The sequence below is a fragment of the Scomber scombrus genome, chromosome 9 (genome assembly GCF_963691925.1).
Source record: "Scomber scombrus chromosome 9, fScoSco1.1, whole genome shotgun sequence".
Taxonomy (NCBI): domain Eukaryota; kingdom Metazoa; phylum Chordata; class Actinopteri; order Scombriformes; family Scombridae; genus Scomber; species Scomber scombrus.
Genome location: NC_084978.1, coordinates 7337173 through 7409261, shown reverse-complemented (window position 1 = coordinate 7409261; position 72089 = coordinate 7337173). Strand labels below are relative to the sequence as shown.

Here is a 72089-nt window from a genome sequence, read left to right as displayed (position 1 = left end):
TATGTGCAAATGCAGTTATTTGTGCTCTCATCATTACTTATTCATGTATGTATTTCTGTTTAGCCTTTTGTTTAGCCTAGTTTCTACTCGTATCAATTTCCCTTTTCTCTATTTACATTTCTAAACATCAAATTCTGCTCTGTGTGTATTATCATTTTGTTAAAAGTGTATGCCACTACACACTTTGTTCTTCTCATTTTGTTCTTTGCGCTCTTTATTTATTTTTTCCAACCTCATTTCATTTTCCTCAAATGTTTCAACAATGTAGGCTATTACTTATTCTAGTGATTTCATTTTTTTAATATTACATTTTGTAATGGTAGTCATGAGAGGTTGATTCACCTTAGTTTGTAAATTTAAAACTGAACTACTGTGACATACTTTGGCCTCCATTAAAACTTTAACACATTCAGTGAACTTACCTTTGGTACTTTTGGAGCAATTTAACTCTAAAGTGAAAGCTTTTACAGCAGTTTTCAGATCTTGTCAATGTGTGATGTCATCAGACACAGTGCCGAGCAGCCATGCTTTTTAGACCAGAAAAAAATATCGAAGCAAAATTTGAAGGTAAAGGCTAGTAGTCACTTCAGATGAGGCAACCAGTTACTGTTTTAGTAGCTTTGGAGGAATCCTTAAACACTCAAATATTAACACTACACAACACTTTCAACATACATCATACCAATATTTCTTTGAAGCTCAAGGAACTTCATCAGCTATGTTCCAGTTGAGCCTAAGAGGAAAGATAAATGACAACAGATATAAGTTGACTTAAAATATATGAAGGATTTACCATACAAACACACATTACATTCAATAATAACACAGTGCAGTATTTACTGGTTCAGTCAAGATATTTATTTATAAACAAAAAACTAAATATTTCGCTTCCAAAAGAAAGACTTTTGACTTTCAGTATCAAAGACAGAAAATCTTAAGTCCAGAGGAGGAAAGTACTAGTTCTAGGATTTCTTTATTTTAATATTTTTTCGAGGTTTACATCTGGTTCTTGCAATGACTGTATGAATAGTTTACCCGGTCATATGAAAACTTGTTAAAGTTCAGTAAATCTGAAACTTTTTTCTATTCAGCAGATAAATGTATAAACTGCACGATTCTGCACAGCAAAGTAACAATAAGGAAAACATACTTTTGAGTGAAGGTGGACTGTAAGGTGAGAGCGATATATTGAGAGATATTGTCACAGCTGAAGGAAATCAACACTGACTATCAGGAAACAGGATACAAACTGCAATCTCCAAGGTTAAAATCAGTCACTTTGTATGCCCATCTACATTCCTCCTGAGTTTTTTTTTGGTTTGTTTTTTGTATAGCTATCATAATGTCAAAGTCTTTCTGCTCCTGTTTGTGGATGAAGATAGTCACTATTTGCCACACGAGGTCACCTGTCAGGAAAATGCAAACACAGTTTCTCTTATGCATTTAAACAAGAATTTGATGCTGTTGTGTACTGATGAGGACAGTTTCCTTTTATAACACAACCAGAACCTGACCTGACCTGAGACAGATTCTCCTCACAATGTCTCCTTCTTCCAGGCTACCTGAACCTTGAACCTGGACAGCCTGATCCAATGACTTCCCCTTTCCATTCATACTTAACACCCATTACTACCCATCACTAAGCCCTTTCAACAACAAGTCCTCATAATTAAGTGACCAAATATGTTGTTTGACAAACTCCAAAAAGACACATGAGCATTTTATGATCTCTAACAGCAATAACCTACAGGACAACATCATTAGACTCTGCTTCCCAAATCACTGTTAAAAAATAATTATGTGTATATGATGACAATGCTATGCCTCAGGTTTAGGGACAGAAGCTTTCTTAAAGTTAAGTGACCTTCATCAACATTGCTACAATAATAACCACAACGTTAACATTATGGAATAATCACAGTTACAGTATTGTTTTTAAAAGCATGCTAACTCATGGTTGGAAATTTTACTTGCGATCAGTAACATGACATCAAATGACAGCGGTGTCTTGTGGCAAAGTCGACTGTTGGATTATACCATCTATCCACCCATTCAGTTCCAAATGGGGAAAGTGGTCAACATGTAGATATCGTTTAAATTCTTTTTTTCTTTTTTTTTGGGGGGGGGGGGGCTTTTCTGTTTGTTATTTAACAGTATTTGGCTTAGAGGCCAACAGGAAAGAGGGAGAGAGAGGGGAATGACCAGCAGCAAAGGTCCCTTGCCGGAACCACACAAGGGACGCTGCCTTTACAACATGTAGACATTGTTCCCACTGCATCACTGTTCCATGTCAAAATTACTACGACCGCAAGATAGTTTATGTCACTCAAACATAACTACAGGTCATTTTTGGGTGACTGAAATTAAGGGGTTACCTATTGTGTCATTTTTCTTGGGAGGACTGACTCCTTTCTAACTACTTTTGTTGTTATTCACCCTGTTTAGTTCATAGAAGAAAAAAAAGAAACCTCTGAGCTGTCCACATTGTTTCATCATAAACTAATTACTCACAAAAGATGTTGCCAAAATTAAATGAGAACAAGAACTTTGTTGATTACCTCATGAATACTTTTTTTCATGTACACCCTGAAAAATAGACACAGGAGTCATTCCAAATGAGCTCAAATATGCAGCATGCAGGCTCACATCACCATAATCAAACATGATGTACATGCTGACGCTCATTCAGCACATATGCCAAATGTGCTGTTGCTCCAGCAAAATGGAGTTATAGCATGATTCATTAAGGCAAATAAGAAGGAGCTCTCCCTTGACATTCTCCCTGTGAATCCGGAGATTATGTTACCACATCTGTGCTTATAAACAACCCGTGTGTATATGTCACATGGGTGCTGCTGAGATGGTTGTAATTCATCATGTGGACAATTAATGCCATGCATGTTAAATAAGGGAGAGGGGGAAGGAATTGTCTCCTTGGGTCTTTGGGTGAAATAGCATGTTGTAGTATTCAGACTAGTGTGTGTGTGTGTGTGTGTGTGTGTGTGTGTGTGTGTGTGTGTGTGTGTGTGTGTGTGTGTGTGTGTGTGTGTGTGTTTCTAAGTTGGTATGTGTGGTACTGTATGTGTGTGCCCAGGCTGTTATGGTGGAGAATACAGTAGTTTGTGGGTGTGTGGTGTGTAGACCCAGTAGAGTGGTAGAAAGTGCACTTCAGAGTGTGTGTTTTTTGTGTGTGTATGTGTGTGTGTCGGGCTTGCGTTTTTTTGTGAGTGCATTTACACAAAAGAATGGCACAGAGAGTAATTAGTGTATGTGCCTGCGTGTGTTTCTGTGTGGTGCAGACTGTAATAGATTGTGACATGTTCTATGGGGAGCGTCAGCAGGAGCGCGCTCACACAGACGTGATATGTGACCAGTTTCGCATTCCATTATCCATTAAACTGTGCGCTGCCGTGCACGGCTCCAGATTGCGATGTCAACTCTGTACATTCACTGCAACTGCTGCATTACGACTAAGCATATGGCTCCCACTCGCAACTCTCTGGGCCTCTGCTTGAACAGAGTGACATTAGTTTGGATCCACCCTCCCAAGCAGAGGCTTTTCATTTGACCTCGGTGAATTAATGCAGCAGTTGTGCTGAAACATCAACCCAGCATGTACTCTCAGAGAGCTAAAAAGAAAAAAAGCAGGTGTTAGGAAACAACAAACAGGGGTTAAACTATGACAGTAAAATGTGTGAAGATTTTGAAGGGAAATACTCACTGAATTGGTGCAGAAACAAAAAATGCTGTATAGTGTCTGGTTCTAAAATATGCGGGTTTGATTGAGCTTTGGATATGGTGCCATTTGTCATTCAAAAAAGAAAATGGAGGATGTCACCTTTTTGTGAAATGTATGCAGCATTATCATTCAATTCAAAGAGACTGATGCTTTGTCCCAGTCGGTGTCCTGTCTGTGTTGTTTTGATGCACACTACACTTGAAAAATAGATTTAACTTTTACCAAAATGCAATTGAAGTGCTCATTCCTGGTGGAATACTTTGTAAAAAGAACAATAAGAAATTCCAAAGTTCACCTTTTGCTGTTAGAAAAAACTGCTGTGCCATTTTTTTGGTATCTGATGAGCCTTCAATTTCATGGATTTATTTTCTCTAAAATGATTTCTAGACAATTACATTTCATCAACACACAATTGCAGCACTCTGTATTGTTGTTTCTGTTTGCTTTTTGGTTAGAATAGCCAGCAAACAATTAAGCAAAATAAATAAATAAATAAATAAAAATAGAGATAACTTATAATGAATGTTAGAAAGTTACAGCCTATGAAGGTTCTCACCAAAATGCATTTTGTGTATCCCAAGTCCAATCAAGTCCATTTTCCTTTATATTTGCCTAAATGGGCTTTATAATCTGTACAGTATGCAATATTCTCTGACCCACCAGATGGTTTGTCACACAGAATCATCTGAGAAGCTGTCCTGAAAACTGTTTAGAAAAGGGCAAGCACTTTCAAAAAATACTTGGCAGGTGATTGGATGAACCATCTGTTTATGACGGTCTATCACTGTCCTAGGCAGTTGGATTTGCAGTGCTGAATGCTCCAAATCGCTGATAGTTTGAACACAAGTGCATAACTTGAAGCCTGACAAGAAAGATTCTCACTTGATTTTGTGATGTTGTGATGTTATGTTCTGATCTTTTGAAATGCATGGTAAACATCCTCTATCCTAGACTCATTATTCAATTAAGGAAAACCTCCCCCCAAATCCCTTTTAACATGTAAAAATGTAAAACACCTCAGGAAGAGCAACAGAGGTGGGATCCCTCTTCCAGGTTGGACAGACATGCAGTAGATGTTGTGTATACAGAACAGATCAAGATAGCAAAATTGCAGGATGGAAAATCAGGATCACAGAATTAAAGACAAAATAATGGTATATATGATGGATATATCACATGAATACATTTCCTTCCCCATAAAAGATTTACAGAGCTAGTTTTAACAATAGTTTAAATCCTGCATTGTTTACATCCAAAAACAAATACAAAAAACACAGACATTAAATGTGATAAACATGGACACAGCATGCAGTATAAGAATAAGACAAACTCGTTCACTTTAACAATGAAAGCTGACATTCAAAAATAATGAAAATAACAACATCAACAATAATAATGCATTTTATTTATATAGCACTTTTCAAAAACAAGTTACAAAGTGCTTTAAAATCGTCTGTAGACTTTATTTTATGGAGTCCTCCAATGGTTCTCTAAAAATACATTCAGTTTTCTGTTTTGTATGGTAGCTGATGTGCTTCAGTCCTCCTGAATGCTTTCGGCAGACCCCACTCATGACTGTTTGGCTCTAGTCATTCATGCACAGAGTGATACTTTGAAAATAAGTGAAAGTCTTTGCAGAGCAACCCCTAATGGAACACCCCACCAGTATATTCATAGGGCATCATTCATGACAGTTTAAGTGGAAGCTTAAAGTCCCTAGTTGGAGGTCAGAGTCCAGACACTATCAGAACCCAAAAAAAACCCTCCACCATACCCTCCACCACTCAGGTTCAGGGCAACATCGACTTTTGTTCATGGCCAGTGTTTGTTACACTCAAATGATTTCATCCTGCCAAAGGCATCAGTCCAGACTTCATGCAAAAGTGTCTCTTTGTTCAACAGACTGAATACTAAATATCTATTCAACTTAAGACAAAAGTACTATAAAGGGAAATATGCAGACAGACACATGCTGCTTTGTAATTAAGATGATTATTGTTGCATATTTTATGACTTTGGACATCCTTATGAATTCAGAAACATTTGAAAATGATTCCTCAACATGTTTTAACACACAATGCATACGACATATAACTTAGGGGAGATTTATATAAGACTACACTTGTTTGACTTATATTATTTTCATGTCTGTTCTGGCCATTGTTATGAAATAATTATTCCTGATTGGTAATAATAGTTTTCATAATACATAAACATGAACTGCAAATATCAAATACCAAAATACTTATATCACCAATGAGTTAACAATAACTGCAGTCATAGCCAAACATACTATGTCTTATACCTGAGGGGGAAAAAACAAAAAAGCAAGTGGAATATGGATTAAAAATACAAATACAATGAAATCGTTTTGGCATCACCTGTGTTAATGGTGACCATCTGTCAGCAAAGCTAGCTGTTTTCAACTGTAATCTTGTTGCGAAAGATGGAGTGTTAAAATGCTGCAAATCAATCAAATTCCCCCATGTTTCTTTGATATCCATACTATTATCATGAGATTCATGTTGTATTCCCTATTTGTCTCTTCCTTTGTAAATTACATTAAGTATTTAATGTTAATTAAGTATTCTCCCATTCCCTATATTTCTGAATGTAATGTCTTATTTGTAAAAATGTATAAAAGTAGTTGGCTGGTAGATTACATTCCTGTGTAAATTGTTCAAATGATTTCATGGTTTGTCCATTGAACACTTGTGTGATATATATTATCCCTTTGTTTGTCCATTTGTTATATCCTGTGTCCATAATAGATGGTAAAAAATCTTGGTTTGTAATATTTTTCCATTTCTTTCATATGACTGAACTGGACTCCATCCAGTTGTTACTACTCCCAAATTCCCTCTGTGTTGTTTCACTCAAGGATTGAAGTGATTCAAATGTACCTTTTGACATGAATTTTGCTCCATTGCTGCCCACACCACATCTGTCTCTTTAGTTATTCACATAATTACAGCTCTAAGTTGTGCTGCCCAATAGTAGTTTTTTTTAAATTCAGTCAATTCAACCCTGCCTTCTCTTTCAGGCAACAAAGCGTTTTATATTTAATTTTAGCTTATTTTGCCAAAGGAATTTTGATATGATTGTGTCTAATATTTTAAAAGTATAATAAGAAAACACAATAGGCAATAGCTGGAACAAAAACAACAATCTTAGTGATGTACTCATTCTTACTGTTTCTATTTTTCCCATCAGAGTCAAAAGTAAAAATCTCCCATTTAGAAAAATCCTTCTTTATCTTCTTTATTTCAGTAATATATTTCCCATAGTTCGCTTCAAATAGCTGTGATGTGATAGGAGTAATAATAATACTGATGTATTTAAACCCTTTATTGGTCAATTTAAAATGAAACTTTCTCTGTAGTTCTCCTGGACATTTGCCTGGGAGCAGATTGTTCTCGGAGTGTTTAAAAGGGCTAGTATAGATGAAGATCATTCATTTAATCATTCACTTATGTATATTAATATATCATCCGCGAATAAATATATTTTATGTTCCTGTGCTCCAGCCCCCAGCCCCCAGCCTTTCCTTATTCCTGTTACATCTTTATTTTGCCTTATTGACTCAGCTAACAGTTCGATACTGTTAACAGACTCAGACAATATCCTTGTCTGACTTTTCTTTTGAGGTAAAAAAAAGTTGTGTATGTATTTTTTTTTGTTTAATACACCTTTTCCAACTAGTCTAGACCCCCAAAAGCACCAATGTATGGTATAAGAAGCTCAATTTCTTCCATTCAAATGCCGTTTGTACATCTAAACTGAGTGTCACGGTAGGCTGGGAATAATTTCAATCATGGGAATCATGATATAAGATTTAATGTTCTAATATTGTCATCACCTTGTTTACCAGAAATGAAACCTGTTTGATCTGGTTTGATTAATTTGATCATACAAACAGTATCTGCATTCCCTGTGCCAATTTGTTTTAAATATATATTTCAAAGGTATTACAGAACAAGCTTACATGTCTATATCCCTATTGAATCTTTGCCCTCTTTACCTAAGATCATGGCTTCTGACCAAGTTTTTGGTGGGTTATCTGATGATAGACTATAGTTGAAGACTCAAGATAATACTGGTATGATCTCTTTTGCAAAACATTTATAAAACTCTCCCAGGATCGCATCCATAACCAGAGTTTTTATAGTATCACATATTTCCTGTAATGATATTGGCTGTTTCATTTCAGATGCCTCCTCTGCCGATAATGATGGTTAATGCAATCTTCTAAGGAATGCCTGTGTTTTTCATTCTATGAAATTAGATTCTGAATCGTTATGTAGACTTTTATAATATTCCGTGAAAGCTTCCGATATCCCTGTTGGTTTTATGATAATTCATTTGGAATTAGGATGTCTTTTTTTTTTTTTTTTTTTTAAAGTATCCTATTTCTTTGAGCCTAAGTTGAGAGCCCAAGTTTGAATGCTAGTAAACGACTTACCCATCTCATAATATGTTAGACTTGTAGAATGTAGAGCTCCTCCTGCATTAAAAGTTCATCAAATCTCAAGTCTGATTTTTTTCTGTTCAATGAGTGTGGAGTTGCCTGATCTTCTTTTATGCTCTAACTCCAGTTCTTTATTTTTTCACTCTCTAACACTCTTTGCTGTTCTAGATGAGCTTTTCTCATCCTGGATGTTATTGCTATAATTTTCCCTCTTGTAACTGCTTCCCCCCCATCCCATAAAATTGATGGTGACACCTCGCCATTGTCATTTGTTTGAACGTATTAATTTCAATTTAGTTTTAGTTCCTTTACTACCCTCTCATCTGATAGGATTGATACATCAAGTCTCCAGTATTTAAAGAAAGATTATTTATCTATGGCTACAGTTACTGTAATAGGCACATGATCACTTATAATTATGTTCTCTCTACCACAGTTCAAGACATTGTGATATTAATGGACTTTGTTTCCATTAATATCATCTTCTTGCCATTACTGGTAATTACATTAGCTATGTTTTTAAAGAATGTCTCTTTCTCCTCATTTGGGGTGTAGATATTTATTACAGATGTAGTCATATTTCCTATGGAGCCAACAACCATTACATACATTCCCATATTATCTTTTATCGCTTTCTCTGCAGAGAATGGGAAAGATGTATTAATTAATATGGCTATACCCCCTTTCTTGCCATATGGGGCATGAAATGCTTGGTTTACCCAGCCCATAATCAGTTTTTTATATAAACGATCAACCAAATGTGTTTCTTGCATTAAAGCAATTGAACATTGCAGTTTCTTCTGTTGGTTCAGTATCTTACTTTTTCTTGATTTAAACCATGGATATATTAACCTATTCATATTCATTTAAGCTGTAACCCACCAGCTTTGCACCTCATATAACCAAACGACTGTGCAAAACAATAAACATCTCCTTCAGAACTAATATACAATAAAGAGGAGAATATGACTCCCAAAAGTCCCATGACCAGAGAGATGTGGCAAATTCATTCTGGGGATATAGCACTATATGCACCTGCTACTTTCCAGCTGTAAAGTTGTGACTTATTCCAACTGAGCAATGGTTTTGCTCTGTATAACCAACATTTCAGTTTACATATGTAGTATAGTACCATTAATCAGCTCTGTTTATACTCAGTATGCATATTTATGTTTAGTTGTCTTTTCTGTAGTCCTTACTTTAATGATCATGTTGATGAGTTCACTAAATGAGGGCCTGTGAGTCCACCTCTTTGATGCATGGCTGCCTCCTCTTCTCCCTCCGTCACTGTGGTCTAGCTGCCTTCAACATAGGTTGAGCCTCCATTAGTGTAGTAAACCTCTTTGTCCCTGATGCCAGAAACACTTTCAGCTGTGCAGGATATGGGGAATGTACCTTCAGGTTAATCTTCTTTAGTTTAATCTACTTCCTGCACTTTCCATTTCCATTTTCCTCTTTTTTTGTATCTCAGTCATGTATTCTTGATTGCAGTAGATGCACCATCCCTCATCTTTGTTTCTATGTTTACTATATTACAGGATCTATCACCTGATTGTCTAGATGGCAGACAATGTGTTCTCTTTCGGCTTGGTGATCAGGAAAGTGGAGTGCTCTTTTGATGTGGATATCCATGTCATCTGGAAATTGCATTGATAAATGAACAAAATCAGTCACAAATGCAATGGTGTCATTTATCTTAGAGCCCTCCGGGAAGCCGTATATCCGTATATTGTTATGTCTCAATCTTGATTCCAAGTCATCACACTTTGCAGATAATTTTGCCTCCTGGTGAAGTAGAAAGGCAACCAATCTTTCCAGTATGGCTGTCCTGTCTTGCGTATCTCTGAGCCTTTCTTCCATATTTTTTATATATTACTGAGTCCTTTCCCCACTGGCATCTTCCCCAGCATCATTCACTTTCCTGTTATCTGTACATCAATTATTTGCATTATCCTTCTTAGTTGGCCTCCCTTTTTTCTCCATCCTTTTGTGTTAACTTTCTTGGTGAGGTTTTTTGTGAGTTTGACTTGCTTTCTTCCGTTAATGTTGTTTTAAAGAGCCAGCTTTAATTGGTTTTTGTAAGAGCTAATTTTTCACCCTGTCTCCTACCACATGGTGCATCAGGATGTCCTTGATGTGCTTCTTAGCTGAGCATTGTTTCCCCAAGGATATTGAATAAAATCTGACTCAGCAGGATGAAAAACATGAAACACTTCTTTGACACAGAGAGACCTGGTCCAGATTTAACAAGTCTAGGAATGAGATCATGTACTGGAAGAAAACTCAAAACTTAGAAAAACACACATATTGGCTACTGTGCTGTTTTATATTCTGGAAACATTTTTTGATTTTGCAAGTGTAAAATAGCCAACACCAGCAAAGAAAGCCTCAGGTGTATGTGGAGTTTTGATTTGTTCTTTTCTTTTATAGGAGCAGCAGCAATTACATCTCAAAATGTAACCACTGAGCACATCACTATCTTTCTGCACACGAGTTTACTCCAACTGGATCTTTAAAACTGTTTATAGAACTGGTAAGACTAAGTAAGGACAAATCCTGTTGCCTTGACTCTGGTCTATGTGTAACAACTTCACTGTTGTAGTTAGGTGTTAGTTTTTGACTGCTGTGCAGCTAAACTTTGATGGTCATGCTGTAAATTGTGTGTTTTTTTGTCACTGAAAAATACTTGTTAACGCGCTCCACTCACCTTGATGCAATGTGAAAAAAAATAAACAGATACAGAACAAACAAAATACAGCCTTCAGATTCTGTCTTGAATGCAACACACAGCAAAAAGATAAGGTACTGTAGCAGTGAAGAAAACAAGCATGTCAACCGGGTCACTCCTGGGTTGGGTTTGGAATCTCAGTAGCTTAAAGTAATAGACTTAGCTACAGACATTTCACTGCATATGTGCTAAATCAACCTCAAAGATCCCTTTAACACTTGGCGTACCCATGTGTCCCTAGTGAATGGATTGTGTTTGGCTGGAGCGTACAGTAGGCTGTATATAAAGCATACACATGACTCATAAAATCCCCAAGTAAATGCACCCAAGACACCATACAAACAACGATAGAGAGAGGTCATAATATTTTATGGCATTAGTTAATAACAAAGTGTAAATGCAGTAAGTCTATAAAACCAACCTATAGAGCAAAAAGATAAAATTGAAAATAAATATGGATCCTTAAATAAGTCAAAAAAAGGTGGCAGGCTGTCTAGTTGTTGTTGCAAACTTGTCAAAAAATAGGATGATTGTCAGGATGATTGTGGATAGTGAAACGAAGCAAGTTGTTAAGAAAGGAAGATTTATTTCACACTGAAGGTAGTTTTTTAATGTTAGGGGTAAATGTCATCCAGACAACTCATACTGCAGCAAGATGCAATCTAGATACTGGATGCATAGTAATGTCATGCGTAAAGGGAGCCGGAGAAGACAGGGGAGGAGGTAAATGGAGGTTCGGGGAAGTGAAGAAGCAGATTTGGATCAGTACCAAGCTTTGACAGGAAGGGAGAGGGATAAAAGTCTTCTTTGAGATGGACTCCCAGCTACAAATTCGCAGCTACAATGTATGCCTTAGAAGCTCTGTACAAAGAAGAAACCAACAAGACAGAAGGAAATCCCATATACAGACCAACCCTGATAATATGGATTGAAAATATACTTCGATCAGAGGGCTTTTATAATTGTACCGATGTTAAATTGAAGCAGGATTTACACCCCCACAGCATAAGGCAACATGATCACCGTGTTAAGAGGGGAACTACGCATGTAACAACACAAACACATTCATGTAAACAGACACATATAAACAGAGTTATACAATTCCGTCTGATGCCAAAAATCTCCAACAGAGATAAGAAGGAGGCATGTTTGAAATTGATTCTGCTGTGTAGTACATTTGACATGCTTTAATTATACCCCTCACAGCAAGGGCAGAGACCAGATTATCTTCAGTTGTAACCAACTGTAGCGTTTTTGGGTCATACTGCATTTAAGGCCTTTGTGGATGTCCCTTTTAGACTCTTTTTAAAATGTGAGTTTTAATATCAATATATATTTGAGATTTGATTATCTCCATGACCCTATGACCTGATTTTCAGCACACAGTGGAATATATCTGGATGTGTTACGTGGCTAATGAACAATCCAATCACAGCCTCATCCTTACATCTATGATTTATATGCACGCCTGCATTCTGTCCATATTGTGATCAGATCTCATTATGCAAAGCAAGTGAACATGGCAGCTCTTGCTCCAAAGCCTGGACTTACTTTTGCTTTTGCTGCAGAGGGGAGTCATCTTTCATAGCAAATGACTCTGTGGTGAAAAGCAGCAGAAGTAATGATGAGGCCGGTCCAGTTTGGATTTGCTTACTGTTGGCCAGTGAGCGAGCGGAGGCCATGTTAATGTTGTTTCTAGATGCACTGATGACATTTAAACCTGTGATGAAGATGTTTATACGTCGGATGACATTTCCATCGGCTGTTATAGTCCTTCAAGCCATAGTGATGTTTCTATCATCAGTGATGATATTTCTTCATGCAGTGATGACTTTTAAACACAAATTTGACACTATGTCATTTGTAGTTACATCAGTACTGATTTATCATGAGGTAATGATGTTTCTCTCCAATGTTTCGGTCCTACTACGCTCTCAAAAATGCAGACTTGCTCTTTGAAATACAGCTTTTTGGCTGTTTCTAGTCATGGGCAGATTAATTTCATAGGGATCCCTGGGCAAAAATTAGCTGCTGGGCCCCTATTAATCACCCATTCCCCTTCCTCTATGTGCTGTGTGTTACAGATTTTCTGTTCCAGAATATCACCTGTCCCAGACTGGTGATTTCCTATACTTTTTTTACTGTCACCAAATCTCATGTGAAGAGCCAAACCGACAATAACACGATTCTACTTACGAGTGTATCCAAAGCCTGGTACATCTTATTCCGTGCCGTAGACTTCCTTTGTTGTCTAAAAACGCATCAATAAGACCCACCATCGCTCTGGGTAACATGTTCCTTCACCCCAAAGATTATAGTCACTTTAGTTGTTTGAGAAACAGCTCCAAAGACTAAATAACAGCAATCACATTTTTCAGTATCCTGGCAGTAGGTCTGTGTAGGGAAGATGCCACTGAGTCTGTTCTTGAGCATGGTTTCATTTACAGTACTTTGCTTTGTTTGTTGTGCTACATACCACAACTTGACTTTGTACTACATTGTACATTGTAAATAATGCCCAGTCAGCCCTCCAGCGAACATGAGAGGAGGAAAAAGTAATTCTGCCCTGAGCAACCGGCAGCAGTAGCAGAGATTTTGAGCAAAGCTGTTAAAGCTGTGGCTTAAAGCTGTTATACATTTTCATATTGGACTTTAATAATAATTTATCAGCTGAGAAGTATCTATTTAAATTCCCAATATGTGGACAGGAGCCACTGGCCAGGTGAGACCAGCTGGTCATCTTGGCCGCTAGCAACATTTTTCATCGGGGAGAACATAATCTCATTAACTCATCTGTGCAGCTTTTCTGTGATTTACTGGTGGCTGTAATGTCTGCATAGTATTTTGATATCTTGCTATAGCAGATTGACTGTAAACAGTAGACTTCTTCATCAACTCATGTTAGACTGAGGGCAGACTGGACACTATGGTGACTCACTACTGCCTCATGAATACAAAGTGGTATTACAAAAAAGCACGAGGAGGGTCAATTCTTATAGCACCTTTTAAATTTCTGCACAAATAACACTGTTTTCTCTCTTTCAAAATTCTCTGTTTTCCTTTTCTTGTCTATCAATTTCCTCCCTGCCTCCTTCATTCTTAATTTTCTTCTTCTGGGTTATTCTCACATATTAAAAATCTGATTTCAACAAATTAAAAAAATGATTAAATGGTTAAACAGTAAATCTATTTGGGGAAACTACAATTACTTTTACAAGCATGAAACATTAACTGATATGTTTGCTGAGTAGTGTGACACCAGAAGAAAAAGAATGATTTGAGTTAATTAACAGCAGGAGGCAATAATTAGTTTATAGATAGACAGTAGCTTCACACACTGTAATTAACAACCAGACGTGTTTTTTTATTTATTTTTGTTTTGTTTGTTTTTTTTAGTTGAGTGATGCAAATGAACATGTTCATGGACACTTTTGGGAGATTTGGCTGAATATTTACAGGAGTGATTAATAATGAAGCCATAACTTCTAAATTTGACACGTAAGGCTGTAACAAGTACTCTACTCTACTTAATTAATGGCTGTTGACAGTCATTGTCCTGATATTTTTTTCCCCGATTAAAATAACCAGCAGTACTTTGATTTTACTGATTTAACTGATTCAAAACAGATTAGCACATGCACAGTCTTTTTGTTTAGTTGACAGCTGAGAGCTAAGCTTAGTTATCAACATATAAAGTTGTTATGGTGAATGATTTAACCAAGTGGCACCACCATGGCTTAAGGCTGAAGTCAATGTGGAAGTACCTTAAAGTGTAATGCCACTGATGGCTGGTAGATGCTGGCTTGCTGGCTGTAAAAAAAAAAAAAAAAAGAAAACCTGGCTCCAATTGGCTTCCAAGAAGTGTCCCAATGGCCCCATTTAGTGACATACTCATCATATACATACATATGTTACATATTCATATGTACATATATATGTTATTGGAATACTAATACTGATTCAATGATGTATGCATGTAAGCTATATTTTATTGTTGCAATGGCGGACTTAATCATGAGTAAAAAAGTACAATATTTACCTCTGAAATGAAGTAGAATAGATGTAGAAAGTACCTCAGCACCTACCTTATTTTTTTATTTCTTTCTTCTGTGTTTATGTAGATGAAAGCCACCTTGTTTTTCATCTATCTTTCAGTATTGCCATCTTTAAAAGACATGAATGTGGCTTTTTTCAGTTTTTTTGGGCTTATAAGAAGTATGAAATTGCAGTATGCAACAAACCTGAATCCTCAAAGTTGATTTCTGGTGATATTTGGCTCTAAATGTCAAACCTCAGTCAGAATCTACAAAGTGTTATCTTTTCACCATTTCTGACTCCGAATTGAACGTCAAAAATAAATATAAAAACCTAACTGACCCTTTGCGAGATAAATACCTTGTTAAAAATCTTTTCCTTGCTAAAATGTTTTATAAAAGTTTGTGACATCTCCAGCATTGTCTGAAACAAACAAGGTCTTTATTTTTTTTTATCCCATAATAACTGTCCCTGAAGCAGCCTTTCTTTGAACATCTCACAAAATATCGACCTCGGCATGACTAACTTGTGCCTCAAAAAACTCCACTTTTATCATGAGTTAAAAAATTCGATCTCCTCTAAACACTTAGGAAAATAAGCATTTATCAGCTTTTTAGCTACTAATTCCTCCTTTACCACTGATGTGTAAAATCACCATCCACTAACACATTTTAGGCAAGTCTGCCTATAAACAAACTTTAATTAAAGTGATCATTTTTCATCACCTAATCATTACAAATTAGATGAGCCTAATCAGTCTTATAAATGAAAAAACAAATGAAGGCTGGTTTTCTCTTGTGAAATGAAAACTGTTTGTGTTTTACTTGGTAAAACAAGTCAATCAGATGATTCAGGTGAGCAGAATAATGATGTGTTTTGTTTTGTTTTTTCTGTTGTTTTTTTGGCTTAATTAATCATACAGTGTAGACAAGAGGGAACAGCTGCTGGCGCTTTTACAGTATGCTCTACTTCCACACCTTCTTCCATTTTAAGCACAAAGTCCCTGGCACAGATGTATCAATCCCATTCCTGATTCCCCCCAAACTCCATTTTGATTGTTTCCTCACACCCATGAAAGTAAGACTTCAATAAGCACCTGAACAGACGCTGGTGATTCCCTGGGATTTTACCTCCAATCTCTCTCTAATCACAGTTTCACCCTCCTGTGAAACCTCTCTGCCAGCCCTCCCTCCTACCAGCAACTACAGTATCACACTATCACTTTATAGCTTCTCCACACTGATCTTAAGTCTTACTCCAGGCAAGCTATACTTTTATCCTACATCAGCCACCGACGTCTCTTCCTCTGTCTACCAACAGATTACCCCGGCTCCTCTTTTCCTCCATCTCTCGCCCTCCAGTAAACTTGTGACACCAATATCAGTTTCATAATCCACTTTAGGGCGAGCTTCTGTGAGATCTGAGACATTACACCCCTCAAGCTTCACTATCTAATCCTCTCTGTTTAGATCAGCTGGCCCACAATACACAGGGTTTTGTTGTTGGAGCTCGTAGTTTGTCTGCAGGCCACTGAAATGTACGATCTCTTTGTAATGCTACGTGGTGCCCTGCTTTTAACCAGGGTGTTCAGTATTTTACCTCCCATTAGCCCTGTGTGCACACTTGCTTCTCTGCATAATCTCTGCCTAATCTTGTCATTTGCATCAACATTATACACTCCTGAAAGGAGGAGGAATAATAAAATGCATGTTTATGATGGTCTGAACAGTGCTTTTGCACAGGCTGAATGAAATGTCACAAGCTTAGGCTGCGTTTCACTTTTATCAAAGACTCATGGGGACATCTAGTGTTGACTTAGGAAAAGTAAGCATGTTATTTTATTATTCTCCCTAGTTACAGATTCGTCTTTTACAACATAATTATTCAACAGATGTTGAAATGTTAAATCCTCATCCAAAGGAATGAGTATGCACATAGACACATATTTTCCAGGGAAGCTGAAGAGGAAAGTTTCTGAAGAGCACAGAGACATTCACATAATTACCTCTCTCTGCTGGCTGTACTCAGTTGTATATCTCAGTAGCCGAATCATCCAGTTCCCCCTCTGTCATGCTCCTGTTATCTGTCTCTTTTCTCCCCTGCTGCTCCGTGCTTTCTCCTGCTTTGATTAGCTACCATTAAGAAGCCACTCCAAGCCTCTCTGCTACCCAACACATTTACAAGTCATAAAGCATTGCAATCAACAAACTCGCAACAGGCCTAAACTCTCCATGCAGGAGACTGGAGACTGCAAAAATGAAACAGAATTCAAATGGCAACAAAGTGGCATTTGACACAGCTTGGAGATGAATGAAAAAGCTGCCAAGGATTTTTGTCTCCAAAGCATCAAAGTCCATGAGAGAGAGAGAGAGACCCTGGGGAGGGGATAGAGCTATGTCCTCTGTCAAGATTGAAGGAATCAGCCCAAACAATTTGGCTGGATAGAACTGGTTGCCACAGCTGGAAACCAAAACAACCAACAACATTTGTCGGTGGTAAGGTGGGGGACCGCAGCTAACTGATGTTTGTCTCCTAATGTGTCTCATCTACAGCTACAGGAAATGATAGGAGGCAGGAAATGACAGGAAGCAAATACAATAAACTGGGTATCAAAAACATATTCACTTTGGACACGCTATTGTCTGATACAGGAAATAGTATTGTTATTTTGGAACATTATTACGTTTTCTCATTATAGACTAAGCAAGGACTTTGAGTAAAGGAGAAAAAACAATATCTCAATCTCAAGTATCTGACGATTATGTTTTAGATATAAAGAAAAAGAAGAATCAAGAATTGTGTGATTGGAAGGGATGTGATAGAGACAGGTGACAAATTAAAGGAAAAAACTGAATAAATTAGTGTGCTACAGCCTTCACTGCCACCTGATGTAAATCCCACTAAGGCAGATTCTGGTCGGCGTGTTAGACATCGTTCTCCATCACCACCAGCAGTATATTTTGTAAGAATGGTTTTCACTCCTCCAGTAGAGTTCAGAGATTTGCAGCATCTGTACTAAGGTGTTTTGACACTGCTCTGGAGGCTTGTGATGGAATATTAAAACACTTGTTTCTAACCTTGAATTTGGTACCTATCTGTGTTTTCATCTTTCTTTTGACTGTATATAGATTTATGTTACAGCCGTCAAATTGCTTTAAACTAAATGAACAGCGAGTGCACGTGTTCTATCTACCAGCAGCACGCACAAACCATTTATGCTTTCCTTATCTCCCTCTTTGCAATGCACTGTTTATTGGCTGTTGAATTAAATTTGCATATTACAATAAAACAGCTCTAAATCAAATGATCCTTGGAACTTGCATAACAGCTGCAAGGAGAATAATATGATGTTTAGAAACACTACACTACCTTTAGTGGATGGTGACAAAGGGTAACGGTAGTTCAGCCAGTAATGTATGCATTAAAATGTAAAATGAGTAATGGCTTTATGCACAGATACAGAATTTATAAACAGTATAAATCCCATCTGAGGGCAGTGTGCTCAAACATGCAGAGAACACCTTTATAAAAGGTAACAATGCTCAGCTACTTAAAAAAAGAACTGTGATCATTTCTTTTTATGGGTCATTTCTAAAGCACATTTTTACAAAGTGCTGCACAACAAAAATAAATTAACAAAATCAACATCATACAACAAAACAGGTGGAGAACACATCCAATACATAAAGTACTGTTGTAAAAAAAGAGCTCATTATGGTTAAGGTTGAGGGTGAGGAAGATTGCAACAAGTCCTCAGAGTAGAATAACACTTGAAAATGAAAAATTACTTTAGAAAAGTAAAGTAATATAAGTCTTTAGAAAGCTTTAACTTCTTTTACAATGCTTTCTGAAGGTTAAGCTGGAGAATTGGTCCCCTTCAGCTATAAGTGGTATATGTTTTTAATGGATTCATTTACCGGAAGATTCCTGTTGTGAAAGATCAGGTAGGCATGCTTATATAAATATAATAAGGGCAAAACCTGAGGTGGATACACACCGCTACCTGTGGATTTACTTATTTTATTTTTATAGCTTGGTTAGATGATCATAATATCATCTTTAAATCAGACAAAACAAAATCAAAACACAAAGATAATGGGAATATGATATGATAATTTACCCGTGATTAGAAAGCATATTCAGTAACACAAATCAAAGGCAAGTTTCAGTCTGCACTGATACCTTATATTGAACTATTTTAACTAGATGGACAACAAAAATCATGCTCCAAATTGATCATCATATTCCTTTTGCATCTCTCTGCCAAGATATTTATTTGGACATGATGACTTTCTCCAACAATCGAACTCCTGATGTGTCCAGTTGTTGAATTCAAAGTAGTTGTAATCAATATTTTTATATTAATAATGGATCCCATGATCGCTTGTTGCTTGAAGGGATGAACCCCCAAGAATTATCACCTGACTCTGTAGTTCCTCCATGCTCTACAGAGCTTTATCCGTGTCGTTTTTGATTGGAAAACCTCTGTTAAACCAACGTTAAAGTACAGCTCCAGCATCAAACAGCAGACAGACAAAGTTAACGACTAACTGGAGAACATGTTGCATAGTGTGTAGCATTAACCACTGAAAGAGCCAGATATTTTCCTCAAGAGTTAGTGGAGATGAAAACAAAGCAAAACAGATGTAAAATGCTATAAATCATAATAAATGAATGAATACATATATTCTAATGTTGCTTGAACATCTTATTTATGCTGCCACTAAAGGGACAAAAAAAGGCCCAAAACAATTATTGCAGGTATTATACTGTAAAGTGCCCATTTGTATATAGCATGTAAACTTAACAGACCAAACATTGTTATCCTTGTAAGTTTGATTATTTGCAGCTTTGGGTTATAATCATCATTTAAAAGATGAAAAATGTTTTTACGTAACCTTGACATCCAAAAAAACTTTTTGAAATCTATACTGCAAGTTGGTCCTTTCCACCATCCAAAGCCTGCAGGATATATATGTATGTATGGGAGGTATTGGAGTTTTTCAATTTGAGCAGTAATACAGACAGCTGTTGTATTCTAGACATCACACCCTACATCTAAAATACTCAAGTCGAGAAGATTGAGGATAAAGAAAGGTGGGAGAGGTACTTATTCGCTGTCACATTTTCAAACCGAGATAAAAATGCCCGAATTTCTCACAGCAGGCACAGTAGTTGGACTCTCATATCCTCTCCTCAATCACTGCAGCGTGCATATGATGTGGAATCTCACTGGACTCTCACTGGAGGAGAATAAGAAATTTAAGATATGGAAAAGATGAGGTGTATAAGAAGTGAGAAAATGGAAAAGATAACTAAAAAAAAGTTACATTTAAAAGAAATAAAACCCCACTTCTTATGGGATGAAGTACTTGTTATTGTGTGTATTATAGTAGTGTAGTCACTCGATTGGGTGGCAGGGATCAGCCAATCAGTGACCCTGTTATCACTTTCTGTGCAAACACTTGCTATGTTTCATTGTAGTTTGTGCTGAAAGTGGATGGGAGAGGGAATGTATTGGATGTAGTATATATTGTAAATAGTTTGCCATCCATAAACCATCCATGCATGTGTGCATTCAGAAACACATGAGTAGACTTGTATGATGTCATCTCTGTGCATTGATGTTATGTTAGTGTTAAAAGACATCATTGAAAATTACATCCCGACTTCCCTGCATTCTTTCCTATGCACCACAGTGGTCACATATTCATTACCAGCTACACTCTGAGATATCAATCTTTCATTACATCTTATTTGTTCTAATAGTTAGCTGTTGATGAAGTACCTTGCTCAAAAGCTCCTGGGCAGTATCAGCTGAAGGGGAGGCTGTTTGTAGGACACTCTGATTAAGAGTGATCCAAAGAGATTAGCAATCTAAAATGCCAGAATTGCACACAGAGATCTGCCAACTGGCCCTTAAAGCCATCATGTGTTGAAACTGTATGTGATCGTGAAGTCATTCAAATTATTGGTTGGTAGAAAAATTACCTTCAACGTAATCTTAATTTCTAGTCTGAAGTAAGTTTTGGATACCAACACACACTGTGCAAAAGTTTAAACTTTTCCAATTCTCCACATGGTGGCTTCAAAAGATAAGCATGGCAGTTCTCTTAATAAAATCCCATGAGAAGTAAGACTAAAACAAATAATGTGATAGTCCTCTCAGTATGTTCCAGCTTCTATTCTTTGTCCATATCAAAACATTGACACTCACAGTAATGATTTAACATCTTTAAAAGTCTCCACAATAAATATAAGCTGTAGTTTTTCTACAAACATTACTCATATGGAGTAAATGGTTTGTTTATTGGAGACTTTTTTTAGATAAAGATTTATTTGCATATGGCACTGCAGAGATGTACGACAGCCGGATGGTGAATGTTATTTCAACAAAGTGGACTACATTGGCTGCGTTCATGGTAATAAAAAAAGATGTCACGTAGTGAAAAAGTTTGGCTCAGTGATGTGTTTTTAATGGTTTTTGGATAACAAAGGAGGTCCACAGCACAGAGGAATACAGTATTTAAGGATTTGGCGACATTGACATACTTCCTAATAGGATCAATTCATTGTTAGTTTTGGTCTTTTCACTGTACTGGTGCCAAATTCTAAAATATTTTACCAATCTTTTAAGGCTGGAAAAAAAAGTTTGGCTACTTGGAGGCTGCAGAAAAAAAGACTGTAAACAACTTTGAAAAACAGTGTAATATCAATACCTAGCAAACTTTTTAGGAAGCAGTGGCTTATTGACGCATCCAGCAAATATGGAGCAAAATTAGCATTTATTGGGTGTTGAGTCCACCTGATAAATGTAGATCTATTTCAATCAGGAGAGACCAGAGAACCAGAGAATGAAGCAAAAAAGAGTTGTTAATTATACAGATGATATTGATGATTAGGTGTTGTCAAAAGTCTCTGGCGCCTGGACTCTGCAGGGAGATTTTGAATCGAAGGAAGGTGTGTCACTGTGCTATTGGTTGGATGTGACCAGGTTACGTATTAATTGATGCCCCAGAAATTACAGCAAGGAAATTATGAGCTGTGAGAGGGATCGGAATAATAGAGGGATGAGAAATAAAATTATAGATGTGAGCAAGCAAAAAGATGGTCTTCCTGACTGAACTTTTGCTAAGCTTCATTTTTCACTCTACTTTTAGCAGCGTTTTGTCTCCAGTCCGCCAATCCCCAAAGAAATATCTGGTTCTTTAATGCTTTAAAAAACACACCAAAACTACAAAACTTTATACCAATATCATTATTGTCCAAAATACCATGTTTCTAAATCTAAAACACAAATAAAATAAAACTAGGTCATACATACATTGAAAAAAAGTTAATTTTGGAAGTTATGTTACAGCTTGTGATGCTACAGTGACTTCCTGTTTACATTGTTGGTTGCGTCTTATTGGATAGTGCTAAATATGTTTCTTTGCAATCGATTTACACACTACTAGTCTTTACCAGCGAAGACATTTATTAAGTTTTAAAGGTGTGACCTGAATTAGCAAATCAGTAGTTTGTCTGTAAGTGCAAAGAACTAGCTGGTGCAACCCAGTCCTCGTGTCTTATTTACCTTCCCCAAGTTCCTGGTTTTTACCACTTCCTAGTTTTTCATTCCAACCAGTTCCCTTTCAGTCATCAGCTTGCATCTCCGGGTAACCACCACCACCACCACTCCAACAGCTACTCCTACAATAAACTGCTGCTGCCATAGTCATTATTCTGTCCACTTCACATCCTGAGCTGCTGACAGATACCCAACCTGGCACAGATTGCTACGGTGTATCTCTAATTTTGTGTTTGTCAACTGTCTGAAACCTGCGGTATGTCTCTTCCAGGTCTAAACCAGACCACGGGCCATAATTATTGTGTGTTCCCTGGTACGTCACCTGGCTCTCGAGGAGAAGCGAGCTCGGTCAGTCTCACTGACTCCCATCACCCGTACAGCTCCTATTCATCTCACTCTCTAAAGGTAGTGTGTGTGTGTGTGTGTGTGTGTGTGTGTGTGTTTCACAGCTCTGTGTTTGTTATTTTCTGCTGGAGATAGGGAGACAGGCAGGAAGGGATGCTATAATACTTTTGTTTACAGCACTGGAAAAAGTGTGTACTTGTCTCTCACACTCTCTTTCTGTGTGTGCGGGCATGTGTGTGTGTGTGTGTGTGTGTGTGTGTGTGTGTGTGTGTGTGTGAGGATGTCAGACGTCAGACTAGACAAACCAAGCATTTATTCCCCGTAGCAGAAGTGTGTGTCATATCCAGGTGAGTGTGACAGATCGGGGCTTCTCTACAGTGACAGGAGAGCCAAGGCCATCTTGCTTGTATTATTCATGAGAGCCGGGGATGTCTCGTTGGCACGCTGCTTTGGCACAACACAGACACAGCAGCAAAATAATGGGATGCTGTAGCTCACTGCTGAGTCATCAGCATCACAGTCTTATAGCAGCACCTAGTGCTCACTGTGTGAAAACTAAACAGTTGGGAGAAGTGCAGCCACAATTGTTTCTTCTTTTGTTGTTTATTTAGCTTATCTTGTTGGGCAAGAAAGGAAAATAAATGTATCCCCTTTTTGAGAAACTGCTCCACCTGAATTTTAAATGCAATGTTAAAACGTTGTTTCTTATTTCACCGCTGTAATGTGAACTGCAATGGCTTTCTAATTACCGTAACACTGCAAGTAAACACTATACTTCTACAAGTTCAGTAAAAGTCAGTAAGCTGACTCTTACAGCTTACTGTTCTTTTGAGATGTTTCTCAGATGCTGCACATTTGGCTATATGTTTGTCATGTTGTTTTTGTAATACATCATTTATATGCTGCCTGAAAAGAGCAGAATCGATCAAATAAATCCTGTCAAGCTTGAAGTCACTTGAGTACCTGAGTTTGAACCTTTTTTGTTATCTTATACTGTAGCCTACATTCAGAGACAGCACTACATTTTAAGCAGATAGATAGAAGACTGATGTAGAAACAGGTGTGCCATATTATTCATAAAAAATATATAAATAAAAATGGTTAATATGAGTCAGGAAGAGAGGAACAGAGCACTCTGACTTTGTAATTTTGTTTCTGGGTGTAAACAAAAGAAGCCACTGTGCAGCTGCTGTATTGATTCCTGTCTCCACAAACTATAAATGTGGACTCAACTTTTCCAGACTGTCTCACATAAAATCAGGACGAGGTCAAAACGGCAGATACATAAAGTGACGACACTCGGGCCAACTGACGAAGTTACACCCTTTGCCATGGATGCATAATAACAATCATAATAATCATAATAATAACTCATAATTAGTGGATACAGCATCAGAGGTGGACCATGGTCATTATTATCAAAGTTGATCAGTGGTGTATTAGGCCATGAATGCCACTTCTTTAATTATAGTTCTTTTATTTTTTTATTTATTTAGCCACTTTTAAATAGGAATAACATAACTGTTAACATAAAAACAACTCCACTGACAGACCACAGAGCTGTGTCGTTCCAAGTCTCTTTTAGGTCTAACACTATTCTTACATTTGGAGGCTCTTATTGGAAACCTAAAAACTTTGTTTTAAAACATAATTAAGGGATTAAGAAGGTCCGAACTTTGATAAAATGTTTCTAGAACAAAGCTTTTATTAATAAATGCTCTACCAGAAATTGGCTTAAATTAAGATTAAAGCTATTAAAACTATAACTTGTACGACATTTCTGTGAGCTGATTTATGATTCATGTTAATATTCTGATCCCCTGACATTATCTATGTATTTACTATTAGTTTACCATGCTGTTTGTTAATAATTCAGTTTAAAGAAATGAAGAAACCATTTCCAACTGTGAAAAACAAAATTACTGGGATGAGTTCATCCTGCACATGCGCACCACAGACTTCTGTCAGCCTATCAAGCTGGATAAGTTCTGGTTTAGCCCTCAGTTAACTTCTTGAATGGGGATAAAATTATTTAATAGTGCAGCTCTTCTAGACTTTCCAAATGTTACTGGACCAAAAGGATCAATTTCGGATGAAACATGTCATTTTGTGGCGGCTGTCACACTCAAAAAAATAACCCACTCTTTTAAAGCTGCTTCTCTTCTCGTGATTGTGTGTAGGAAAAATACTTTTCGGGCCCCTGAGGCAGGCCAGCTGACAGTCTTGCCTGGGCCCGGGACGAGATAATCTTAGATGGGCCCGCACGCACCCGGATTTCTCTTTTTCCCTTGCTCTTCCTCTCCTCTGCTCTTCCTCTCCTCTCCTCAGTGTTGGGGAAGCTACTTTACAAGCATACCTTGTAAAACTACATGTAGTTCAGCCTGGCAGTAGTTTGAACAAACTACATTTCTACCCCTGGAGAAATGTAGTTTGTAAAACTACAGCTAAAAAAAGTAGCTTTAGCAACTACTTATACTCATTATACTCATTTAACTCAGCGTTAAATAAATCAACATTTGGTGTATATGAAACTAAATATAAATAGCCTACAAAAAAATCACATGCCAGCAGAAATATGCTTCTCAACTCAGTTTTCTACAGTATGTTGGTCAACATACTGTAGGTTCACCATAGACATGTTGGGTAATATAAAGAGAAAATGAAAATCCTACCCCAATACCCACATGTAAATCAGAAATCAATCACATCATCAAAATGTAATAAAAAATGTAATAAAAAACCCAAGGAGGCAGACATATTCTAGATCGGTGTGTCTTGAACAACAATGTTGGCATGTCATGACATGATTAATACCTTTTTTTAATTTTTTATTTAAAATAACATTTATATTATATAGGTCTTTTTTTTAATAAAAAAATATTTCATGTGCAGGTGGTCGAGTGGTTAGAGCACATGCCATATACGCTGCTAAATAAAGGCGTCCATGCCAACAAAATCTTAAAAAAAATAAAATAATAATATTTCATGTTATTGACCAAAATTGTAGTTTGTAAATTGAGTAGTTTAACTACAAAAAATGACCCAAAAAGTAATTAAAATACTTGACGCAGCACAAAATATGAATGTAGTTTAACTACCAGCAAGTTACAGCAAATTGTAGTTAAGCTATGTAGTTCAACTACATGTAGTTTAAGTCTAACCAACACTGCCTCTCCTCTGCTCTTCCTACTCCTACTCTATCAGACTTGGTCATTTTAGTGGGCCATAGTGCAGGATCGCTGCCGAAAAAAATGTCTCTTTCCTATCGTAGTAAGGTAGACTATTGACTACCAACTCATTTTCGCCGAAACGAGTCGTCCTCCAGGCTGCAGGAAATATATTGCTCTCTATGCGCTGCGGGCGGAGAGGCGAGCCCTTAGGGACCGTCTACAAAGTGCAGTACCAAAGCGAAAAATATTCAATATCTCCACTTTTATTCACTGTAGTCTAACCAAATTCACTCCACACACCCACGGTCACCTGATAATCACACTACAACAGTTATTGTTACAAATTTTGCTTGTGTATATTACTTCAATATCATCACTGTCATGTGCTGTCGTTCCATTGATTTCCCTTCAATAGCTTCAATATTATACACAGTAGTCTTCACTATATTCACTCCACTCAACAAGGGTCACCTGATAATCAAACTACAACAGTTATTTCAGAAAAAAAAATCGTTTTGCCCTGAGGGCAATTTTTTTTTTTCCTGAAATAACTGTTGTAGTATGATTATCAGGTGACCATTGTTGTGTAGCATGATTTTGGTGAGTATACAGTGTATAATATTAACGCTATTGACGATTTTTCACAATAAAATTCCCCTAAAATATGCAAAAAGATTTTTTTTTCTGAAATGACTGTTGTAGTATGATTATCAGGTGACCCTTGTTGTGTATCATGATTTTGGTGAGTATACAGTGTATAATATTAACGCTATTGCCGATATTTCAAAATAAAATTACCCAAAAATATGCAATTTTTTTCCCCTGAAATAACTGTTGTAGTATGATTATCAGGTGACCATTGTTGTGTAGCATGATTTTGGTGATCCTACAGTGTATAATATTAACGCTATTGATGATTTTTCACAATAAAATTCCCCATAAATATGCAAAAAGTTTTTTTTCTGAAATGACTGTTGTAGTATGATTATCAGGTGACCCTTGTTGTGTATCGTGATTTTGGTCATCCTACAGTGTATAATATTAACGCTATTGACGATATTTCAAAATAAAATTCCCCAAAAATATGCAAATTTTTTTTTCCTGGATTAACTGTTGTAGTATGATTATCAGGTGACCATTGTTGTGTAGCATGATTTTGGTGAGTATACAGTGTATAATATTAACGCTATTGACGATTCTTCACAATAAAATTACCCAAAAATATGCAAAAACACATTTTTCTGAAATAACTGTTGTAGTACGATTATCAGTTGACCCTTGTTGTGTAGCATGATTTTGGTCATCCTACAGTGTATAATATTAACGCTATTGACGATTTTCCACAATAAAATTCCCCTAAAATATGCAAAAAGTTTTTTTTCTGAAATGACTGTTGTAGTATGATTATCAGGTGACCCTTGTTGTGTATCGTGATTTTGGTCATCCTACAGTGTATAATATTAACGCTATAGACGATATTTCACAATAAAATTCCCCAAAAATATGCAAATTTTTTTTTCCTGGATTAACTGTTGTAGTATGATTATCAGGTGACCATTGTTGTGTAGCATGATTTTGGTGAGTATACAGTGTATAATATTAACGCTATTGACGATTCTTCACAATAAAATTACCCAAAAATATGCAAAAACACATTTTTCTGAAATAACTGTTATAGTACGATTATCAGGTGACCCTTGTTGTGTAGCATGATTTTGGTCATCCTACAGTGTATAATATTAACGCTATTGACGATTTTCCACAATAAAATTCCCCTAAAATATGCAAAAAGTCTTTTTACTGAAATGACTGTTGTAGTATGATTATCAGGTGACCCTTGTTGTGTATCATGATTTTGGTCATCCTACAGTGTATAATATTAACGCTATTGACGATTTTTCACAATAAAATTACCCAAAAATATGCAAAAAGATTTTCTTTTCTGAAATGACTGTTGTAGTATGATTATCAGGTGACCCTTGTTGTGTAGCATGATTTTGGTAATCCTACAGTGTATAATATTAACGCTATGGCGATTTTTCACAATAAAATTCCCCAAAAATATGCAAAAATATTTTTTTTCCTGAAATGACTGTTGTAGTATGATTATCAGGTGACCCTTGTTGTGTATCGTGATTTTGGTCATCCTACAGTGTATAATGTTAACGCTATTGACGATATTTCAAAATAAAATTCCCCAAAAATATGCAATTTTTTTTTTCCTGAAATGACTGTTGTAGTATGATTATCAGGTGACCCTTGTTGTGTATAATGATTTTGGTGAGTATACAGTGTATAATATTAACGCTATTGACGATTTTTCACAATAAAATTCCCCAAAAATATGCAATTTTTTTTTCCTGAAATAACTATTAAAGTATGATTATCAGGTGACCATTGTTGTGTAGCATGATTTTGGTGAGTATACAGTTTATAATATTAACGCTATTGACGATTTTTCACAATAAAATTCCCCAAAAATATGCAAAAACACATTTTTCTCAAACAACTGTTGTAGTACGATTATCAGGTGACCCTTGTTGTGTATCGTGATTTTGGTCATCCTACAGTGTATAATATTAACGCTATTGACGATATTTCAAAATAAAATTCCCCAGAAATATGCAATTTTTTTTTTCCTGAAATAGCTGTTGTAGTATGATTATCAGGTGACCCTTGTTGTGTATCATGATTTTGGTCATCCTACAGTGTATAATATTAACGCTATTGACAATTTTTCACAATAAAATTCCCCAAAAATATTCAAACTTTTTTTCCCCCTGAAATCACTGTTGTAGTATGATTATCAGGTGACCATTGTTGTGTAGCATGATTTTGGTGAGTATACAGTGTATAATATTAACGCTATTGATGATTTTTCACAATAAAATTCCCCAAAAATATGCAAAAAGTTTTTTTTTCTGAAATGACTGTTGTAGTATGATTATCAGGTGACCCTTGTTGTGTATCATGATTTTGGTGAGTATACAGTGTATAATATTAACGCTATTGACGATATTTCAAAATAAAATTCCCCAAAAATATGCAATTTTTTTTTTCCTGAAATAACTGTTGTAGTATGATTATCAGGTGACCATTGTTGTGTAGCATGATTTTGGTGATCCTACAGTGTATAATATTAACGCTATTGATGATATTTCAAAATAAAATTCCCCAAAAATATGCAAACTTTTTTTCCCCTGAAATAACTGTTGTAGTATGATTATCAGGTGACCATTGTTGTGTAGCATGATTTTGGTGAGTATACAGTGTATAATATTAACGCTATTGACGATTTTTCACAATAAAATTACCCAAAAATATGCAAAAAGATTTTCTTTTCTGAAATGACTGTTGTAGTATGTTTATCAGGTGACCCTTGTTGTGTAGCATGATTTTGGTCATCCTACAGTGTATAATATTAACGCTATGACGATTTTTCACAATAAAATTCCCCAAAAATATGCAAAAATATTTTTTTTCCTGAAATGACTGTTGTAGTATGATTATCAGGTGACCCTTGTTGTGTATCGTGATTTTGGTCATCCTACAGTGTATAATGTTAACGCTATTGACGATATTTCAAAATAAAATTCCCCAAAAATATGCAATTTTTTTTTTCCTGAAATCACTGTTGTAGTATGATTATCAGGTGACCCTTGTTGTGTATCATGATTTTGGTGAGTATACAGTGTATAATATTAACGCTATTGACGATATTTCAAAATAAAATTGCCCAAAAATATGCAAACTTTTTTCCCCTGAAATAACTGTTGTAGTATGATTATCAGGTGACCATTGTTGTGTAGCATGATTTTGGTGAGTATACATTGCATAATATTAACGCTATTGACGATATTTCAAAATAAAATTGCCCAAAAATATGCAAACTTTTTTCCCCTGAAATAACTGTTGTAGTATGATTATCAGGTGACCATTGTTGTGTAGCATGATTTTGGTGAGTATACAGTGTATAATATTAACGCTATTGACGATTTTTCACAATAAAATTCCCCAAAAATATTCAAAAAGATTTTTTTTTCTGAAATGACTGTTGTAGTATGATTATCAGGTGACCATTGTTGTGTAGCAGGATTTTGGTGAGTATACAGTGTATAATATTAACGCTATTGACGATTTTTCACAATAAAATTCCCCTAAAATATGCAAAAAGTTTTTTTTCTGAAATGACTGTTGTAGTATGATTATCAGGTGACCATTGTTGTGTAGCATGATTTTGGTGAGTATACAGTGTATAATATTAACGCTATTGACGATTTTTCACAATAAAATCCGCCAAAAATATGCAAACTTTTTTTCCCCCTGAAATCACTGTTGTAGTATGATTATCAGGTGACCCTTGTTGTGTATCATGATTTTGGTGAGTATACAGTGTATAATATTAACGCTATTGACGATATTTCAAAATAAAATTCCCCAAAAATATGCAAAAAGATTTTCTTTTCTGAAATGACTGTTGTAGTATGATTATCAGGTGACCCTTGTTGTGTAGCATGATTTGGTCATCCTACAGTGTATAATGTTAACGCTATTGACGATATTTCAAAATAAAATTCCCCAAAAATATGCAATTTTTTTTCTTCCTGAAATCACTGTTGTAGTATGATTATCAGGTGACCCTTGTTGTGTATCATGATTTTGGTGAGTATACAGTGTATAATATTAACGCTATTGACGATATTTCAAAATAAAATTGCCCAAAAATATGCAAACTTTTTTTCCCCTGAAATAACTGTTTTAGTATGATTATCAGGTGACCCTTGTTGTGTATCATGATTTTGGTGAGTATACAGTGTATAATATTAACGCTATTGACGATTTTTCACAATAAAATTACCCAAAAATATGCAAAAAGATTTTCTTTTCTGAAATGACTGTTGTAGTATGATTATCAGGTGACCCTTGTTGTGTAGCATGATTTTGGTCATCCTACAGTGTATAATATTAACGCTATGACGGTTTTTCAAAATAAAATTCCCCAAAAATATGCAATTTTTTTTTTCCTGAAATCACTGTTGTAGTATGATTATCAGGTGACCATTGTTGTGTAGCATGATTTTGGTGAGTATACAGTGTATAATATTAACGCTTTTGACGATTTTTCACAATAAAATTCCCCAAAAATATTCAAAAAGATTTTTTTTCCTGAAATGACTGTTGTAGTATGATTATCAGGTGACCCTTGTTGTGTATCATGATTTTGGTCATCCTACAGTGTATAATGTTAACGCTATTGACGATATTTCAAAATAAAATTCCCCAAAAATATGCAATTTTTTTTTTCCTGAAATCACTGTTGTAGTATGATTATCAGGTGACCATTGTTGTGTAGCATGATTTTGGTGAGTATACAGTGTATAATATTAACGCTTTTGACGATTTTTCACAATAAAATTCCCCAAAAATATTCAAAAAGATTTTTTTTTCTGAAATGACTGTTGTAGTATGATTATCAGGTGACCATTGTTGTGTAGCAGGATTTTGGTGAGTATACAGTGTATAATATTAACGCTATTGACGATTTTTCACAATAAAATTCCCCTAAAATATGCAAAAAGTTTTTTTTCTGAAATGACTGTTGTAGTATGATTATCAGGTGACCATTGTTGTGTAGCATGATTTTGGTGAGTATACAGTGTATAATATTAACGCTATTGACAATTTTTCACAATAAAATTCGCCAAAAATATGCAAACTTTTTTTCCCCCTGAAATCACTGTTGTAGTATGATTATCAGGTGACCCTTTTTGTGTAGCATGATTTTGGTGAGTATACAGTGTATAATATTAACGCTATTGACGATATTTCAAAATAAAATTCCCCAAAAATATGCAAACTTTTTTTTCCCTGAAATAACTGTTGTAGTATGATTATCAGGTGACCATTGTTGTGTACCATGATTTTGGTGAGTATACAGTGTATAATATTAACGCTATTGAAGATTTTTTAATATAAAAAATCTCAAATTATATCAAAACTAATTTCCCCAAAATAAATGTTGTAGTATGATTATCAGGTGACACTTGTTGTGTATCATGATTTTGGTCATCCTACAGTGTATAATATTAACGCTATTTACGATATTTCAAAATAAATTCCCCAAAAATATGCAATTTTTTTTTCCTGAAATGACTGTTGTAGTATGATTATCGGGTGACCATTGTTGTGTAGCATGCTTTTGGTGAGTATACAGTGTATAATATTAACGCTATGACGATTTTTCACAATAAAATTCCCCAAAAATATGCAAAAAGATTTTTTTTCCTGAAATGACTGTTGTAGTATGATTATCAGGTGACCCTTGTTGTGTATAATGATTTTGGTCATCCTACAGTGTTTAATATTAACGCTATTGACGATTTTTCACAATAAAATTCCCCAAAAATATGCAAACTTTTTTTCCCCCTGAAATCACTGTTGTAGTATGATTATCAGGTGACCATTGTTGTGTAGCATGATTTTGGTGAGTATACAGTGTATAATATTGACGCTATTGACGATTCTTCACAATAAAATTCCCCAAAAATATGCAAAAAGATTTTCTTTTCTGAAATGACTGTTGTAGTATGATTATCAGGTGACCCTTGTTGTGTAGCATGATTTTGGTGAGTATACAGTGTATAATATTAACGCTATTGACGATTTTTCACAATAAAATTCCCCAAAAATATGCAAAAAGATTTTTTTCCTGAAATAACTGTTGTAGTATGATTATCAGGTGACCATTGTTGTGTAGCATGATTTTGGTGAGTATACAGTGTATAATATTAACGCTATTGATGATTTTTCACAATAAAATTCCCCAAAAATATGCAAAAAAAATGTTTTCCTGAAATAACTGTTGTAGTATGATTATCAAGTGACCCTTGTTGTGTATAATGATTTTGGTCATCCTACAGTGTTTAATATTAACGCTATTGACAATTTTTCCGAATAAAATTCCCCAAAAATATGCAAAAAGATTTTTTTTTCTGAAATGACTGTTGTAGTATGTTTATCAGGTGACCCTTGTTGTGTATCATGATTTTGGTCATCCTAGAGTGTATAATATTAACACTATTGACGATATTTCAAAATAAAATTCCCCAAAAATATGCAAACTTTTTTTCCCCCTGAAATAACTGTTGTAGTATGATTATCAGGTGACCATTGTTGTGTACCATGATTTTGGTGAGTATACAGTGTATAATATTAACGCTATTGACGATTTTTCACAATAATATTCCCCAAAAATATGCAAAAAGATTTTTTTTTTAATGAAATGACTGTTGTAGTATGATTATCAGGTGACCCTTGTTGTGTAGCATTATTTTGGTCATCCTACACTGTATAATATTAACGCTATTGACGATTTTTCACAATAAAATTCCCCAAAAATATGCAAAAACACATTTTTCTGAAATAACTGTTGTAGTACGATTATCAGGTGACCCTTGTTGTGTAGCATGATTTTGGTCATCCTACACTGTATAATATTAACACTTTTGACGATATTTCAAAATAAAATTCCCCAAAAATATGCAAACTTTTTTTCCCCCTGAAATAACTGTTGTAGTATGATTATCAGGTGACCATCGTTGTGTAGCATGATTTTGGTGAGTATACAGTGTATAATATTAACACTATTGACGATATTTCAAAATAAAATTCCCCAAAAATATGCAAACTTTTTTTCCCCCTGAAATAGCTGTTGTAGTACGATTATCAGGTGACCCTTGTTGTGTATCATGATTTTGGTCATCCTACAGTGTATAATATTAACGCTATTGACGATATTTCAAAATAAAATTCCCCAAAAATATGCAATTTTTTCCCCCCTGAAATAACTTTTGTAGTATGATTATCAGGTGACCATTGTTGTGTACCATGATTTTGGTGAGTATACAGTGTATAATATTGACGATATTGAAGATTTTTCACAATAAAATTCCCCAAAAATATTTTTTATGAAATAACTGTTGTAGTGTGATTATCAGGTGACCATTGATGTGTGGAGTGAATTTGGTGAGACTACAGTGAATACAAGTGGAGATATTGAATATTTTTTGCTTTGGTACTGCACTTTGTAGACGGTCCCTAAGCGCTCGCCTCTCCGCCCGCAGTGCATAGAGAGCAATATATTTCCTGCAGCCTGGAGGACGACTCGTTTTGGCGAAAATTAGTTTGTAGTCAATAGTCTACCTTACTACGATAGGAAAGAGACATGTTTTTATGTTTTAACAATGTTTCGTTTGTGAGCTATTGATCGCTGAAGTTCGAATCTGCCAGTCTCTTTCTAACTTTACCCAAGTCGCTGAAATTAAATGTCTGATCAGTCTCTGATCCATCCTGCTCAGACTCTCTGTGCGGGGCAGCTCTCCCGCATCACTCTCTCGGTCACCTGACTGCAGCTGGATCTCTCTCCTCTCTGACGGAGCTACCAAACTCAACTGTTTCTGTCAAAGATAACGTGTTGTGTGTCAGGCTTTTATACAAGCTAATGGACATTAACATTAGAGCTGACCTGTTAGCAGGGGCGTCACTAGGTTTTAAGGACAGGGGGGGCTTAGCCCCCAGGAGATGCACAGGATGTGAGCGAACGTTTAATTTCACAAACAGTTAACAAAAACTGAGAAACTGCTTTTCCACTTTTTGGACAGATTTAACAGAGATACTTTACTGTGTAAATGTTTTAGGCCACCATTACATTTTTAACACAGTACAACAACAAACACAGGAAGTACTGTATGTTTACAGCATTAACAACAACAAAAAAAGAAAAAATCCACATAGCTACAGTGCCGTATTCAACCAATGCTTCTTATTCATTAAGAGCCCACATGTATTATCGAAAACTGTATGCAAAAAAAAGAGCACTGTGTTCTCACAAAGTACACCATTTTAAAATAACATGGCTACAATTAGCAGTTACTTGGTGGGTGGAAGCATCAAAGAATGTCGTCTGTTTTTAAGGGTGGCAAAGTGTAATAAGATGTGTCATTGTGTGCTCATGTGCGTCCTTGAGGAGGGTGAGTTTACTATTTGTGTGTGGTTGGCGTTGTATGTGATTATTGTATGTAAAGTGCACTAAATGACGATCGCTACGGTGCTAGCTTAGTTGCTATGATGATCGCTACGGCGCTATGTAAATTGCCATGACAACCGCTACGGTGTCAGTTTAGTTGCTAATATTGAAACCAGTTATACTTGAGACAATATATTTTCAATATATTGAAGAATATATTGTTAACACTCAAGTCATATACTTGAGTGTTGTCTGATCTTAATTCTCCTGTAATCATATATGTGTCTCCTATTTCACATGTGTAAGATAAGCTAAATGGCAGAGTTATGATCACTTCTATCTGTATTATTCTGATTCAGTTCCTGCAGCCGTTGGCCTGGCCCAAATAGTACAAAAAAGTCACAACAAAATACACCTCTAGTAAGAAGAAGAAGAGCCATTGACTTATTATTAATGAATGTATTATTTTAACGAGTCTCAGGTCTTCAGTTCAGATAAACAATCATACTTACTTTAACGTTACATCACTTCAGACACACACACATACACACACACAGTCAAATCTACTGCCAGTTCACACAAAGTAAATAAGTTCATACACAACATACCATGGCATTTATCGCGGCCGCTGGTCTACTTTTCTCTCCTTTTTGCCGCCTCTAGATTGTTGTTGACGTCTGTACGTCATACGACGTCTTCTCTGGAGATGCGTTAAATGGCTACCGTAATAACTGGTAATTTTATCTGCGCGCATTTTTCCCCCAATCAGTGTCAAAATCGGGGACATTTTCGGGGACAGCTTTGACCGGGGACAGGTCACCCAAAACTGGGACTGTCCCCGGAAATCGGGGACGTCTGGTCACCTTATCCTAATGCTACTCTAGTTGCTTCTGTATGCTCCGCTCACACATGCTGCAGGTACCCAGGTAGAGAGTGCAACCTGGAAAACGTGGACTGGATTTCTGTGATGTGGGTGTGCTCTATAGGAACAAGTGGAATGGATTGGATAAAGACGCACTGACTCGGACTCTCTACCCTCCGCTATGAAGTGAAGGGAAACTAAGATTTATGATCTTATTTAAGTTGATAATGACTGGTTATATGATTATTTATTTGAACTCATATTCTGGCCACATTATATTGAATTTGTCTGCCCTTTTTTGTAAAAAAAAAAAAAAAAAAAAAAAGAATTAATAAATGAACATAAAATTATTTAGGGGGGCTTAAGAATATTTTAGGGGGGCTGAAGCCCCCCTAAAATAGGCCTAGTGACGCCACTGCCTGTTAGGTTACGTTACAAGGCTGCCGGTAAACGTTGGCGGCTCTGTTTCTTACCTTGCTCTACGTTGACTTTTACTAGTTCCAGCTTCACCGTCACCACCTTTTTTTTTTTAAATATTTGTTTAGAAAATCTCTAAGGCCTCTATTTTCCTCTTATCTTTTCTTTACTTTTCTGAGCACCGGACTTGGGCTGACCGGACATTTTTAGCGTACTGAACTTCAAATGACAACATCAAATTTTGATCAGTGGCCAAACCATTTTTGTGTTGGGGGTGGGGGGGTTCTTGACCACTATTTCAAGAGCGATTAGGAAGAAAACAATTAAAAGCTTTTATGTAACTCAAATATTACACATCTTTTCCACAGATAGGCCTATTTTGAAAAATTATTCCATAATTTAATGTGGGCCCAGTTCACCTTTGTATTTCTGAATAGATTTAATTTAATTTGGATTTATGGGTAGCTTTCCTATTTAAAAAAAAAAAATATATATATATATATATATATATTCCTAATAGCTCTATCCTTTATGTAGCTGCTGTATGTGGTCTATTTGTTGTGATGTGTAACACATAATTCTTTCCCCATGGTCTCAATAAAGTCTCATTCGATCTTATCATCACCTCTTGGTTCAGGTTATGTTTAACAGTACGTTTTATACCAAAGTTGAATGATTCTGAATCCTATTGGCAGACCTCAAGAACATATGAAGAACATGTCTGTGATATTTTGAAATGTTTTACTGTTAGTGTGATACTAGATATTAGACTGTAGAGCTGCATGGATTAGTTGAAATGAATCACCAACTATTTTCGAAACTTTATTAATCATTTTGAGTCATTCCATAAGTTAAAAAAATGTCCCAATTCCCAGGTTCCACCTTCTCAAAAATGAATATTTCGTGGTTTATTTCGTCTTTTATAATATTAAACTGAATATCTTTGTAATATGGACTGTTGGTCTGGACAAACGAAGACATTTGAGGACGTTATCTTAGGCTCTGGGAAACAGCAATCACCATTTTACAGCCCAAATGATTAATTGATGAATTGAGAAAATAATTGACAGATTAATTGATAATGAAAATTATTAGTAGTTGTGGGCCTACTAATAAAGGATAGGATCACAAGTTTTCAAGTCTATCTTAAAACAACAGTCAGGTGCCCAACTGAACATTGAAACAAGTTTTTCTTGTCATAATCACGCTTACTGCCTCCTGGCCAGTAGATCTTTTCATAATGCACACACAGCCACACACCAAAAACCTGCTAAAAGACCTCAGCTTCGGTATGTCCGACAGACCGTGAAAGCAGCATTATTTCCGCCAACTTGTTGCATCAACAAGGGAAACGCCTCCTCTTACTTCACTCCTCCTCCTCCTCCTCCTCTCTATCTGTCTGTATTTCAGCTGTCGCTCGGCCTCAGTTCAGTTTCAGCTCACTCACTGCCGACCAAAACGGAAACATGGCTGCTAACCGGGTGATCGTATATGGGGGAAGAGGCGCACTGGGCTCCAAGTGCGTCAAACACTTCAAATCCAAAGGATGGGTGAGTGTGGTGCACAAAATGCTAACATGCTGCAGTGCTAAAACCGTGAAGATCTACATGTGCATGTCTGATTTCTCTCTCTCTCTCTTTGACATAAATAGTGGGTCGCTAATATCGACATGGCTGCAAACGAGGAGGCAAATGAAAACGTGATTGTCAAGTTGAGTGAATCTTTCTCCGAGCAGGCAGGACAGGTGAGCTGCACCGGTACTCACATGTTTCTGTTCCTGTCTGATAAATGTTCACCTGAAGAGCCAATGAGCCTCAGTGTAGGTGCTACAACCTGTAGCAGGGATATAAGTTTGGGTAGGAGTACATGAATATATGCATATGTATGTATGAAGGCCTGTGTGTGTTTGTGTTTAATTATTGCAGGATAATGTGTAAGCTAATGCTGCGTTCAAGTCACAACTAGAAAAGAAGGGAAAAATACAAGCACTTTACCCCAAATAGAGCTGATAAGAGACAGTGAGTAGAGCTGCAGTAAAAATCAATGAGCACAGATTCTGATAGTTGATTAAAGGCCCTTTTTAAAAGCACATATAATGTTTTTGGGGTCTCAGATTTGAGTATTTGATGCTTTTCCCTTTCTTATGTGAAAGTAAACTTTATATTGTGTTAGACTGTTCGGCCAAATGAATACGTTTGATAATCTTTAATTTATATAACACTTTTCAAAAACATGTTTACAGAGTGCTTCACAGACATGAAAAACAGAAAATACACGATGCATTTAAAAATTAGAATACATTCAATCCAGTCAAGAAATAGAATAAATAACTAAATAAATGAATGAAACATAACATGACAAACTAAAAACCTTAATTGAAAGCAATTTTATAAAAAAACATATCAAGACATGTCTAATAAAACATGTAAAATATAACAGTTAATGTAAGTATTAAATCCGTATGAAATACAGGTTTATATATATATACTTTAACGTTTTGCATGGACTCCTGTGTGTATTTCTATTGCCAATTCTGTTACATTCCTCATGTATGCAACACCCAACATTTTTTGTTTTGTTTCATGATGTGTCAACACTGTGGTTACGCTCTGGTTTGTGCAGGCATGTACAAACTATTCCATAATTCAATTCAACTCAATGGCTATATGTCATTGCACAGCAGAACAATGACATTAAGTGTCCCCAGTGGCTAATAACACATAACCCTCCTCCCCAAAAAAAAAAAAAACAACAACAGACAATATACATAAAACAACAGACAACGAGACATTTTAAAGGCACTATGGATTTTTTTTTAAAGAGAATATTTAAAAAAATATAAATTCGGATTAGGGTAAGAGTTAACCTTCTAGGCCCGGCTGTCAGCTGAAATTCTAGTTGCCATTTAAGCATCTTTCATCTTGTGTGTGTTTGCGTGCATGCATGTTTTTTGTGGCTTTTATGAATAGGTGTCAGTACTCATCTCTCATTTTGTGCAGGTGACGGGAGAGGTGGCCCGGTTGCTAGGGGAACAGAAAGTGGATGCCATCCTGTGTGTGGCGGGAGGATGGGCGGGAGGCAACTCTAGTTCCAAAGGTCAGAGTTCAACGTTTTATTTGCTGTAACATTAATCAACAGCCAGTTTTCTCCCAGCGTGCTTGAATATGGGAACAATTTCAAATATTCTTTATGTTGTTTATTTTTATGTAGCATGAATTCTTTAAAGAAAAAAAAAAATCTAAAAAGCAATTAAGATGTGACTTTGAAGTTTTCAGTTTAACCCTGGGACACAGTAGCCTTTAAGTCTGGGTCAAATTGAATTGCCTGTTTTATCCTGCCAGATTTGTTGCATTTATCTAAAGCCAGCATGAAAATCTGCAACTGGCAGTAAAAGAAACAAGCAGTTCTTTGAATAATAAGGACAAGACTTGATATCCACTGTGCGGCTAATTAGCATTTGGGGGATGTTATTCCTAAATCCTGCCTTATCACACATGTTGTTTCTGGCTGTGGGGACTGTTAAAAGGCCAACACTTAATAATCTGATGCGTCTATAGAACAACAGAAAGACAAAACTTGTTCTTTATCAACTTGTCTCTTCCAGATTTATACAAAAACTCAGATCTGATGTGGAAACAGAGTGTGTGGACCTCCACTATCTCCAGCCACCTCGCCGCTCTGCACCTAAAAGCAGACGGACTGTTGACTTTGGCTGGAGCTAAAGCAGCTCTGTCAGGCACCGGAGGTAAGACACACATTTGTGTTTACTGTTCTCGTCATGATAACCTGGTTAGGCTTTGTGTCACATCAGGCTAACAGGCAGACTTTGACATATCGGAGACTACATTGTGCGTACGTCTTTGTGTCCGACTACTTGTTGTTGTCCAACTTGCCAATTTGAATTAATTTGGTAATAGAAAGCGCTGCAGGGCTTTGACAAGTGAATTGACATAGTGATCAGAGGCATGGGGGAATCTCACAAGGCACACAATAGCAAAAGGAAAATGTGTCGATAAAATGGATCCAAGAAACAAAACAAGAGGAGAAAAAAAGGACAGAATAGCTGAAGAGCTCTGTGGCAGCCGTGTGGCTCAGTGGTTAGAGAGTCTGCTTCCTAAACAAAAAGTCAATGGTTTGATTCGCCTGCCTGTCCATCAGCAGCGCTGTGCTCCGTCTGTGTCCCTGATCAGATGGCCCAACCCTGACCTGCTCATTTGTATCTTGATCATATCTTGAACAAGGCCAGTCCAATATTTACAATGTAACTGACTGTTCATCAAATAGGCTAAAAATACAAAAGCAAAATATTCCAAATAAGTAATGCATCGAATAAATGTGTTCATTGTTACTAATATATGTCTGTCTTCTATCGAATAACAAGTCAAGATGTTCCTTAAACCAGTTTTCATCCGTTAGAAAGGCATGATAATAAAACTGTTCAGATTTTGTTTTGTGACACATTCATCTTATAAATCTGTCTATATAGTAAACACATGTATCACTGTGACTTTATTAAACTTGATTTTGTATGGCGTAAATCACAATATACAGTATCTAGTGTGTGTGTGTATATATATATATATATATATATATATATATATATATATATATATATAGTAATATACAATTAGTCATTTGGTCTTTGACGAAAATTATGAAAAATGTCAATCACTGTTTCCAAAAATCTGAGATGTAAAATGTGTTTTTTAAATGTCTTGTTTTGTCCCGACCAACCGTCCACTACCAAAACATAACTTATAGATTACTATGACAGAAGACTCAGGAAACCAGTAAATATTCATATTTAATAACTGGAACCACATATGTTTTAGATTTATTCTTTAAAAAAATTATGCAAAATGATGAATAATTATCAGAAAAGTTGGTGGTTTCATTTTCGGTCAATTGTAATTGTTACAGCTCTTGACAGGCTTTCATTATTTCATGATGATTTATACAATAAACAATCAATCCCAAAAAAAACAACAACAATAGATCAATCAATATCATTGTTAATTGGAGCCATAGTATCATGTGACAACAGCCCGATTCATGTGGGCCTCTTAGGCACCTAGAAAAGGCTTTGGCGTGATGCCATGTGATGTCCAGCTCTCCCTGTGTCCAAGCTAACCATGTGATGGGCTGAGATCCAACTCCACAGCAAAACAAAGCACTGGCTCAGCACAGAGCCGACAAGCTCATTGGCTGCTGGCTCAGGAAGAGAATGACTCAGCAGTTGTGGCTGCACACATTATCCACATGGACAGTGTGTGTGTGTGTGTTACCTAAAAGTGTTACCTAAAAGTGTTACCTAAAAGCTTTTGTTCTCTTTTGTCTAAGCTTGTATCTATATAGGACTTTTCGCATTTTTAAATTGCAAGTCCTCAAGTTGCCATATTGTTTTTCCAAATATCTCATTTCTGTGAGCTCTAATTAAATGTTAGGCTATGTTAAGAGCCAGATGGTAGGGAATAAAACAAACAAAAGGTGCTCATGCTTGTCTTTTCTTCTGTTTGCTTTGATCAAACAGAGTGAAAAATGAACAAGCTAATGCGCCAAATCCAGATCATATGTGCAGTGGAAACAGGAAAGCAGATTAGGATGACTAATTGTACAGAATTTGACTCTTTTTGTTAATCAAAGTTATATGAATGAATACCCAGTTAACTGTAGGAAACCATCAGCAGATGTCAAAGATAATTCATCAAATTGTTTTTTTTTTTGTGCTTTTATTTTGGGATTGACCAAATTTCCTGCCAGTGAACAAAAAAAAACGTTTCCTCATCCACCAGAATTGCTCCTGAGCAAACTTGCAAGGTTATAGACCAAGAAAGTGCTGACAGACCATGTGAACACCTTTAAAAAAAAAAAAAAAAAAATCTTAACCTCTGATGTCGGATTTGAGACAGAGGTTGAACCCCAGAGTTGTAGGAGACTCCATGTGATTTGTATTCTGTTTCATAATCCCCAAATCTGATTATCCGCCAAGATATGTAAAATATAGCTTTCAGTGTCCTGGATGTGAATATGCCTAAGTATAGCTTGGCATTATCAGGGTCTAGGGTCTCAAAACCAGAATAAACTTCTATTGTAGAATATTTAAAGGGAAAGTTTGCTGATTCTTAACCAGTATTGTATCATTATCATGCGGGTGGTAAATGTAAATGAACAACGTTCTTCCCTCCATGTTGCCTGCACCCAGAGCTCCCCATTCATTTACTGGCAAAAGTCCCCTGGGTGATGCAAAACGTGCCATCTGTGAACTTTGGAGATCTGCCTCCAGCTACAAACTATGTTTCCACATTTTCTGTTGTGGTGCCTTCAAGAATAGTTAAATGTGGGTCTCCAAAAAAATTCCCATGATATGCTTGGGTTAGGGGAAAAGACACTAAAGGAAGAAAACTAGTTTCATGATACAAGGCTGAACATCTCACTATGGCACTACATTTTTTGTCATAGTGCACACATTTCCAAAATAATTGCACATTTCTACTACATATTTAACCCAGTGTGAAGAAACCATCATAATCACAGTGCTGAATTGTTCCTTTAAGCTTGTATCTGTATGTAGCATTGACACGCAGACTGTAGCCTGCGTTATTTGAGCTCATTATGACTTTATGACCACAGCCAACACTTCAACACTTCTTCTTTCTCTTCAAACTTTTGCACCAAATGAGCTCAACCTTAATTAGTCTGAGCTTCCCCTCTTCATTTACACGTTGGACTTAAGCTGTCACTCCTAAAGACGGACAGTAAGAGCAGATTGGGTTTCAAGGACAAACTGGATAATAAGGAGATTTAATTGTTGATGGATGCAAGTAATTCATTGTGGCCAATCAGGCACAGGTACAAATCAATGCAGTGTTGATTTCAATGTTCTTAGATAAGTACTGCATGACTGGTATCCCAAACTCATGCTTCCCTTTGATTTTGCTGTTGGAGAAAAACAAAAGCTTGGGGGGGGGAAACGTCATGTCACTACCCCTCGTTCCCATTGGCCAGTTATTCTTAAGGCACCTCAGCAAGCCTGTCATAAGATTGGTTATAGGGGGGTTTGCAGATGCTTAGCATTCTTTAGAAAGCCAGTTTAGAGGGGTGAAAGGGGGGGCACTTACTGAATCCAGATGCTGAAGCCACAAAACATTGCTCCAAGTTATCCGAGCTTGGTTTAATGTGAAAAGAACACACTACATAGAGAGAAAGGAACAAACACTAACAGATGTTTTGTATGTAGTCAGTGAAGTCTGTTTATTGTACATACGCATTCCTCCGTTAAGCCGTAACAATCAGTCAATTGACTGAAAAATAATCTGCAACTATTTTCTAAATCAAATCATCTTTTTAGTAATTTTCTTTAAAGCAAAAATGCAAAGAAATTGGCTTTTTTGAGTTTGACAAATGTCATTTTAATATTTTTCTTGTCAGACATAATGGTAGACAAAACAAGACACTTGAAGACATCACATTGGACTGTGGGGAAATGGATATTTTTATAGACAAAATGACTAATTGAGAAAACAATCTTTAGATGAATTGATAATGAAATAGTCATTAGTTGCAGCCCTATATCACAGTGTGAAGATTAGAGCTGCATTTTATCTGGTTACTGCGTCGTTTTTAAAAGTCTCGACATGTCCCTTCCATAGATTTAATGATGTCTTTCCACTTGACTTCTCTCTACCTAATCAATGTCATCCACTCCTACGCATAGTGTGTATGGTGCATTTGATGTGGTCTGTGTTGCCTTTTTGCAAACTGAATTTTCTCCAGGATACTAAAAATAATATCCTCTCTCTGTAACCCTCAGGCATGGTAGCGTATGGCATGGCCAAAGCTGCCGTCCACCAGCTGTGTCAGAGCCTAGCAGCCAAAAACAGTGGGATGCCATCAGGAGCTGCTGCTGTGGCTATACTACCGTGAGTACTTCAATGAAATGCTGTATACACACTTTGTTACAACGCACATTTTGTCCTGATGTCAGTGAATAGCATACAGCGCTCCAATGGCACACCTAAACCATTGTGTGTGTGTGTGTGTTTGTGTGTGTGTGTTTGTGTATGTGTGACAGATGAGATAGTAGTGAGCTCTAACAGAACAGTCAATTGAAAAAACCTATGTTTAGGTATCAAATTAATACCTCCTGTAGGCTTGAACGTGGCTTTGTAAAGGTAACAGCTTGCTCTAACAGATGGCAACTGGAGTCAGCTTAAATTCTAATGGCGAACTATTGTCATTGGGAAAAATGCCCATGGAAATGTCTTAAACCACACCTGCAGCATATTTCACTTGCTGGCGATCTATATGTGTGCATTAAATACTGGGAATATAGATTTTCAGTGAAGAAGTTCCTTTTTAAAGGTCAAGAGAACAACTAAGAATTCCTCAGTGAGAAATAAACACTTAACAACAAACAAATGTCTGAATAAGTTCGCCTTTTGGTTGGTATAGCAATTTACTCTGCCTCTGTCTCGTAGTGGCTGTTCATCTTTAAATCCTGCTGGCTTCTGTAGACCATGGAAGAAAAATATAGGAAACTGTTTATTTCTCTGGGAGTTTAAATAGGGGAAAAAAGATATTTAAAGGACCCATGTGTAGACTTTAATTTCGCACCTTAACTTTGTATTTCAGACTTTTTGTTATGAAGTCTGAAGTTGAGTTAACCCTGATGACATCATTAGGATATATTTTCTTCTTCAAACTTTAAAAAGCTCCATCCAGAGCTACGGAAGACATTAAACAGCTGTTTTCACAGGCTGATTTAAGAATTCCTCTTGATGAGTGAACTGAATAAAAAGCAAACAAAGGGAAACTGTTGGACAACCTTGATCCTCAATAGCTGATAAACTGAACGCAAATACATTTCTATTCAATGATCCAGATGGTCCATGATGCTTCACAACAAAGAGATGAGAGTGACGTGTTTTTTTGTCCTTTGCATGATTGTTGGATGATGTGTTGTTTGCTCTGAAATTGTATTACTTATTGTTGATAGGAATCAGTTTCATATCACCAATAAGTAGTATCTATATTCAGCATCAGAATTTAATTTTGCACATCGGGACACATTTTCAGTGTATTTGTTAGTGTGGAGGAGCTTGGAGGTGCTTTATGTTAAAAGAGAAGTTTTGGTATAGTGAACATAAAGATCTCGCGCAGTGCAGCTTTAAATTCAGACAACATTGCAAACAGCTAGTAAAGCCAGTGAAGATGAAAGCTATTGTGCTGTAAAATTAGCTGTGCCACATACTCCTTTATGTTAGATGGATAAGAATGTAAGCGAAGATAAGCCGCTGGAGAGAAGAAAAGGAGATGAATAAGGCTGCCAATTTTACCCAGTAAATCTCTGGTTGTGCACATGATCTGTTTTAGATAAATGACGCACACAATAGCCTTTGCATCACCTCCTCCTCTGTGCGCATATTGAATTTAAAACCAGGGTTTTTTGCACAGTCATGGTGAGAAGCTAGAAATGCATTTTCAGGGGTGTATCTGGGTCCTGTATCCTCTTTGGTTGCATTTTCCACCAACAAGAGGCTGGACTAAATCTGCCTCTCCAGCACACTGTCACATCTGTTTAGCATTAGCCTCATGACTTGCATTTCTGCTGTAGTCTGCACGCCCCAACCCCCTACTCCTGTTGTACCAACATATAGCAGCACTATATTGCATTTATGAAAGTCATAGTATACACTGTTTTCCTGCAAAACCCAGTTTGTAGTTGAATGGCAGCTTCTTTTGATTATACAACTGAAATGTTTCAGAATTATTGACTTTTTCATGCTTTTAAACATATGTATAGGACTTGTACACCATGATGATTTTCTCTTAAAATACGGACACCTAGGTCAAGATGTTTTGTTGTTTACAGGCAAAATGCACTGGGACAATGCATGTTTAATATGACATGCTTGTAACAAAGGTGATATGAAAAACGCACTGTGTTGAATTACTAAGTGACATTTCAAGTCATGAATATGATAATAAAATGGAAACATGATGCAAATGACTTGATCTTTTTGAAACACACAAACCCTGTATACAGCGCTTAGTTTGTGTGGAGATGCTGCAGTTGGCCAGCTCTCCTCTCTCTACATCACCCAGACGCTGTTACTCACCCTGATTGTCATCTGGATTAATTTGCCAGGGTTACGTTGGATACGCCAATGAACAGGAAGTTCATGCCTGATGCAGATTTCGGTACCTGGACGCCACTGGAGTACATTGCAGAGTGAGTACCAGAGTGAATAATAGCGCCTTTTCTTTTGACAAAATGACAGATTTGTTTTTTTCTGTTGTTACATCCTGTCATCAACAGTATTTATTACATATCTGACCCAATTCCACAAAACATGCGTTCAAGTTTTTTGTTTTTCATTGGTATTTGCATTCAAATCATAAATACAAACATTCACCATCCAGTACATTTACATCATCAATCTGTAATGTTCAGTGTTGTAACTTGCACCTTTTTGTTGTATTCCCATTTACTCTTAACCTGTCAGATCTTCTCTATTTTCTCACTTACCTTTTACTATCAATGAAAGATGGTTCCTCATGAATATACAGGGAGTGGCGTTACAGTGTAATAATTTACATGTCTCTGATCGCAGCCGTGTCCCTTTATTGACACTGAAACATGTCTTCATGTGTTTGATGAGAGGGGAATTTCTCTTTGATTGTTCAGTGTCGGAGCAAAAAGGCCTCGCTCTTTGATTCTGACGGACTGATGCTTTAAACATCACGTGGATGCTTTAGATCAGAGAAACATTTTCAGTTATCAAAGTAGACTAAACTTGCTGGAAATACCTGACAGAACATTTGGCCGATTGTGCAACAGGAATATAAAAACACACTGACAAACAACAAATCAGCCTGTAATACAAATCAATGATAACCTGCCACAAGCCTTCGTATGTTGAATCCAATATTCAGTCATAGTCTGCAGTGTTAAAAGTTTACATTACAGTTAAAAATGTTCTTATTACAAAATATTATAATGTTATTTGACATGTAAATAAACTACGTAGACTAATTAAACAGTGTTATTTCTTTTCTTTAAAAAAAAGAAGATACAGTGTAAAAATGAGTAAGAAGTGATCATATCCAGTTAAATGTAAATGTACAACTGTTTAATATAATTTAGACGATCCCACTCAATTAATGACATTTTTTGTAAACAACTAAATAAAATAATATAAAATAAATATAAACTCTGCCATTTCTTAGAGTACACTAGAAAGAGAGCATTAGTGTCCACATCAATATAAATGCTGTTTGTGTTGATTTTGACACAGTTTACACTCTGTGTAGGCCAGGGGGGATTACATGGGATTTGATCCAGTTTGATAATCCCCAAGGAAACAGATGAGGGGTCTGAGGACAGAGGACAGAAATAGAAACTATCTGGCTGGTGGGAAATTAAAAGAGGTGGCAATCTGGTCTTCATTGTCCTTTTTCCTTTTGTCTACTTAATTTCTGGCCCTCTAGATGAAACCTGATCTTCCAATACATGTTTCAAGGCAAATTTATTTATGTATCGGTGTGCTACAGAAATGAATAAAATACTGTATAAAAGTTGCAAATTTAAATTAGTTATTATGTAATTAAAGAATAAGAAATCAAGAGCCAGCTTTGGGTAGTTTCCGGTTTTTGATACTTGATGCTATGGGTTGGACATGTTATTTGGTACCAGATATTATTGATGTTCAATACCCAGTTTTTAGTGTTGGTCTCAGTAAATTATTCATTCTCATTTTTACCACGCTCACTGAAAATTCTCGTCTTATCTGTTGGCAGATTTTCATTATTTGTACACCAGAAACATGATCCCAGCTTTTAACCCCCTTTTTTTGTGTGCAAAAGGTGTATTCAGCTGCAGGTAACTATAACAAAAATCCAGTTTTAGGTGCTGCCTGATCACTCTCTTATTGGTGACACTGGCTTGAGTTCAACTGACCAAAATCCATGCTTATTTAAACACAGACTTCTGTTTTACAGAAATGCAAACCTAAATAAACCCTACGTAAATAATTCAACATACATTCTGTAGTTGCAAACTAAATAAATGGGTATATAAAAGCAGATACTGTGCAATTTATTGATTTACTTCCAGAGGCAATGGAAATGGTATGTACACTTAATGTTGATTTTAAAAAACTCAACTAAAACTGGGAACATTTTCTAAATCCGGAACTTTGCAGTTGTTTTTGCAAGTTGACGGCCACAATATATTTAATAATACTTCTATTTCTTCATGTTGCTGCAGGCTGTTCTTCAACTGGTCCACTGGGGTGAACCGTCCACCTTCAGGAAGCCTGATGGAGCTGCTGACCTCCGGAGGCGAAACCCAGGCTGTAGCCGCGCAGTAATGGACAGAGTGGAGCTGTGGAGACGGTGATGGGGGGGGAAGAAGAGATAAAGATGGATGGAAGCAGAGGGAGAGATGAGGAGAGAGGGGAGGATATGGGGCTGGAGAGATAGGGGGAGTGATGAAGAGGGTTGGAGGGTGTAGAGGTGAAGAAGAGAGATGGTGACAGAGAGGAACTGAATGAAATAGGGAGGTGGAGAGGCGACTGCCAGATGGGTTTGTTTTGGAAGGGTGAAGAGAAGGGGGGCTTTCAGTGCAAATGCAGGCTCACAGCGCCATCTAGCTGTACATCACTACAATCATCCCACTGAAGCAGTCACTCAGACAGTCTTAAATCTTCAGAAATGGAACTACACCACTTACACATACTCAGGGTGATGTCCAACTATTTCTTCAAAGTATTCAGACTTAATAAAAAGATTGGTGAAGTGAAATTTGTGCTAAATGAGCAGCATTTAATGTCAAAATGCTTATGTAGATCTTATTTGGTCAGGCTTATGTGGAAGCGACCACTGGTTAAGGGTCCTATATAATTTGTGATACGATAACATTGTAATTCTGTCAAAGCAGTGTTCATTATAATGATTATAATGTGGAAAACTGTGGAGAATGAATGATCCATGTCTTCAGTTTACCTATAAGAGCACATCTCTATCCTAAATGTTTATTAAAAAAATACTGTAATTGCTTACAGTAACTTTCTGTAACTTGGAGACGTGCAGGACAATGTCAGTCTTGTGTGACATCTGTAGACCTTTTCAGTTTGTACTGTCGTCCCTAAAGGTCCTCTGCCACTGCTGAACCTCGAAGTCGAAGAAAGCCGCTGTCTTCTCTCATACGGACAATATGCTTTAAAGTAGAGTGGCCTTATTTTATGTTGGTGGCTATCAAGTCCAAGTGTTCTTGGTGTCCGTGGTATGAAACAAAAGGTACTCTGTCCTGTTGTGAGTTTTCTATGTCATGTATTGTAAAAATGTCAAATTCACAATAAAATAAATCATTTGTGTGAATTACAGAGTTCCTTTTTTTGCCTTAGCAACAGTTACTGACAAAACAGTCTCACCTCAAGGTCTATGTAGTAACTTGTTTTGGAGCTTTTGATTATATATCCCACGGGCTGTGTTCAAAATAACCCAGTTTAACAGAGTTCACTATTATCCACCATTTGTCGGAATACTGAGTTTATAAATGTACATGCCATCAGAAATCCAAACGATGGCATACCCTACTTTCTGCTCTGCTGTGACAATACACCTGTTAAACCATGACGATAATCTATTCTGTAAATGTCTAAAACCAAAAGTTACTGGTAACTATAGAGATAGCTACTGAATACTCTCAGAACCCATCAGGTATCTGTCTCATGTCAGTTTAGTCTCTGGGGGCAATGGCCAATGTTTCGGGGGTTCTCATGTAAGAAGCAGATATACAGATAACAGATTAGGGATATCTGGGTCAAGACTACTACTTCTGTAGGTCGGTTGTTGTTTACATCGCAACAAGTAATTTGAGACGGTCCAGATTACATTTTGGATAATCTCTATAGACAGATATATGCATATGAATGTAGATTTTAAAAGAGATTAAAGTAAGTTATTAGTAGCAGCCCTAAATAAGTAAATGTGGCAATGATTTTGGACTTGGCACTAATCTTCATCAACAGTTGGAGTTTGCTTAGTTGTTTGGAACCAAAAATGTTCAAATATCCATGTTCTCATTTAAAGGACTTTCTTGCCAATGTTGACTTCACAGTTGAGGGTCAAAGTTCATTCTTGACCTTTGGAGCATCAGCCACTAAATGGACTTTGGCGGTGGGATTGGTTTTTCAAGCTAATGATCTATTGTTTTAAAACCTACTCAAGGACAACATTTGATAAAGAGGCACAATACTGCGTCACACAATCTAACATGTCAAGTTATCATTTATACATCAGATTTAAATGTGCTGATATCTGACCTAAAGAACTAAAAAATAGATATATGACATTATGGGAAATTTAAAGGAGAAGGCTGGTGACATTTTGTAACTGTCAACAGATCTCATGGAAAGAACCAAAATCAGCCATGTGTTAGTCCATCTCCCAGTGCTTTCTCACTTTCATGCCCCATCTGTGGCACTCAGCTCCAAGCCTATTTATTACACTGTACTCTTATTTTTTAAGCGCCCTCAAACATCTAGTTTAATTTTTTAAAATATCTTAATCATTTCCTAAAACTATGGGTTATTGTAGCTTATAGCAAACTTTATTTATTTAGCAAATGGAGCACTACGACACAGATGAAGACATCAGGTTTTGGATATACAGATAACACTTAAGATCAATTTTTGATTTTGGTAAGATTTGTTGACATTTAGATGAACAGAATATTACCAGTCTTTATCCTTTAAATGCATCAATATATCAACAACCACTAGATGGTGGTGTTCAATAAGAGTCGCACTGCTGTACAGCCACTGTGTGTTTTTAGTGAAAGTGGCATTAATCAAATGGATGAGTTAACACTCGGAGCTGAATATGCACTGCCATGCATACATTGTATAAAAATAACTTACAGAAGGGCCCTTTAGCATTCACTCTCCTGCACAGAACTGATTGCTGAGCATCCAGCCCTTTCACCTTGGCAAATGCAAATCTCTACAGCAGTGGCATCTGGGAAGACATCAATTTAAAAGTTGGATTATGACGAATAGATTATTTTACAGCCCCATTCCTCTTCGCACAAAATGTAGTTGTTGTTCAACCAACCCATATATTCACCCTCAGCATGGACCAGAATGCACATAAATAGACTACAGGGCAGCTGCTGGGCCTTAGTCTTAAACTCTACTATTTTCTCCCGGCTGGTCACAGTTCCAGGGGACTATATGGCTGTTGACAAGCACACTGCAATAAATCACCATGCTGAGGATTAATAGGAAAGAGCAAAGCGCCCCAGCTCACTGTAGCTGATATGTATTTATTCTAGGTGGCGTAGCAATTCATCTCACTACGTGTACGGCCATGTATGTGTGTGAGGGCCTAAGGCAAATTCAACACGTCTATGCATACATTACCTCCCATGATGCCAGCACTATAGAGTGATTGCCCATGGGATCGAGTCAATGTTTATCACAGAAAGCATTTCAGCTGATCAAAGATTACCGCTGAGACAGAGCATGTTGTTCCTGTTTCAGCTGGGGCAGATAAGTTGTCACCCAGTGCCACAGATGCTATTGTTTTGTGCAATGTAAACCTATGAGAAGGCAAATTATTTGTATGTCACAGGTGCAGTGGTGTGCTAAAGAGAATTTATCCGGGTGCTTTCTTTCAAGCTGCAGCAGTACGTTTTTCACATCTGATCTTTAGTCTGATGGTGAATATATAAATACATGATGACTGATCTGATGTAAGAATTCCTGTTGTGTCTCATTTCCACTAGTTAACAAGGAGCAGAGTCATGTAAGGTCAACAGGACTTTATAGTGTAATGAGCCTGCAAAGAAACATATAGGAATAAATTCGTTATCATGGTCCACTTAATTTCTTATCCCAATATTAATATATTGTGACATGGTAAATATTCTGGAAACTCGATTGAAAAAATGTGAAAATAGCTGCATGCTGTTTGTTTTATTGTAACGGTACTTAATCACATTGATGCAACAATCCTCTAAATCCAATATAACCAAAGCAGTTCTGCTCAATGGTGTGCAATATTGCCTCCAACAGCATAATACAACCAAATATATTAAAGGGACAGCTATGTGTATAAATGGTACAGTAAAATCTGTAACATTTGATAAATGTATTTTACCTCATGGTGTAATACATTCAACACCTGTCATTACACCATGTAATGTACATACATATACATTAAAGATGGGGTAGGTAGTGTTCTGGAAAAGGCAAAAAAACAAACACTCCACACTGTTTTAAGCCCCTCCCACACACCTCCCTCTCAAGGTACAACAACCTTTAGTAAAAGGTAAACAGGACCGCCTCTCACCTGTTTGAAGTCCGCCACAAAAGTTATGAGTGTCCCATCTCCCTGCTTGAGTTCGAGTGATATTGCATTTCACTTCTGGGAGCCGAGTTCACTTGCAATGAGAGTCTCTCGCTCCGACTTTGTGGATAAGATTATGTGCTGTTCAGTTTCCCCTGCACAACAGGCAATAGTGCGATGACCGCACATTGCTTTTCATTCTGCTTTGTGTTGATATTCCCATCTTCTTCTTCTCTCCTTCTGCAATCCATACAGTCCTGTCACTTCCTATCTCTCTCTGTCCCACTGCTCGCCTTGCCGCCAAACTTTTTTTGTTATGCGCACAGATAGGTGGGAAGGTACGTTTTCTGGACTTATTACAGTCCTGCACCAGCCACAGAAACTGTTTTTTTTTTCTTTTTATAGTCAAGGCATTTGATTAATTGATTACTGTCAGGATATAAAGAGAATTTCAACAAATATAACAAAACATGCCTCTAAAATACATTACCTACCCTAGCTTTAAATTAATCATTTTTCAGATATAGTAGTGTGTTTTATGGGTTTGGCATTTACCTGCTAAATGTATACTGTGCATATAACCTATATTCAAGTTATCCCTTTCCTCACCTCAGTCAGATCTTACCTTGAAAAAAGGCTATCACTGGTTTTAACACCATAACCTATGATATATGTTACCATTTTGGCCATTTTAATCAATAGGTGAAAAAATGGTTAATGCATCCAGTGTATAAAGGTCAAATACATTTGAAGAAAAAGGTTTACACTGAGTCATAATGAGTGTAATGACCCATAGCAGGACTGGTTTGATGTATTACCTCACTCAAGTGCTTGTTTTGGTATTTAGTTTCAGGCTACAGTAACCTTTACTTATGTCTATTTTGGGGGAAACAGGCTTTTTGTCTGTTTTTAAACTTTTTAAATTAAGCCTGTAATTCTTATAACTGTCTGTGACGTTTAAATATCATTGTTCAAGCCATTATATTAAACATTAAAAGTAGGGAACTGTATTTTTTCTTAAGTTGCACAATGCATGCACTGCTCCTTTTAATGTTTTCATTTACTGACCACTCCTACTGGAACTGGGTAGTTACAACATGACCACAGACATGTAAGTATACAAAGATAAGAGCGCTATCTACAGAAAAATCAAATAAAACACCAAATCACCAAAGAAAAATACTTCATTGCGCTGATTTCTTGACATTTTGCTGCAAACAGAAGTGAGCCCTTGGAATCAGAGATCAAAAATCTAAAATATAATTGTACATGCCGGCAACGTGGCTTACGGGGGGGTTCCTCTTTACTTGATAATTGTATCTGTGATTTTGGTGTATGTAAACCTCCATGTTCAGCAAAGAAAAGTGGAATGAAGCTAATTTGAGGTCAAACTCGCCTGTGACCTCTTGCAGATCATCCTCTCCCCTTAACACTCTCCCTTGCAATTTCTCTTTTCATCTAGATTAAATCAATCCACTGCTCCAAAATAAACATGGTAGCTAATGACTTATTTATGTTGATTCTGTAAAATCAGTGATGGTTGTTTTCATCAAACCAAGGTGGATTTTTCTCCACATTGACACATGAAACCATATAATAGATTACATTGCACACAGAGAACCTGTGATAGCATTAGCTTTATTGACAGTGGATTGAAGCTTTCAAGCATAGCTCTCTCAGTGATTCATTGTGTGAAGCAAAGAGAAGAGCAGCGTCCAGTCTTGCTTACATGAAATCCCTGGAGGCGAATTTCCTGATTAAAGCCCCTCACTCCCCATCCTCCCCTGCAAGCCCCTGCATTTGTGTGACTGGACGTGTCTGTGTGCATGCCCAGGTGTGTGTGTGTGTGTGTGTGTGTGTGTGTGTGTGTGTGTGTGTGTGTGTGTGTGTGTGTGTGTGAGAGAGACCATGCCTGTGTGCAGTTCCATGTTTGCATAGTGTGTGAATTAAACCGTGTTGTTTGTGTGTGCAATTGTGCAAATGCAAACTGTGTGTGTTGTAGGTGCATACTTGCTTGTGTGCAATGTATGTATAACTATATGGTTTTATGTTGTTACGGTATATATGAAGCCAAATTGGTGTATGTTTATTTACAAAGCATATTAGAACTCACTTTATTTAGATTTTTTCTTGATTTTATAACTTTGCATGTTGTGCTGTGTTCATGTTTTTATTAAATTCATCACCAAACTCTCCTATTTGTTATTTTCTTTTCTCTTTTCAGTACAGTTTTAAAAAGTCCTATGTGAATTCAGTTTACCTCATTTTTCTATCACATATTTATGGGTATCCTATGCTTGCATTTCCATGTGTTCATTTAAGCAAGATTTTATTCGTTTGTGCAAGATGTGTGAAAAATGTATGTATGATATGTGCATAGTTTGTGTATGTGCATGAGTTTGTGTAGTGCATGTATTTGTAAGAACATTGTGTGTGCATCAGTTTTATGAATGTGTATCTCTGTGTGTTTTTGTGATGTAGACTTTTTGTGAGATGGCGGGACGCCATGTGGAAGCCATTGAGACCTGGAGCAGCAGCGAACATGGAAGGTGAGGCCAGATGGTAGTGGTTAGCCCTTGGCTGCTCTGGGTAACCTGACCTGCAGGGGAGGACCCCTCTGCCTCCCGAGGACCAGCCACCACATGTGTTGCGTGAGAGTAAGTCACCCAAAACCCAGGAACCGCCTCTTAGCTTCCTGACTGCCTGTTCTCATAGTCGGGGCTGTTTTTTTAACAGAGGATCTAAAACAACAATTCAGAGAGGGGATCAGACAGGAACAGTTCAGAGACAGGATCAAGGTGTTATTAAGAGTCTGATACATGCCCTTATCCTGCATGCAGTATGTCTGTGTAGCACTTCATACAGTGGTCAGCATCTAAGAATATCCTCACCATGCATTAGTACTTCTTTATTGTGTTCTACCTTGAACACAATACATTAGAGACTAGAGGTGGAATTCATAAAAAAAAAAAAAAAATGCATTTACTCAAGTACTGCACTTGAGTACCATTATGAAGTACGTGAACCTCCATTTGATGTTATTTTATACATCAATCCCTACATTTCAGGGGGAAATATTGTCATTTTCTACCCCTTTAAACATATTTGATAGCTGTAGTTACTATAGCAGTTGCAGTTGATTAAGATTTTACTAAGAAAAGATGAACTAGTAAAACATGACACACATTGTAATAGATTAAACTGCCCAAATGTATTAGCTCCAGCACGACCAACTAAATGCTACTACAATATGAACACACCAGAAACAATAACCCAGTAATATATTATATAACAAAGTAACAATGAACTGTGTTGTTTGTCTGTATAAGTAATACTTTTGATACCAAATACAATTTCCTGATAATACTAGAAGCACAAGTTTTAATGTAGGACTTTTGTGTGCAATAGAGTATTTTTACACTAATATATTCTACTTTACATTTACTTTGATTCAAGTCTAAGGTCTGAGAACTTGACACCATTATGATACTTCAACATGAATCTATTGTCCTCGAAGAAACAAGTGACCAAAACATTTCATGCACTTTTAGTGGCTAAAGAGAGAAAATATACCGAAATTATCCCAAAAGTACAGCTTAATTAGAATGCAGGAGAAAAAAGTGAGACTTCTGCAGTACCTGTACCCTTTCAAAGCTTTGGCCTTTCAAAGCAGCATTTTTTAAAATGAAGTCATAACAAGGTAGGGGATTATTATTACAATTGGTAGTACATAAAGCAGCAGTGAAAATGAGGTGAAAATGAAGTTTACGCTTGCATTAATATGTCGTATGTACCCTTTTAACTATCAATCTCTTTCTCCAGTGTGGTCAAACACTCATAATAAGCTGTACTATACACAATGAAGACTAATGGTGCCTCCTCTTGTAAAATCAGTGTTTAAAGTTGCACCCAACATGGCCTCTAGATGGCACTAAGTCATTAGTGAAGCTGAGATATATGGCAGCATAATTAAAATTTGAGTGATAAGTTTTTGATTTAATTAAATGGCCCTCAAGCCAGTAACTCACAGCACAGGGTCGACGTGGATAGAGAATTTTTTTTTTTTTAACAGGCAACATCAGGTCCAGTGTCTCTTAAGATCAAGGCAGCTCGAGATGGTACTTCCACATCTCCTCAGTGAGAGGTGAGCCACTGCTTGAAAATCCATGTCAATGAATAAATGATGGGCTGACGAAGACCTGCTCCAGATATTCTTTCAATGCACACAATAATGAAACCCCTGAAATTGCTCAACATAAAAGAGAATCTGCAAGAAAAATACAAAAAAGTATCAAACCCTTTAGCTGAAACACAAAACGTGATCACACACACACACACACACACACACAGAGACACACAGGCTGGAACAACAGAGGCTTCAGTGCCTTTGGAGGGTTTTGATTTGTGATTACACTGAAGTTATGTGGAAACATGTTTTCCTTGCCTGTCACAGACGTCACTTTCACAGCAATGACAGGCTGACAGCAATGGCTCATTTTGCAAATAGTTTCTGTCAAAGCAAAACTATATATACTGTATTACTGTTGTCTGTTTAAGCTGATTCATAGTATATGCAGAAGAGAACGCTCACAGTGGCAATTTTTGACACCATTTTCTGTCCACTCAGAGTGACATAGTGAGATCAAGACTCTTAATAAAAGCAATGCAATGGTGTTTTATAACCGATTTTTACCATTTGAGAAAAAAGGAAGGCAAGTCGTACAACCTGCTGCTCTGTAAATATTTTAAATACTAAATGTGTTCATGTTTCTGTTTAAGTGTTTTTACAGGTTCCTGATGAAGATGTTATATATTTCTAATTATGTTAGATATTTTCTTAATCACAAGAACATTTAGTAAATTAACTGCAGTATAAAACTTTTACCCAAAGCACTTTCCAAAATGCCCATTATACCACCTTATTGAAAAAAACAAAAACAAACAGACTTTCAGCCCAGCAAGTGCCTTCTTTGGATTGGACGTGTGCACATACGTGTGCACATACTCCTATCTTGCATCATTCAGCCATTCACACACACTCACACACACACACACACACACACACACACACACACACACACACACACACACACACACACACACACACACACACACACACACACACACACACACACACACACACACACACACAAAGCGTTAGAGGTGGAGCTGCTAGGTGATGGGCTGTTCATCTGCAGCAATTTGGAGTTCAGTGTCTTGCTGAAGGACACTTTGATTTGTGGATCCACTCTACCTCCTGAGCCACAGGTGCCCCAATTCATGTATATATCTTATAATATAATGTATAATCTAAAGTGTTTTTATTTAAGAGTAGCACCCTTGTTACACCCTGAACCTTGAATATGTTTTGTAACATGAATATAGATCTGAAACGATACAGTAATTGATTTATCAGGAAAAAAAACAATAGTTCTCTTGGTTTACTGCTATTCTCTTTGGGTTTTGGAGTGCAATTTGAGGGTGACACTTTGAAGTGTCTGACATTTTATTGACCAAAACATGTATCTATCTAAAAATGTAGAGCTGCAACAATTAGTCGATCAACATTTCAAGTTATTTTTAAGCAAGAAATACCAATAATGTGATGTCTGCATGTTCTTAAATGTGAAAATGTGCTGCTTTTCTTTGTCTTGTGGTAAATGTATCCTGTTTTGTTTTGACTGACCCACAGACATCACCTGGGGCTCTAGGAAGTCTTCATGTTCATTTTTCACTGTTTTCTGGTTTATAGACCAAGCGATTAATCGAGAAAATAATTGCCAGATGAATCAATTATGAAAATAATTGTTAGCTGCAGTGCTAATGAACTGACATATTTAGTGCCCATGAGAACAATCTTTATTCTGTTATTTTGAAGCTCAGTTACCCTTTTCCACTCTCACCCTGACCCCACTGTGTCATCAGGAGAGGCGGTGACCGAGGAGGAGCAGGTCTGGAGTCTGGGGCCCTGGGCCTCAGGGTATTAAAGCCAACACTGACTCCATTTTTCTGTGTTTTTCTTCTGAGCTCTTATTTCCAAACAAACATTTCTTTGTCACACACTTAGGTGACTTGGGAGTATTTGATACAACAGTTTGTCAGGATGCTGTGGCTCTCATCACTGCACTCTGTTTGTTACTTAAGTGTTTTGTATTGTTGCTCTTAGTTTGTCTCTGGATAAATGCCCAAAATGTAAATACAAAGTGAATGCCTCTGGCCAAACTGGGCTAAGTGACGACAACCAGTAACACCAGAGGGGATGAAAGCAGGCATAATAGCCTCGTTATTAGCCTGGCAGCAGGAGCAAGGTGGGGGTGTGGAAGGGCCAGCATCACATATGACCCACCTAATCGCATCTGTCACTTTTGGGTACCATAAATATCTGACAGGTTCTTGTCCCTGGTTGTTCTCACCTCCTCACAAAGCAGGTCTAACATTTGTTTTTAAATTGGGGATCGACACAGGTCTGAGATGATCGGAGGAAATCGTTGGATGACAGAAAGGTAGAATATGATATTTGTGATGTAGTCATTTTTAATGACATCCTCAATGTACATGAAAGGGGAAAACCCAGTTTTGATGTCTACAAAGTCTCCCCTGAGATGCTGGTGGTAACATGCATACTCAACCCCCACCTTCCACACACACCCTAACTAAACCCAACATAAGGTCCACATCATAACAATTAGAGGGATTTATCACCCAGTTGGAGATTATAACACTTGAAAATGAAAAGTTATTAATACACTGTAAAAAATGAAAAAAATAGATAAAATAGAGACCTTTGGTGTTCTCGGTATGTTTATAACTTATATTCAGTTATCAAAAAATACATTGAAACTGGAAAATAAGTCTTTTTTTCTCATTCCTGAACAGTGCAGTATACATTATCTACAAAATTATATCAATTAATCTTCATTCATCAGGTAGATTTTTACATACATTATGTAAGGTAGATATATAGATTTTTTATGTGTGTAACACTGGTATTTCCACTACTATCGTATGTTACTGTCTACACTGCAGTCACCGCCAAGTAGAGCTGCAAAGATTAGTCAATTAATCAATAAGTCAATCGACAGAAAATTAATCAGCAACTTTTTGTTGATAGTGGATGAATCCTTTAGGTCCTTTTTAAATCAAAAATTCATAAAGAAGACTCGCTTCTCAAATTTGAGTATGTTCTAATTTTCCCAGTGTAACATTACAGAAAACACAATATAATCTTTGGGTTTTGGACTGTTGTTTGGACCACATAAGATATTTGATGATGTCATCATGAAATCAATGAAATTGTGATGGATTTTTTTTTTTTTTTTTTTTTTTTTTTTTTTTACTGCCAAATAGGTTTATTGATTAATCACAAAAATAACCTGAAACTTAATTGATAATAAAAATAATCCTTGGTTGCAGGCCTATCACCCACCATTAGAAAGCATATCCACACCTCTAGGCAATGGGCAGTGTGACTATTGCTACAAGTTAAACCACCTGGTAAGCACTGATTTTATGATTTGCAGGTTATTAGACATCTGGATAAATCTGGGGTACATTTGGTTGAAAACGGACAGTTTTTAAGACACCTTGGTTTCACATAACTGCGGTTTCAACAACAGTTCAGTATGTTTGAGGCAAGTAAATTTTGAAATGCTGCAATTAAAAAGCTGTTTAAACAATGGCTACACTGTAGATAAAATTCTTGTTCAAATACTTTAAAACCAAATTAAGCCCAGTTTATCAAAGATTTCTGGATTTATTTTTGCTTGCAAATGACCAAATCAGTGCTGACTGGGCTCTACTGCTTCCACTGTCATTACTCTTACTTTCTAATGTGAGTACTACCACCACTGTTACAGTATTACTGCTTGCTGCTACTTTTACATTGATCGCTTTTTACACAAATACTGCTGCTAATAATAAAATGTTTAGCTTTTTTACTGAGACAATATTTATGAAAGCACAGTATAACAGTTATTCCCCTTTCAGCTAAAACATCCAACAGCCAGAGGGCCCGTCGGAGTGGATGTGGGCGGATACTGCAGGCAACAGCCAGTCAAATCCAGGTCAGTGATGGTGGTGGGAGTGGGAGCGCGCGTGTGTGTGTGTGTGTGTGTGTGTGCGTGTGTGTGCGTGTGTTTGTGGGTGGGGGGGGGTTGTACTATAAACTGGACGAACAATGTGACCGAATTCAGAGTTTCCATACAGGCAACAGGATCTGACCAAGATAAGCCTCTTGGGTGTCGTGCGCTCTTCTCTCTCAGGACGGATTATGCAGACACACACACACTTCTCTCTCTCTCTCTGTCTACTGTACACACATCTGTCCACATGCCTGTCTGTCAGTTTCTATGTCTGTTCTGTTTGTCTGTCTCTGTTTCCCCCTGTTTGCACACCAGGATGGCGCCTCATGTAGAGAAACAAGTCCAAAAGATCCAAGTTTGGGGATTTTCTGGTTCTTCTAAGCCTAAGGTCTTTGTGGAAACATAGGCTCCCCAGTGCCCCCCCACCCTCCTACACATGTGTTTCTCATTTACATCCTGGGTCTAAGTTCAGTAAAAGAAGGGGGGAGAGTTGGAGGGGGCTTTGGGTGGGTGTTTGGAGGGAGGGGGGGATCAAAAACATCTTAGCCTCCCATGTAGTTTTTTTTCTTTTCACTATAAATAAAGAATTTGTTTCCAATATGTGAAATCCCCCCCTTTTAAAAACATTTCCTTTCACTCAATGATAGATTTGCATGAAATGAATGTGCTTTTTAAAAGGTGACGGCTAATGTGAGACCTTTGTTGGTAAAATAATTACACCTCTGCGGTCTGGAACTTTGATATTTTGGATAATAAACGTCAGTGTGGACACTAGAGATATTTCCACTTCAGCTCTTACTGCTAATCATGATTTCAAAGATATATCAGTCCTGCCCTCCATACCTTGTCAGTCAGTGGCAGATCTATCAGTCGAAATTCATAATAATTTTAGGAATAATTGTTTCTTGATACCAGATGGAGAAAGGCAAAAGCAGGTCTTTCAATTCTAATTAGCAACCATTGATTTGACTGGTTAAAATGAATCAAATGTCACTGGCAACTGTAGCTAGCTAGCTATATTTTTTGACGTGTTTCCAGCTGACTCAAAATGTGAATACTGTATCAAGGGTTTTAAAGATGCACTTGATAGCTTAATGCATGAAATTGTGCAGCCTTATATTTTATTAGGGTTTTGACTATAAATATGTAACAATATTGAAAATGTTGTATGTTGGATGATGAGATCTGTGGAATAGTTGTAGATATCTTAGAATCTACCACAGTTTGAGGCTAAAGCCAGTGCAGTAAAATGTCATTGATGACAGCTACTGGCTCCAAAATCCCTGGCTGCAACTGGCTCACATACAAAAAGCTTCAGCTTCAGCTTCAGCTTCTCTCTAGAAATACTAAGTCAATATTTTCTTTTTTAAAGAGTCATTAGGATCTCAATCACTAAATTCTGGCTCTTTAAGTGTGCTGGTGGTCATTGTGGAAATTATTGTAACATTAATAAGATTTGAAGACATTTCACTAGCCTACTGTTTTCCCCCGGGACTCACACTGACAGACTGTTGGAGCTTCTGTTTAAAGAACAAACAGTAATTTTTCTCCAGACATGCAGTACTGCTCTGTTTGTGGTTAAGGAGTTACACTAACCAGACACTAACCAGGCATGTTTCCAGAGCATTGAAGGCAACACCCCATAATCCTTATTTTGAAGGTCCTGGCTCCATAAGCTGCAATTCTTCAAACTGGCTCCAATGCAAACCAGTGGCTGGAATCACACCTCACTATCTCCATCTTTATAACAGTCTATGATTTGCATGTAGTTTGAATTGTAAGACTTTAAAGTTGCTGCCATAAGTACACTTTTTAGCACTTCTTTAAACACCTAACCCTAACCCTAACCCTAACCTACACAATATAAATTACAGGTATACAATAATTATGCAATAATTATTACATCTTGATTGAAATATGTACAATCCTGAATAAAATGTGTTTTAATTCATGTTCAGACAAATAGAATCAGTTCAGGAAGATGTGAACATACTGTAATACATATGTGTGCTGAAAATGTCTTTGCCTTTTTATTGAAAAACGGTGAAGCAAACAATGCAATACAATGACTATGTAGACATAAAAATATTTGATGGTGTGCATTGACTGTATTTTTAGCCTAAACAACAGTTATTATGTGTAAACAATTCGGTTGTTAAGAGCTCTGTGGCCTATTTGACCACATAAAGACATTCATGTTCCTAAATGAGGGACTTCTTTGAATCATGACTTTAAAGGAGCCCTGTCCTTCATTATTCATGTTAATGTATGCAACAGAGTACCCAACTAATACAATTTTGGAATATATAAGTGTGTCTTGGTCCGGAGTAATGAGATATGCCAATAATAATATGTAAATTTGGTGAATTATTGAATAGGGATGACTGAGGATTTCTTATTAGTTTGCATGTTTATTCCAAAAAAATCCATAAATGTTTCAGAGTGCTTCTCTTGCCCCATCCAATAAGTAAATCTAATCAAACATTGAAATCAATAATTCAGGTGTTTATGTGCTGTTGTGTGTATGTGCATGTATCTGTGTGTATGTGTTTAGTACAGTAGATTTGACCAGTCTTCATATACAGTTACAGGATACAGTCTCCAAACTATGTGATTGGCAGTCTTATTGTTGACTTGGCACATATTCAACTGTAATAAACTCAAGATTGATCTGAAATCAATACAGTTTATCAACTGCTCATTGCTGATTATTGCTAAGTGCTTATCTTAATTACTCGGCCCCGTCATCAGCTGTTGCAGAAATACTCCAAAACATTAAACTGCTAGTAGGAGCAGTAAATGTATATTGGTAGATGTATGTGATATATTACAGCCTGTGGTGGTCTGGTAAAAGCTGTGCCAAATGTTTTTTCTTCTTCTTCTTCTTCTTCTTCTTCTTCTTCTTCTTCTTCTTCTTCTTCTTCTTCTTCTTCTTCTTCTTCTTCTTCTTCTTCTTCTTCTTCTTCTTCTTCTTCTTCTTCTCTGCCATTCCCCTGCCTCATTTGCAATGATTATGTTATCAGGGCAGCCAGGCAAAAGGGTGGAGCAACCATAATTTCAGTGCGGGATTAGGCAGAAATAACGAGGTCACCAAGTTACAGTTGCCATGGCAACGACACATCCAAGAACACGGGATGCCATTGCTTAAAAAAAAAAATAGAAGAAACAGGACCCAGGATTTTTTTTCCTCTCCCTCGCTCTGCTTCTTGTTTTTTGTACCCCTCCTTCTCCATCTCTCTCTCTCTTTCTCTCTCTCTCTCTCTCTCTCTCTCTCTCTCTCTCTCTCTCTCTCTCTCTCTCTCTCTCTCTCTCTCTCTCTCTCTCTCTCTCTCTCTCTCTCTCTCTCTCTATCTCTCTCTCTGTCTATTTCGCTCTCGCTCCCATCCTCTCTGGGTTTTTTGGGGGGGTTTTCTTTTTTTTTTTCAGGCAGAGAGGAGAGCAGTTCACTTTTCCTCCCTCTGTTTTCCATAGCCTTTTGTTTCTGAGCATATTCAGAATAATAAATTCACTGTTGAGTACATTTGCATCTTTCTGGTATTCATATTTGGTAGGAGGTCTGTTTTCTCTCATTTTAACGTTGCTGTTCCCCCGTTTTATAAAGCTCATTAGAGAACCTCATCCTCCTTCCCTTCAACCCCTCACCCCCCTACCTCCCACAGTCTTAAAAAAAGACACTCCACAATTTTTGTTGGAGGGGGGAGGGGGTCTGTTCTAGGGGAGAAGTATATGAGGTGATTGAAGTCAGGAAAACTCGAGAAAAAGGGAAAGTATTGCCTCTTTTTGAGGGGGAACAATTTATCAGGTGCCCTGGTCTGAGCATTGATTTGGATTGAAGTTGCCAGGAGCTTTTTGGGCTTCGATTCAAACAGATATCCATTCCCATGTTACACCTGGCTGCTGGTAAGACTAGAGCCCAGCAAACTGACCCTACACTATGCAAAGTCCAATAATCAGCAGGCCTGGAGATAGTACCCAGTCCAGCACTGTAATTTTGAAGCACCTTTGATCGCCTTTGGCATGATGCCAATTACAAAAGCCTGGAAAAAAAGCATTGTGGGGCACTGTAGATGATACAAGGACAATGGCTGGACCTGGCAACCTAGCAAAACACCAGGGATAAATTAAGCAGTAAACTATGGTGTGTGTCCAGTTGGCTGTAGACAGTTTAAAAGTCTGGGATAAAATGACAGCGAACCTCAGTGGACGTCTGATGAGGCAGCAACCTGCTCAGGAGAAATTGACAGTTTATTCTTACATATTATATGTAATATAGTGTATACAGTATAATATACATACAAATATATATACCAGTCAAACATTTTGGTTTTAGACACACGTTCTCATTCATGGGGTTAGGAAGGTGACTTTTGACTAGTACTGTACATGTACATACTTTACATTACAATACATAGACACACACAGAGGTAGAATAAATATTCAGAAGTAAAGTACAACAAAAACAAAACAAACAAACAAACTAAATTACAAGTAAAAGTCCACATCTATTATCAGCAAAATGTGCTTTATTTCATCATGTTATATTACTAGACTATTATTAAAAATGCATTAACTTTGTAATGCTGTGTCTGGTTGTGGAGGGGAACATTTTGGCTGCTTTATTTACTACTGGATAATTCCATCTATAGCAGTGAATCATATTACTAGGTGATCATGTGTTTTTTAAATTAAAGAATTGGTAACCATAGCTGTAAACTAAACATAGTGGAGTAAAAAGTACATTTTCCTCTGCAAGTGATGAAGCAGCATATAAGAAAACTCTAAGTTAATCTCCAGTGTCATACTGTATACATTGATTTATCACATCATATATTGATGCCCTACTAAATATTACTACTCCTGCTGCACATCATAATATTTTATGGTGGAATAATTTACTTTTGACTTAAATATTCCAATTTGTTATCAATGTGTGAGAAATGTATATATAGTAAATTGGTAACACGTCCCCTTAACCCCCCTATTTAGCATTTATAAGCCATATACTATATATATATTTAAACATTGAAATAATGGTTTATAACACACTTTAATGTAGTTATAAAAATAAAAAAGTGTTTATTATCTACAGTTTTCTTCAACAATTTTAACCTCCCTTATTAAGATGTATTTTATATTATTAACATCTGTTTATACACCTGTTGCCACTAATTGGTGCTGATACAGCAATTTATAAGTAGCAATTATATCTGCTTAAATTAGTGTGACATAAAGCATTTTTTCATATATATACTGCCTGTACAGTTATACCTGTACCTTACTACATTTGTAAACACCTACCTGTGTCAATATAGAGACTTTAAAAAAAAATAGAGTTCACCTGACCTGCATGTCTTTGGACTGTGGGAGGAATCTAAAGCACCTGAAGGAAACCTACGCAAGCTCGGAGATAAAATGCAAACTGTATACATAACAGGGCATAAGCAGGGCAGAGATGTGTTGATTTCAAACAATACTTTTACATGAGACATTGTGATATATTAGGTACTGTATAATGTCTATAATATGTATAATATGAATTCTGCTCCTTACAACAAAAGTGACTGTAATGCATCTAACAATAATACTAGTTTATGTAGTTATAGTGAAAAACAAGACTTAAAAAAACACTTTTTAATGATGGTAACACCCTTTCTCATTCAAGGTAATGGGAAGGTGTGTCCAAGTTTTTGACTGGTATTATATGTTGTTTCAATATAAGCTCTAACACTTGTATCTGTGACTTATGTTCACACATATGATTGAATAAACTTAATTGTAAATTGAAGTTCTGCATTTTTTTTAATTTTTTTTTTAACCTTTATTTATCCAGGGGAAATTCACTGAGAGCAGTGCTCTCTTTTGCAGGAATGTCCTGTTCACATCCACACAGTCACACACATTCACACCTGGAAGCTGCCCAGTACTACCACAGTCTGATCTGGCAGCCACTGAGCAGCTCCACTGGAGCAGGTGGGTTAAGAGGGCCTTGCTCAAGGGCATCTCAGTGGTGGTAATGAGGGAGGGGCAAGTGCTGCTTCTTCACTTTCCCCAACCAGATTAATCCTGCCGGTCCAGGGAATTGAACCAGCGACCCTCCGGTCATAAGCTCGCTTCTCTAACCTTTAGGCCACCACTGCCCACAAATTAATTTCTCAATTCATAATTCAGCATATGAAACTGTTTTACGTCTTCTAATATGATACATTACTAAAGTACATGAACATTCAACAGTTTGGATATCTTATAGTTTATATATAATATTGGTCCTTACATTAGAAGACGTAAGTCAATTTGGGAGTGAAACATTTTGTTAGTAGGGCTGTCAAATGTTAACATTTGGATTCTGCATTGTGCCTATAACTGAAATTAAGCATCTGTTGTTCAGGAAAGCAGCATCATAACAAATTAAACTTACAGGCAATTAACATACAATTATAAGCGCATACAAAATACACTAAAAACACAAATTAAAGGCATGCGCAAACTTGAAATTCAGTATGATCCCTTAAAACACTCCAGTGGTAGATCTGGCCACACCTAAACACACTGGTGAAACAAAGCATACAGCTGACTGACCCTTACTGGATCATTATAGCTGTACTATGTTGAAAAGAACCACATATCTGAGAATTAATGTTCAATTACTTAAACATATTTGAAATGATAAATCTTAACATAACCTTGTGCAACCTAAAGAAGCATCCCTGAGCTGTTGTGTGTGGTGTGAAAGAGGGCAACAGGACCACCACCACAGCTGCTCTCTGCCTTCAGACACTACTCCAGTCTGGCTCTTAAAACACTTTATTTACTCAGCACTGAAGCCATATCATAAACTTAAAACATAAAACTTTTTTTTATTCAGCGGCTCAAAATTGTTCTTTGAGACTAAATAGAGCAGCTTTAAATACATGTGTTTTGTATGAATAGCAGAGGAACATTCATTGTGTTTGGTTTCTGGAATATTCTCTCTGCCTCACATCAGGTAGCAGAGCGAGATGGGCTGTGTGTGTGTGTGTGTGTGTGTGTGTGTGTGTGTGTGTGCGTGTGTGTTTGTGTGTGAGTGAGTGCGTGTGTGCCTTTATGTATGTGTGCTTTGTATGCATGTGTATTTGTGTGTATGTGCGTGTATGTGTGTCCATGAGCAAGCCTGTGTATGTGTGTATGTGTGTGTGTGTGTGTGTGTGTGTGCAGGCGCATGTGTGCGATGCTGCTGCCATGCCTACGAGATGGGGGATGGTAGCAGCACAGCCAGCTATTTTTCTTTCTTTCTCTCCTGAACATCAAGTTTAGTCTCCCATCAGCCTCGTCCGCTATAGAAAATGGTTGTTGGTTAAAGATGTGGTGCAGGCATCTACTGATAAACCAAGACGGTATTATACATGATTATGGGTTCACTTGGGTATGGCACAGATGTTTATTGATTCATGAAAATGTTGATTGGGCTAAATATTATATATTAAAACTAGCATAGATACACGTTACTGATGATGATATTCAGATTTTTATACACTTACTACATACGTGAGTGTTAGTTGACTGAGACATGGAAGATTCCGATGTTTCTTAACAAAAAATACACACGATTTTAGCAGATTTTAATTGACCTCATATATGAAGGACACTGATGTTTCATACTTAGAAAAATAAACAATGCAGGTGTTTAATGACTCAGTAAAATATCAGATATACAGTTTTTTTATTGGCCAAGATGATAGACACTAATTGCCTGTTCACCTCTTTCCCATTCTCAGCCTTGTCACATGTTCTTCGTCTGTTGAAATGCTGCACAGTGAGTTTCCCAAGCAGGCTGATTTACAAAATGAAGGAAAACAGTGAACTGCACCTCTCATATTTGATTCTGTTTAAGCTGGTGAGCTAATGTTTCCTCCTAAATTGTCACTTTTTTGATGGTTACCTCGATGGACATTGTAGGGGATTGATTTTTATGTACATTGTGCTGTAAAAACTGCAGAAAATAAACCAGTGGATGCTATTTGAAGACAGTCAACGGGATTGAAACAAAATCTGTTTACTAACTAGAATCTAGCCAGTTGCAGACATTGTTGAAATGATCACATGAAAACATTGCAGCATTAACACAACAACACAAACACTCATAACTGTACCAGTATTTGTGTAATTCCACCAGCATTAGAGCCCATTTAACAGTTTTGGATAGTTTTGAACAGCCTCCAAACCACATCTGCTCTATGAGTGCATAATCAACACTCAGAATAATTGTCACTGAACAATCAACACTTATGAAAACTGGGAGATACTCGGTGTGGAAGGTGAACACTGTGAGGTGTGTCCCTTGTTTGTATCCCCAACAATTTTCTCATTTTTTGTCTGAGAAAAGTTCTGCACCTGAATTGTTGTGATGCGATGGCATAGGGCAGGAAAGCTGATGAGCTGGCCAGTCCAACCAAAACACAAACTGAACCTGAAATCCCTTCAGCAAATGTTTGCCACATTGTGGTGCAAAACCCACTAAGAGTGGAGCCCTGTGTGTCTGACCACAGCAAACTACCGCTGTGACTATGGCTCATTTGTATTTATTTTGCTGGTCTTTCTAATCGCTTTATTCTCATAAAGAATCTCCTGACTTAGCGCAATAATGCTTGCAGGTTGGTTAATTAGGAACCTGCTCTGTTCCTATTGGCAGCCATTGGGGCTAACCTCTGCATAACCTCTCTCTCTCTGTCTGTGGAATGTTGGCCGCCATTCACGCTAACGTCTAGCTCACCAACTGTTGGCCAGCGCCGCACCAACAACTGCGGGAGATGACCAAGGGGCATTTTGTCGGTACTTGGCAGTTGGCGCAGCTTCCTCGCTAAGAAAACATATCCAAAACATCTGCAGCAGAGTGAGCAGAGAGAGGAGAGGGGAAGGAGGTTGATGGGGGAGGAGGGGTGGTGGTTAGAGGGATGGGGAGATGTGGTTGAGGTGGTGGTGATGGTGGTGGTGGTGGGGTTGGGGGTAGCAGAGATGTGGGGGCGGCAGGCAGCAGAAGTACGTCTGCGCTGCAAATCTGATGAGGACTTTTGAAAGGCTAAATCCCAAAGAGAGCACTGCTGCCTCGGCTTGCCGCACTACAAACAGCCAGAGCTGAGACAGGCTGGGCTTTTCACTGGAGGTGCTCCATGAGAGAGTAGAAAAAAAATAATTATAATAATAACCTCTGTATGCTATACCTGACAAATGTTGTAGATAGAAAATATTTACAATGCAAAAAGTGCAGGAATATTTTATGTGTAAAGTGTCAGTGTTATTATTTGAAACGTTTTCATGGTTTAAAATGCTGCCTTGGCTTCAGCATTTCATGGAGAGGCGCTCATTGAAGGTTGCAGCTGTGTGTGCGTGTGTGTATATGTGTATAAGTGTGTGTGTCTGTCTCTCTACATGGCTTCCTTTTTTTTTTTGCTCCACTATTTCCACAATTCTTTCCACCACTGTCATGGTGTATTTGGGGGTGGAGAATAACATTTCGTTTGGGAAAAAAAAACTCATTTACAATTAAGGTGTGTTTTTTCACATAACACTTCATATCACCTCCTTTATGAATATTATTTTTGTGTATTATATTTCCTTGTTGAGGCAAGAGATGGTAGAGAAAAAAATAAGAATTGTCATGTTTTTGATTAGGTCCAAACCATACTGAACACAACCCATAATTGCCTCTTATTCAAAGATGCCTGACAAGCTCTCCCACATTTGGTTTGATTGCAATGAGACGGGACGGGGTCTTGTCTGTGAACAATTCAATCCTGCAGCGACACCAGTTTACAATCTGTGTGACTGCTAATCCCATTGGAACAGTGGAGGTAATCTACACATGATGGTGCTGGGATCTCTCTGATTGGAGATCCCATCCAGACTCTGACTACATGCCATGGGCACAGAAAATGGGATTGGATTCCATCCCCTCCTTTACTCAGCTGAGTCTCATCACAAGAGGAAACATATCATAATCACTAAGACTGAGCTCACGCTCCACATGCCAAAACTGTGTGTGTGTGTGTGTGTGTGTGTGTGTGTGTGTGTGTGTGTGTGTGTGTGTGTGTGTGTGTGTGTTTTAAAAAACACATCAGCAAAAACATATTTCCCTGCTCTGCCTGTATGTTGTGCTCATGTGTGAGTATTGTTTTTTTTCTGAGTAAATAAAACCCTGTTGGAGGCATGAATCATACTCATCGTTGGGCAAAATGATTCATCAGACCTTTGTCATTTTGTCCTGATGCTGCACAGTTTTAAAGCCAAATGGGTCACATTTAGAGACATTTTGAATGACGAAAAGCATTTAATGGACAAAACCAAATTAAGGGTTAAAGGTCATTGCAAGAAAACATTTATTTCTTTTTGCTCTACATTCTAAGCACTGCAAACATGTTTTCACCCACTCTCTTCATTTACAGTGAAAGCTGTTTGCAGCCGCACTCTTTAATGTAACAAGAAACATGAAATAGTTCCTCGTTCGCTGGAATGGTGATTACAGCATTCGACCGAATCCTTCTCAGTGCTACAGTGTTTACCCTCCATCGCCTACAGACCCTTCCACCTAACAGAGGGACACCGATAGATGGAGCTGTGGGTTTGAGGAGGAATGAAAGAGGAGGAGGAGGTGGGGAGCGGAGGAGAGGAGAGGGGGGGTGACTTTCTCAACACTTGAAGTTGAGACAGAAGCGTGGAAAAGCCACTGTTTCTAAGTCTATGGGGCAACTCATTAGCGGCACTGTACCCACTGATGTCCCTGCTTTCGTAACCATGTGTGTTTACATTTAAGGGAGTGAAATGAAGGCTTTGTGCTACACAGACTATCACTGCGTGTCCCTGAAGACTGTGTCGCCATTAAGTTAATGATGGCTTCTTGATGATTCAAGGGGAAAATAAGTGTTTTTCTTAGGTAGTGGTCACTTTACTTAAAGGGATAGGGAGACGTTCCCGGAAACACTCTTCTGACCACTATGTTTATGTGTGTGAGGATGTTTGTGTGCTGATTTGCGTGTGACAGCACATGTTGGCGTGGGTGCTCATGCACTTGTGTGTGTGTGTGTGTTTGCATGTGTGTGCATGTCTGTCAGGTTTCCTGCTGCGTGGTGCGGCTGGGAGCCCTAGCGAGGGTAAAATTCCATTCTCTCGGCGGAGCAGCATTCTGCATGAGCCAATTCCCAGGAGACACTGCTCTGCATGTCCTCCAGACAGCCAAGCTGAGGCACAGGCTCAGGCTCGCTTATTAACTGACCTGAGGGGGGGGGTGGTGGTGGTGGTGGTGGTGGAGGGAAGGAGGGAGAGAGGG

The 72089-nt window shown here is 37.2% G+C and overlaps 1 protein-coding gene across 1 annotated transcript; it reads left to right on the top strand.

Annotated features, from left to right (window-relative positions):
- Window positions 1–37749: 37749 nt before the first annotated feature.
- On the top strand, window positions 37750–49739 carry qdpra (quinoid dihydropteridine reductase a). Its single transcript, XM_062425143.1, has 7 exons — window positions 37750–37909; window positions 38011–38103; window positions 39359–39455; window positions 39964–40104; window positions 44170–44278; window positions 46507–46590; window positions 48628–49739. Exons 1-7 carry the CDS (start codon window positions 37826–37828, stop codon window positions 48728–48730), a joined length of 711 nt encoding a protein of 236 aa, XP_062281127.1. The 5' UTR covers window positions 37750–37825; the 3' UTR covers window positions 48731–49739.
- The last annotated feature ends 22350 nt before the right edge of the window (window positions 49740–72089 follow it).

Bases quoted from the DNA above. Each gene is read 5' to 3' on its own strand.
- qdpra (XM_062425143.1), top strand. From the start codon at position 37,826: ATGGCTGCTAACCGGGTGATCGTATATGGGGGAAGAGGCGCACTGGGC. The intron at 37,910-38,010 runs GTGAGTGTGGTG...TGACATAAATAG, and splicing joins ACTTCAAATCCAAAGGATGG to TGGGTCGCTAATATCGACAT. The intron at 38,104-39,358 runs GTGAGCTGCACC...CATTTTGTGCAG, and splicing joins TCTCCGAGCAGGCAGGACAG to GTGACGGGAGAGGTGGCCCG.